At 44.8% G+C, this 71,425-nt stretch overlaps 4 protein-coding genes across 4 annotated transcripts; 3 read left to right on the top strand and 1 right to left on the bottom strand.

The window, feature by feature from the left end:
• The first annotated feature begins 4,598 nt into the window (after positions 1-4,598).
• Positions 4,599-8,339, top strand: LOC308126002 (thrombomodulin-like). Its single transcript, XM_080490072.1, has one exon. The coding sequence runs from the start codon at positions 4,731-4,733 to the stop codon at positions 6,294-6,296; it is 1,566 nt and encodes a 521-aa protein (XP_080346198.1). The 5' UTR covers positions 4,599-4,730; the 3' UTR covers positions 6,297-8,339.
• Positions 8,340-10,868: 2,529 nt separating this feature from the next.
• On the top strand, positions 10,869-13,118 carry thbd (thrombomodulin). The gene has a single exon (XM_080490247.1). The coding sequence runs from the start codon at positions 11,058-11,060 to the stop codon at positions 12,711-12,713; it is 1,656 nt and encodes a 551-aa protein (XP_080346373.1). The 5' UTR covers positions 10,869-11,057; the 3' UTR covers positions 12,714-13,118.
• A 3,384-nt stretch (positions 13,119-16,502) lies between these two features.
• Positions 16,503-24,316, top strand: LOC308126659 (toll-like receptor 5). Its single transcript, XM_080491200.1, has 5 exons — positions 16,503-16,646; positions 18,589-18,660; positions 19,654-21,931; positions 22,255-22,343; positions 23,167-24,316. The coding sequence occupies exons 2-5, from the start codon at positions 18,613-18,615 to the stop codon at positions 23,383-23,385; spliced, it is 2,634 nt and encodes an 877-aa protein (XP_080347326.1). The 5' UTR covers positions 16,503-16,646; positions 18,589-18,612; the 3' UTR covers positions 23,386-24,316.
• Positions 24,317-36,789: 12,473 nt separating this feature from the next.
• On the bottom strand, positions 36,790-66,834 carry disp1 (dispatched homolog 1). The gene is made up of 10 exons (XM_080491005.1): positions 66,660-66,834; positions 60,586-61,251; positions 46,120-46,149; positions 45,427-45,550; positions 45,213-45,340; positions 43,190-43,284; positions 42,277-42,374; positions 40,602-42,191; positions 40,255-40,518; positions 36,790-39,998 (listed from the first exon to the last, which is right to left on the bottom strand). Exons 2-10 carry the CDS (start codon positions 61,221-61,223, stop codon positions 38,313-38,315), a joined length of 4,653 nt encoding a protein of 1,550 aa, XP_080347131.1. The 5' UTR covers positions 61,224-61,251; positions 66,660-66,834; the 3' UTR covers positions 36,790-38,312.
• Positions 66,835-71,425: the final 4,591 nt, after the last annotated feature.

The following is a 71,425-nucleotide window of genomic DNA, read 5'->3' as shown; positions in this document are numbered from 1 at the left end:
AAAACATGACATGTCTATGACGTCAGCCGTGCTGTAGTTCCACGCCGCTCCCTACGATTAGTGTCAGTGACAAAAGCCAGAGAACGTCATGCAGCCTGGACAGCGGCGTTGACTCAGTGCAGCAGTAAGCCGTGTCCTACTCTCTTAAGCCTGTTGAGTTTACCATCACTCCAAGTTACAATTCAAATTTTCCACATTGTCTTACGGTAAATTCTCTTGGTCCGTGAGTCAGTTAAACCAATGCAAGCCATCCAGGTTTTGTACACAAAATAATTAAAGTGTTATTGCGTGTTTTACTATGCTGTCATTTTAAGTTAAAACTGAAATATAAATCGCAGCATCATGCCTTCTCTCCTCCGCTTGTTTCGATATAAATGAACTTTTAGGGTGTAGCTGGATGTGCATGAAGCAGGAAATTAGCCAGGTTCAGTTCAGGTCACACACCGCTGGAACAGAAGTAAAGTAGCGTGACGGAAGAAATACTTTGGACGTAGAACACATCAGGGTGGGAACAGCAATCAGGCGTGAGGAGAGGAAGTCAAGAGAATCGAAGAAACAAAGCATGACAGTGATAAAGCCAAAAATGTAAAAAAGAAAGTCACAACTATAAAAGGGCCGCATAGTTTGTTTCATCAATCAGTAAGTGTGATGACTTTACGAACAACTAGACCTACTTTCGATAAATAAACTTATATCTCTAAATAATTGTTCACATTTCATATCATTACATTATTGGCTTCAATCAATACATTTTCAATAACCAGACAATATTGTATTAAATTATTGGTAAATGATTGTACTGGCGGTGGTACTTGGGCACTGGCGCTGGTACTCGGGGCCCGGTGAGGTTGCCTGGTTTCTGGGGTTGCTGGTTCTGTCCGGCTCCATGGTCGGGGGACATCGATGGTGGGGTGGGTTGGTTTGAGCGCCCCCTAGGCCGTCTTGAAATACAAATACAAATACAAATACAAATACAAATACAAATACAAATACAAATACAAATACAAATACGTTACCTTCTTGTTGGCTAGTTTTGGCTCATGGGCCGTACGTTAGACACCCTTGTGTTAAACACAATTCAAGCTCTTTTCTTGATATTCTCATTCCTCGTATTACCTCTACCTTAACTTATTTAACGCTGGTTCAGTTGAATAGCACGGTGAAATGTATAATCAAAGCAAGACAAAGATGGCACACTTAAAAGTCTCATAGGGCAACAAACTAAAATCAAACGAAGTATAATCGGCGGACAGATTTCCTAAAAGTTGCTCGTTCAATGTTATTTTCCAGCCTAAGCGAGGCTGTTGACACCAAACTTTCTCTAAGTGATTGCATCCAATAGTCTGACTGTGAAAACACCATAAAGGTCAACTCTGAAAAGAACAGGCTTTGATTCAGGGGGAAACAAAACGGGTTTGGAGCATTTCTTGAACATGGTCCCGGGTAAACTTGGCCTGGGCTTTACAGATATCTGTCAAAGGAAACATTTATGGAGACTAACTTCCCTGGGTTTTTTTTGTCAGCAGGCTGACTTGTTAAGATTAGACAGAATTACAGTGTCACTCTTTGCCACTGCGTCTCCCGCTGCTCAACCTCCTAAAATCAGTCACGTCTCACATAAATAAACATTTGACTAATTATTTTGTTCCTACGGGGTTGTCACATCCCCTCCACCCCGTTTTATCCCACCACACCTCTACAGAGAGGGAAATAATGAGGCATTGAAGTAGAGTCGGACGCCTGCGACTTCCCACTGGAGCTTCAACTTTCTAGCTGCGATTGCTGTCATGACCACTTCCACGTTGCATCAAGCATTTCTAATCCCACATCTTATCGACTTGACTCACTTCCAGGGAGGAATCAATCAGATGTGATCACATTCCGACCCAGACTCCACCTGGAAACCCGGCAGCTCGTGCAATGAGAGCGTCCACTACGTGTTTATGTAACGCTGTCACGTTTTGTTTCTGCATCCTGTGGGTAGGAAGTCCGTCCGGCCCTCTTGTTCCCAACTTCCCTTCGAAGGACCAGAACCCACCCTCCAATGTAAGAGATCATGGTGACTGCTTTAACACCAAAGACTAAATTAGACCCCCTGTATATCAGACGATTGTTGCTGCCGCTGCCGCTGCTTGGTGCACCCCGGGGAGGTTCATTCACCTTCGCAATTCATGAGTCAGAGTCTCTCCTGGAAATGCTTCTTTTCTTAGAGCGGCTCACGCTGTGGCTATTAAAGTCCACCGGAAGATGCTTTTGTCAGAGGTCAGACGTGAACAATCAAACCTTAACAAATCCAATAAGTGAGGTTGATTATTGCGATGAATCATGTGAATGATGCTCATGTCTTTTGTGCTTTGAGGTTTCTCTGCATTCTCCCCCTTCTTTGTCATCATTCATTGATTTAAAGTTTTTAGAGAACGTTTTAATGTTAGCCACTTTAATATTGTCACAGGAAATATAAATATATGCTAAAAAATAAGATTTCTGATGTTTAAGGTGCATTTCTGACCTGCCGCGGAGAATCTACCGGAGTGTGTTTATTGTCACGTTGACAGTGAAATGATACTTCCCGCTTTGAATATCAGATTCCGTCGTAGGGAAACAACCTCAGCCAACAATACGAGCTCATTGGAGCCATGAGACTGAGTCAAAACAGAATAAAATGTCGGGTTGTAAAATCTAAACAATGAACCAGAATACAGCAGAGTGCCAGAGTTTGGTAGTAAATCTGAGTTTGTCTTTCTAAACGACTGTTTCATATGAAAACTTTGATCTGGCTGTTTGTTTACTGAAGATCAGAATGCACAAAGGCTGCTGACCCTCTTATGTTGCTCATAATGGATTATGAATAATCTGTGTTTGACAAGTGAATCGAAACTGTTTTGGTTTTTTTTCCCTTCTTTTTACAAATTTCCCCAGAAAAATAAAGCTGCTCTCAACAAATGGTTTGGAGATAAAAAATCCTGTTTTGTAACTTTGAAAGCCAAATATCATCCCTCACATTCTGCCCCCGTGCATAGAGAGGACGTTTACTTCTGACTGACATTATTTAACCACGTCTCAGACAGTCCCACTGCCAGATTATCTGAACGTTTTGACTGGATTCTGTTAGTTTATTTTCTTCTTCTCCTCAAATTGCTTCCAAAAAACCACAAAAAAAACAACCTGTGTGTAATTAAAAATCAAGTTCAGGTGTGTACACATAAAAGATATTGAGAAGTGCTGGAATCCTAAGAAATAATAACTTTTAAGTTTCTTGTAAAATATGCAAACTAAACAAGATTCTAAGAAAATATGCAAATTCTATGAAAATACACAACTTTCATAGAAAGTGAACAGACTTGAAAGGAAAATTTTAAAAATTTTAGCCAAATTCAAAAGAAATATCAATATTAATTTATTCAAATCAACAAAAATAAATAAATTCAATTCTAACCTAAGAAAATGGTCGTTTGAAAATATTCTATGGAAGTCTCCAAATTCAAAGGATTCTTTGAAAATCAAAAGTAATAAAGAAAAGGAAAATCCGTTGTAAGAGTTCATTCTTAGCACATATGCATCTACAAAGTGAACCCAATCAAATGTAAGAAAATATTAATTCAAAAGCTTCTTAAAGAATGTGTTAAGCTCATATACAAAAGAAGCTTTTTGATTTAAAAAAATAAAAAATATATATCTGTGGATTCAACATATTTATCAACAGGTTCTCAGACTCCTGCTTAACTTTTCTTCTAATAAGTTTGAAACAGCTTGAAATTTCTTGTCTGCATCTTGAATTCAGTAACTTTCCTCTAAGTATTTTGTGTGGCTGCACTTTATTATCTAGCTTCATCCATCCTGTTATGGGTGGCAGCATGTTGGATCTCATCCCAGCTCACTGTGGGTGAGGGCCGTTCCACCCTGCAGGTCACTGCTCCATCAGAGACAAATTACCAGACACACACACACTCAGGGGAAATTTAGGGTCATCGATTTACCTCACATATAGGTCTTGTAATAAAAAACAAATCACGTTTTCGCTTCCTCGGTTGATTGTTCCCGAACAGGATCAAGCATCAACCTTCTCCAAAATCGTCAGTTCAGCTTAACTTTCCTGAGCTAAACTTCCAAGTTCATATAGCGGAAGTTTATCCTGGCCTCCTCAAAGAAAAAGTGAAAAGTTAGTTTGAGGAACTTTCAATTTGTTCAACTAATGATCAGATTGATTAAAAGTTTGTATTTTTAACAGCTTTGTTCATTATTCCGAGTTTGTATAAACACTTGACTACACATTTCATAACTTCTCTTATAAGTGTGTCATTTTAAATGCTTTTAAATTAAATCGGGGTTTGATTTATTTGATTTTATTTTTTGGCACAGTTCTCTTCCCATGAGACGGCACGTTGAGAAGAGGCGCTCGGAGGGGGAAAGATTGTGGGATTGTGTTGATCCTCTTCTTAATCCTGCGTGCGCGCGTGCGCGCATGTTTGATGGAGCAGTTAGTTTGAGATAAGGCGCCTGTTGGACAGTGTTAGGGGTTGAGCAATCAGACCGGGGCTTCAAACTACTGGCTAGGACGGGACTTCCTTCCTCTACTGGTCCTGGAGGAGGAAAAAAAACACACACACAGTTTTCGGCTTTTATAAATAATCGGAGAATATGCCACGAGTTCACTCGCGGTATTTGATTGAGGTTGTCGAACAAAGACTTGTACACAACCGAAGATCAGAAGCCTTTGGAGCAGAGACAGTATGACGGAGTATGTCGGCTGCGCGCTCCTGCTCCTGTACGGACTCGGACTCGGGGTCGCACTCCCCGCTCAGCTCGGGCGCTGCGCCAGAGATCTATGTTTATTCCAAGACACTCTGGACTTTGACGGAGCGCAGAAAGCCTGCGCCACCATTGCCGGGGAACTTTGCACGTTGCACTTCGGTGAAAAACAAAAGAACTTTCTGAGTGTGGTGGACAACTTCAAGGGTGGAGTCTGGCTCCGAAGCAGCGACAAACCCGGAGAGGACGGAGTGCGGCTCTGCCAAGCGGCGTCCCTGAGGGCGGACGGGGACGTAGAGATGTACAAGGAGCCGTGCGACAACAAACTCAGCGGGTTTGTGTGCGAGTACGGAGCCGATGACATGTGCGATGACTTGGAACCGACCGGAGGCGCTCTGTTGAGGTACGCCACCACCACAGGCTTCATCCTGGACGGCTCGCACACGTTTCCTCCGGGAACCATCGCCTTGTCGCAGCGGACTGACCGTGAGTACGCGGACTCCAAGCGCTTGTGTTTCTCCAAGAACTGGTTACAAGCTCCCTGGAACTGCGAGGTGCTGCAAGGCGGCTGCGAACACATTTGCGAGATGCACTCGAAGGCCTGCGCGTGCCCGGAGGGACACTCCGTCCACTCGAACGGCTTCTCCTGCGTCCCGAACCCACGCGCCAAACCACAGTGCCCGCCGGGGGGCTGCCAGTGCGCCCCAGGCTTCACACAGGGTCCAGGTGGGAGGGGCTGCGTGGACGTGGACGAGTGCGAGGATGCGAACTCGTGCACGGGGTTGGTCAACGATTGCTTGAACACCCCGGGAAGCTACGTGTGCGTGTGCTCGGATGGTTTCGAATGGGAGGACGGAGCGTGCGTAAACGTCACCATCTGCAGTCTGTGCGAGCACATGGACTGTAGAAAGTATGACGGCGTTTACCGGTGCGCGTGTCGGGAAGGCTTCATGGTGTCCCCCGGAGACCCCACCAAGTGCGTGGGGAACTGCACGGGAAGGGACTGCCCGGCCACATGCGACTCGAACCACGGGTCACAGTGCTCCTGTCAAGACGGTTACGTGATTGACGTCGCCAACGACACTAATTATTTTTGCACGGACATTAACGAGTGCGAGGGTCAGATTCTGTGCGACCACCAGTGCGAGAACCTGTTCGGGAGCTACAGGTGCCTGTGTGACGAGGGCTTCGAGCTGTGGGACGAGTCCGAGTGCGTGAAACGCCAGGAGGGGGTGGAGGTAGAGGAGGAGGCGTCCGGGTCCGAGGTCCCCACGCAGAGCTCGGTGACGGCGGCCGGGCTGCAGCCGGCCTCGCTGCCCCAATACATCAAGACCGGCAGCATCCTGGGCATCACCGTGTTCATGCTGCTGTTCGTCGTGCTGCTGGCGCTGCTCACGCGCAACGCCATCAAACGATGCGGGAAATTCGAGCTTTCCACCTTCAAACACCCAGATCTGGATATTTACTACCTGCAGCAGGTGAGCACGGAGACCTACAAGAGGCTGTCCCTGGACAGGCAGCAGAAAAACGACTCTCAGAGACTGTGATGCCTTCACACACTCCCAATGTCTAATACACTGTTTCCCCTCATGACGCGCAATGTTCAGCAGGGACTATTTAAAGCTGCACCACATCACACACTGTAAGTCGGACCACATAAAAGTGTTGATATAATACTTTGAATGGGGACAGTTGTGGAAATACTAACCTGGATGCTGAAGAAATTCAAAGGAAATTGTCTAAAAACAATGGTACTATAATGCTGGTTTAGTTGTTATTTTCCATTTACTCTACACAATATTACATTTTTGTAAGTGTTGGATCATTTTTGAAAAGTGAATAACCTTCACTGGTGATAAACACTGGCATTTGTGTCCAATTATAGTCACTCTGTACACTGAATTACTAGAGCTTTTAAACTGTACCTGATGCTTTCTCCTGGGTTTTGGATTCATGACATGAAGTAAGACTACATGGTGGCTCAGTGGTTTGTACTTCCACTTCACAGTGAAATTATTGGTCTAACAGTTTGGAAACTGTCTGTTTATGTGTATGAATATCTTATATGTCCAAGATTTGGACCATTTATTTTTTTGCAAAAAATATTTTTATCATGAAATCAACGTGTACGTTATGCTTGTCACAAAAAATGGTCTGAACTTCGAATAGTTTCCCAGGCACTAATTCTCTGATATTTCAACATGACAGATTTTTAAATATGAAAAAAAAACATGTAATTACTTCATAAAAACTGTGTGAAAATCACGTCCAAGGGGAAGAATTTACTATCTCACTTTAGCCTCCTCCAGCATTAAAAAAACAAGTAATGTTAAACTTTCCGACTGAACATAATAATAATCCATCCCATTGTAACTACAGACAGCTTTAGTCACCAGTAAAATTCAACACATGGAGAAAAGCCACTCATGCACAGGTAGAACGTGCAGACTTCACACAGAGAAGCCCTGAGACCCGAACTGGTTATTGTTGGTGTGAGCGGAGAGCGCTAAAGGCGACACCATTGTGCGTCCACTTCCTCTCAATATGTTGCAACTCATAGATTTAATTGTAAATGCGCAAATATTTCCAACTTAAAATAGACATCAAGAGTTTGATTCTCTCTCTTAAATGCTTTGTTAGGCTTTGAATTGTTATTACGCAGTGAATAAACACTGATTTCACTTCAGAAAGTGAACATGCTTGTGTAAAAAGCTGAAAGTAGATCAAGTGATTATTTTTTATTTGATCCATCCAAGGACCTTTTCTTTAAAAAAAAATAAATAAAAAATTCCAACTGGTGAAGCCTCCTCCTGTTTCCATCAACATCAACATGGGGTGGGTTTTATTTGTGTTTCTTCCTAATGTGAGAGAACGATGCTTAATTCCATAACTTAAAAGTTGAGACGGAAGAATCTATCATTAATTTATGGAATAACTTCAGTTATTTGACAAAAAGTTGTATTGACAAATTCAAACTTTCGCGTACGCTTGAATGAAAAATAGAAACTGTGTGTGTTTTCACTCGTCTATAAACCCATACAGTTATAAAACAATAGAACTAGACCCCAGCATTAAACCAAAGGTATTTCATTGTCAATTCATTGCACCCCACACTTTAACTTTCGAGGGTAAAAAGTCCCAGAACTCTCGATGATTTGGTACACGAGGACGGTCACACAAGTCTCTAGGGTGAAGTCAGTCTTTACTTTGATAAGGGTAGTAATAGTAGTAAAGTCAAACTTTAAAAAACAAAAGTCAATACTGATGCCTGAAAACTGTTTCAATCCGCCAGAAAGTGTCTGATGTTTGTTGTTTTCCCTCATCTGTAAAATATTTTGAGTTCCACTGTAGTTCATCCTTGTAGGTGATGATAGTAGAAATGTTCACACATCATGCTGGCTGCACTCTACGATCGCCACAGCAGCTTATTAACTTACTGTACAACACACCGGTCATGACAGGTCGCACAAACATGAATGTAATAGCTCGGAACGCGCTGCTAAAAGTGCTTCACGGATCTGCACCCGTTGTTCCACCTCTTCTGATTGTTACTGTATTTTTTTTAAATTTTGTTGAATAAATAATGTTCGACATGCTTTGCTTTGTGTTTTTGTGTTCAATCAAAGATCCTGTTTGATTTTGAACTGTGATTACAGGAACTGTTTAAAATACAGTCCCAGTTTAGATTGGCTCCTTTTTTTTTTTTTTCAGCTCGTAGCTTGTGGAACTCACACTGGAGAGTTGAGGTGGTTCCCACAAAGGCCCATTTAACATTGCATTTGCATTTCTATACAAAGTTTTACTGAGGCGTCTGGCTCTGCGCCGAGCAGTAGAGACTCGGGAGATTAGTCAGCAGTGAGGGAAAAGTTCACTCCTTTCTTTACGTTAACTCCTTCCCTCCTTTTTCATATATCAGAGGCTGCACAGCAGGAATGTAAAGGCCACTACTCATTAAGGTAGGTCTGAAACACAACTCTGGGTCTTTAAGCATTTAAACAAATTATACTTTTTTTTCTTCTAAAATGATCAGACGTGCATATTTACTCAACCAACTTGAAATAACCCAATATCGCACAGAAATCCAGTATAATTAATAACAAGCAAACGTGTTCATCATCAGACTTGTAATACCACATTACACCACATGATGGTGGCGTGAGTCACTTCAAATGTTTTCTTAAGTTAAAAAAAAAAAGACAAAGCAGCAGCAGAGTCAGGACATATGAAGAAATATGACATTTTTCAACATTTGAAAGGAGTCAGATCTTGAGTATCACTTCCTCCAAAGACCGGCTCATTATTAGATTTTAACGTTTAACGTTAGGTACGTCACATATATTATAATAATTTAAGAAGCACTAGGAACAATGCTAAGGTAAAGATTGGCCCATAATCATGATAAATATTCCAAATAGACACAAACACACATACATATATTGGGGAATTGGGGCCGCAGAATATCTAGATACATTCCCGCCCAAGCTGCTTCGACAAAAACAGCTCAGCTCTTTGACTTTGAGCCACATCAGATAAAACAAGGCTTCATCTCTGCAATACACAACATTACAATAACAAATTAAAGTGTAAATCATTTCAAGATAATAAATAAGCAGCATGTGTCCTCTGTTATGATCCCTCTTATTGTGAGTGCATCACGTCTCAGTTGTTGAAATAGAGCCAAAAAAAAGAAGAAAAAACAGCTCGTAACCGCAACTTGGTTCCAATCGCTTCTCTTAAAGAACCGTTCAATAGATTGAAATCGGCTCGACGGTTATGAGAAGTTTCAGGGTAAGGCTCAGGCTAAAACTCTGAGGAAAAGTGACTCACTGCTGACACCTTGAGGACCAGAGTGACATTACTGAAATATTACGCACTGTAAGTGAAGCTCAGTGAACCTCTAACAAATTGAATGTGAAAATACGACCGATTTGACCTGGTTTCTGGCTTCTATAGCTGATCAGTAACAGCTAATTGAATTTAGCTTAACCATTTATCAGCATTTGCAGAGAAGACGGCTAAATCAATGTTGTTGTTGTCAATATTGCAGGTTAGTACTTATGTAATTACTCTGTAGTAGGTAGAGACGAACAATACAGAAATATATATGTAAAACCTGTGACAAACAGAAATCCATCCATCCATCATACCTCTTACAGTATATCCTGTTCAGGGTCATGAGTTGCTGGAGTCAATCCCAGCTATGAGCAAGGGCAGGATTTACCCTGGACAGGTGGCCAGGCCATCACAGGTCAACTACACACTCACATTCACACCTAGGGGCAATTTAGGGTCACCAATTAACCTCACATGCATGTTTTTGACTGTGGGAGGAAACCCAAGCACACACTGGGAGAACATGCAAACTCCAAACAGAAAGGACTGGCTGGTATTTCAACCCTTGACCTCCTCCCTGCGAGGTGAGAGCACTGAGCATAATGTGGTGTTACTGTAAATCTAACTGAACCAGGCATGATTGTTCAGGTGCACAGACGGGTAGAAAATAAACTCACGGCCAAAACCGATACTTTTGTGTTATTCTGACAAGCTTAAAGTGGTGTGCATTTTCATGAAATTCAAGAAATCCTATAAACGCAGCCACTATCTCAAACAAATCCACTGAAAGTTATTCTAATTTACTGGTTTTAGGGAGGCTGTTTACTGAATGGGTCATTAATGCAACAATGATTGTTCTGAAAAGTATTTGGTACTGACAAGCAGGTTCAGGACAATATATTCTATATACAGTATATATTATATTATTATATATATATATTATTATATTTTTCTTTACACGTGACCATTCAATAACAAAAAAGTAATGCTTTCACGGTGTTAATTTCTCCTACGGTGGGATATTAATACATTTTGTTCCCCAAAATGTTTAAAACTTTTTAAATTGTTCATATTTTGGCATCACTTCAACAGAAACGTGGCGCCAACTCTGGTCCGACTTGGTCGAACTGAGTTGAAACAGGACTTGGGAGGGGCCACTGTTTAAAAAGAAAAGGGAAAAAAAGTGGGCATTTGGGTGAAAAAGCCCCCCTTGCGTGCGCGCAACACTCGCTGCGTCAGCGCGTAAAGTTCGTGCGTCGAGTGGGGATGTGGTCCTCCGCTCTGAGGAGTGTGGAGGGACCGCGAGAAGAAGCAGCAGCAGCAACAGGCAGTAGAAGAGCGACTTCCTTCCTCCGCCGGGGCACTAATATGGAGTTGGGGGGTTATAAATACGACCAAAACAAGTTCTCAAACAGACAAGGCCACGCGGTGCAGGGGCGCGCAAGACCCTAGACGGACACTGCAGAGGCTCCAACATGAAGGATGTTTCAGGTCCGTTTGTGTTTATCTTGGTTTTCCTGGTGGGCAGAGCCTGCGGGATAGCGCCGAGTAGCGGATACTGCATCGAGAACCAATGCTTCACGGTGTTCCGCCAGACGAGCACCTTCAGAGCGGCGCAGGATGAATGCAGCGAGCAGGGGGGGCACTTGATGACGGTGCGCTCCTCCGTGTCGCACGACATTCTCTTTATTCTGCTGGGAAACTTCACGGAGAACTTTTGGATCGGTCTGCATCTCCTCACCGGCTGCCCCGACTCCCCCGACGTGCTGCGGGGCTTCCAGTGGATCACCAAGGACACCGAGAGCGACTTCTCCAACTGGCTGCCGGGTTTTGACAGCAGCTGCTCGGCGCCGCGCTGCGTCTCTGTTTCCCAGCTGAGCGACTTTAAGTGGACGCAGGAGCCGTGCGCGGAGCACGCGGCCGGCTTTCTGTGCGAGCACACCTTCCGCGACCAGTGCGCGAGTCTGTCTTTTTTACCGGAGGAGTCTGTCACCTACACGACTCCGCTGGGGTTTGGGGGAGAGGGCCTGCTGTCCCTGCCGCCCGGCAGCACCGCCACACGGATGCCATCGGAGACCGAGTACGTGTGTTTCTCGGGGCAGTGGCTGCAGGCGCCCTGGAGCTGCGAGTTCGACGAGGGCGGCTGCGAGTACAAGTGCGCAGTGGACCCCAATAACCTGCCCTCCTGTTACTGCCCGCCGGGGCAAACCGTCAACCCGAAGAACAAGGTCACCTGCGAGGTGCAGGTGACCGACGACCCGTGCCTGCCGCTGCGCTGCGCACACGTCTGCTACGAGGAGGGGGGAAAGTACGCGTGCACGTGCGACCACGGCTTCCAGTTGGCGGAGGATGGCAGGTCGTGTCGGGACTTCAACGACTGCAGGGACGAGCGACAGTGTCCTGGGGAGAACTTCGTGTGCATCAACACGGTGGGCGGCTTCCAGTGCGTGTGCCAGGTGGGATACCAGCAGAGCGGGGAGCTGTGCGTGGACAAGGACGAGTGCGCGCACGCCCCGTGCGAGCACGACTGCATCAACTCGCCTGGGAGCTACAAGTGCGAGTGTTTCGCTGGGTACCGGGTGAACCCCGAGTCCCCCGACAAGTGCGAGCTGCACTGCGGGAAGGAGGAATGCCCCGCGGAGTGCGACCCCAACGACAGGTTCCAGTGTTACTGCCCCGGCGGGTACATCGCCGAGGAGCGGGGCAACGACGTGTTCTGCATCGACATAGACGAGTGCGCCAACTCCTACTGCGAGCAGCACTGCGTCAACACGTACGGGGGCTATGTGTGCGGGTGCTCAGCGGGGTACACGCTGGTTGACGGGTACAAGTGCGCGCGGAGCGACGACGAGGACACGGACGGGGGGCAGGAGGGGTCCGGCATGACCACGGATCCAAACGTGCCCACGACCCGGTTTGTCGCCCCGCACCCGGGCCCGACCAAGAGGCCGTCCGGGGTGAGCTCGGGGGGGCTGGTGGGCATCATAGTGTGCACTGTTTTGTTCGTGGTGCTGGTGGTGTTTGTGGTTTATCACCTGTTGAACCGCAGAGGGAAGGCCGGGGGCGCGGGGGCGCTGAAAGCCGCAGAGGGAGAGGCGCACGGCTTACAGCCAGTGGTCAGTCACAGTTGAACAGAAAGAAAGAAAGAAAGCAGACATGTGAATGTATAGAGGCACTGTGACTGGTGTGAGTCCTTTGGGAGAACGCAGAATTCAAAAACAAACCAAAACAAGCTGAAGGAGCCACAAATGTCCAAACAAATATGACTTTTTAAAAATGATTTCCAGAGGGTAAAAGCTGCTCACACACCACAGCAGCCCTGCAAAGAGACTGGCAGAGGACTCCTACTTTTTATTTTGTAGAAAGATTTAAACTTGGATGCTTAATAAATTATGTTTTCACAAATCCATCTTGCTGTTTTTTCCTCCAAAGCTTCCCTCTCTATACTCGAGCTGACTGCGCCACCGTCTGGAGAAAAGTGTGTTGTACATGCTCCAAAACAGGCTCCAGGAAACTAGATGTCACAAAGTCATAGTCAAAGCCATCCTACTTTACTTAACCACTATACCACCAGAGGTTTTATAGTTTTATAAATTGTCAACTTCTTCCTTGTTCATGTATTGTCTTCTGCTGTGTGACCAGAGCCCCTAAAGCTCAGGACAGCATATAAAACAGTTTTTCTTTTTTGTGATTCTCATGTCAGACTCAACTCATACGGCTGTGGAAACTCTGACAATTCTTAAATTGTGGTGGAAAAAAACCATGTGAATTTATAGACAACATAATATTTGTTTTGCTCAAAATTTGCAAATTAAAACAATGTTTTGTTTTGACTTATAATCAGTAAAATATTGAGGTTTGTTAAAATCAGGAGAATATTCAGTCAGTGCCATCATACATTTCTTTACCCTTACAACTGTTTTGGTCAGAATTGACTCACTGACAGCAGCAAAAAGGCCTTAAATAGAATCATTTTACCTTGAAATTCACAAAATTTCCTAAAAGAAACAACAACTATTGTAATGCGAGTGTAGATGTTTGTACAGAAAGGCTCTTCTGGGTCCGTTATTATACATTTTAAATTCACCAGTGTTTAACAAATTAGGGAAATATTGATTCAGCTGTGACAATCAGCTGTTATGTTTTCATCCCTTATGTAAAAAAACAAACAACAAAGTGTTATTGTGTGAGTAAAGATGTTTTTTTTCAGAATCAAATGCTACAAATCTACAAAAACACAATTTCACCACTCTCGAGAAGTTTTACTCAGGATTAACCATTATTATTATTGTCAGAATGATCGTTTTAACTGATCCGTTACCACTTAGAGAATATTGTTCAGTCAAAAAGTGCTTGAAATGTACTGTGGAGGCCTTAAATATGTACTGGATGTGAGGGCCAAGTGCCAAAACTACTCTAAAAAGACAAACTGAAGCTGAAAACATCCGACACCTCCGATATTTTGAATACGTTTTGTGACTTAATTTCATACTGCGACTTCACTGACAGTCACGTTAACTCTTTCACACCAACGTTAACAACTGCCACATGTAGAGCTTAACCTCCATTGGGAACAAACACTTGGACACATGCAAGTCGAGATCAGGGATCAAACCATCGATGCTGTGACTGGGGGACAACTCGCCCTGCCCACTGAGCCACAGCCATCTTCTTACTCTATTAGCAAGCTATGACCTTATTGAGTTATGACATTTAAAATGGTCAAAACAACTACGTTATTGGCAGATATATATCACCAAGGTTAAATCACTACTTATACTTTTTAAGGTTTTCAGAGTATCTGTACTTCTAAGTAAACCGCTGCTCTTCAGCCAATATTCACGGGCTTCCTGAAAGCTTCACAAAATTATATATATAAAAAAGGTTTAATGTTGCTCTCATTTCTTATCTTGCACTTTGAGATGACAGATGTGACTCTTAGATAAAGGAATGGTTCAATATCTAAAATATGAATCACTTACTTTATTAGAGGCACTGGGGAAACGGGAGTTGGAGCATGCCGACAGCAAAGCCGTCAAGACAAAAATCCAAAATCCAAATACACAGAAAGGCCTGGAGCCCAAGGAACGCAGAAATCACATGAACACAACCAACACTGACACAAAGACGAACCAGCAAAGAAGACACAAAAGAAAAGCTTAAAGTTATTGTTATTCCTCCAGCAGCTGACTGACTCTATACACCTCCTTGTGGGCCAAACTGGTATTGCAAGAAAAAAGACTAAACTGAATGGTAAGTATAACAACAGCTGAGCTGACATAGTGAGTTTCTGTTTTTTTTATTTTTTTATTTCACTTCAGTATATGAGTTCAGGATACTTTGATTTCCAACTAATATTGCTTTGATTTGTATATTAAAAGGTGTACAATTTAGCTAACAACACTTATGTGTATTAGGTGACAGTAGTGAATCAGTCAAGATTGCTGATTTGTCAGTTTGTAGGGTAATTAGTAATCTCCGAGAAGTGTTTGATTCCAATCGGCCATTTAAACTATTGAACTGATGATGTTGGATTGACAAGACAGGACAGGAGGGGCATGTGAACACCAATCCAGTGGAACTAAGAGTGACGGTTTCCTTTATTAGCTCCTCTCCTTCTGTCTTAAATTTAAAAAAAATTTTTTTTTTAATTGTGCAGGATGTGATGACTTACTGTGGCGACATCTAAACAGACACTTCTTCTCACATCAATGACACTCCACGAGTCAAACCCGCTGGCAGAACACCCAGTAAAGCTGATGGCTCAGGATAAGACTCGGTGTCCCTTCAAGCTCCGGTCCTGCTCGTCCCTCTGGTGGGTGCGTGGGAGGAGAACTCACAGAGAACCGCTGGGAGGAAGTGGAGATTCACAGGGTGTCATTTAGGAATGAAGCAGCTCACTTATTTGAAATGATTTGAGTTTGTGTTGGTCATCAGGATTTGTCAACTGCATGACATGCTGCGGTTGTGTGTTTGCACCGAAAGAAGCACGCCAGAGGGTCTGAATCATAAAATGTCATCAAACTGTATAACAGTTAAATCCAGTGTGAATACTGTAAACGTGTACATTTTTTAGTTTTTTTATTGTAATTCTTCCAATTGTCTACGTCTTTCTAAATATTCATAACATTCCATTTGTTATTATTCTGTAAAATTCTTATTCCCATATCTTGTGTGACGCTGCTGTGATGACTGAATGTCATGAATAAAATCTTACATCCTGATTGAATTTGGCCTACGGCTGCATGATACAGTTTGTGCAAAATTCAAGAAAAGCATGCATCTGAATGTTAATCTATTTCAGTGGTTCAAGTCCAAAAGGGGAAATATTACATTTCATACAGATTCATTCCACACAGAGTGACGTAGTTCATGTATCTTTGATTCTGGTATACAACTAATGAAAACCCAAACGAATGCATACAATATTTCACTTTTTGAATTGAATCACTGAAATTAATCAACTTTTCAATCATTCATTGAGCTTTACCTGTACAATATTTAGATCGCTCTCTTTCTGTTGATATGACACTTTTGTTGTGTCCGCGTTTCTCAGTGATTTTTACTTTATAAACACTAAATATGTTTGTAAGTATTTATTTGAGAACTTTAAAAGTTATTCTTTGTGCCACCCTGTCCCATGTTGAGATCATTTAAATCATAGAACAAATACACTTTCTATATAATTCATAATTGTACAAATAATGTCACATTATATTTGATGATGACTTAATTTGAACAACACGACAATCTGAGAGACCGCCTGGGACCAGAAAGACTCGGATTTTTTTTTTTTTTTAGTGATTCGAGCTCTGGACTTCCATCTGCAGGGTAGAAAGTTCACAACAACTGAAAGCGGAAGAAAAAATTGAGTCATCTGGGAAATTGCGACATCCTGTGTTCTGTCTGAAAATAAACACCAGTGTTCAGTAGAATCCCCGGACCACACGTTTATTTTGTGGGACAGAGAAAAGACCGAGGAGAAAAGACCGAATCACCAACCGAGCCGAGACCGAACCACCGACCCCCCCGGACTCCGCCTTTCTATCGTTTGGACCGAGCAGGTTAGAGTTTCCCCTCCTTTTTTAAACCTTATTTCTCACAGAAAACATGCAACTGCAGAGATTCCTGATGCTTCCTAGTTTTGAACAACCGTCTTTGACCTTCTTCTCATCGACTGTAATTTCCCGTGAAAGTTATAAACCGCACGTGAGAAGCTGAAAAATCAGGGGACCTGCGTCGACTGTTAAATAGTTCTTCTTTCCTCACACTGCGCTGACACGCGCCTCCAACGATGTCTTACAAGTAAATACATGTTTTAACCTCTAAACTCACAAAAGTTCACATTCATTCAAAACAAACATCGATGTGTGGATTGATACCAAAACATTCATATTTCTGACACCTTGTAAGTCTATTTTTGGATCAATACTCGATAATTAAATTGTGGTAGGGTATATCTCTTTATTTCACATTTTTTTCTTTTTTGGGGGACGAGAAATAGTAGTAGTAATAATAATAATAATAATAATAATAATAATAATAATAAATCATCAATAATAATATTTATATTTGCTGCCTTAAAAATAGTAGGGAGAAGCAACGTGCTTATCCAGCACCACTCCTATTCTATCCTAATTATCTATCTTGATTAATAAAACGTTTCATCCCTAAAACCAACCCCTACATTAGTGTCCTCAATATCATCCTCACTGTGCTTTACACTCATCTTTTTTAAAACCTGTGATAATTCCATCTTTTTATGACCTTTTACATTGCTTGATATTTTACATAATAATAATAATAATAATAAGTATTCTTATTCTTATTGTTATTCTTATTCTGTAATATCAGAGGCTACATTAAGAAATACTTTTAACCCCTTTATCCTACAACATATTTTAAGGTTTTTGTACAACGTTTTTGTGTAAAGTACACTGTTGGAATGAAAGACTTAAAGATGCGATCAGTGTCATCACATCACTTCTACCTAATTCAATTCTATTTTATTTCTATAGCGCCTAATACAACACAGTCATTTCCAGGCACTTTTCCAGAGAAAATCCACATGAACAAGAATAAGTGACGGTTGGGAAGAAAAAAAACTTCCTTTTAATTGAAATAAACATGCAGAACACAAAATACCAAACCAAAATAACAGAAGATACTACAATGTACTAATCAATTGATTCCAAAATGTTGAATCTTCCAATACCATGAATACTTACTTTTGAATCGATTCTTACATTGTTACCATTTTTCAATAAGATCATGTTCTTTTACTTTAAAGTTAAACATTGTTGTGTTATTTAGGTCTCTTACAACGGCATTTCTGGGTTACGTCATCACTGTTTTCAAAAATATTTCAATCCCTAAGCAGTATGAAAGAAGTAAAAAGCTTTATGCTCTCAAGTATGTTTATCATCCCAAAGTTATTTGAGTTGCATTTATTTAGATTTATTTAATTATTCAATTAAAACCAAACTGAGAAAAAAGCTGCGTAAACCAATAAACCTCAGTTCTTATATATTTTCCATCCAGTATCCAAAAAGATTTGAGGATTAGATACAAAACTTTTCAAAAGGTTTATAAGTATTTAGAATTTTATGCAGAAAACGTACATTACACATGTTACATCTTCATGCATATGTCATAGATTTGACCTTTTACCATTTGTTATAAAACCCAATACACATCATTCCACTTTTATATTATTTATGACAGTATACAAAAAGTATTCAAAACCTTTTACTTTGACTTTATTTAAGAGTGACGCCTGTCTAACTGCGATTCTTATCAACATTATTACTCACACTCCAGGATTTAGCTCAAGGAAAACACGTCTGTTATTGAGATGCGGCGTTATCATGAAAGCTTGACTGATTGTTGAGCACAGTGGAGCTCCAGTGCACCATGAACCTGCCAGAACAAACACTGACCGTTTCCTTCCTTATTAAAGGCCCCCTCGCACACGAGCCGCTCATTTTACTGAAACGTTCTCTTCAGGTGTGTCGTCGCGGCGAGTGCAGCATGTGGACGCTGTTCCTCCAGCTGGCTGGAGTCATTTTATACTTACAGGTATGTGTTGTATCTTAACTTTACTTATTTTATTTTGAAAATTAAACATTTGGACTGCCGGTGTGTCATGCAGAGGTCTGGAGATGTTATGATCAGAAGAGCCGTTTGTGCAACTTTGTCCAGAGCATTTTAAACTTTTGATATTTAAAAACTCATCTTACAAAACTGTAGATGGTTAGATGTTTATTTAGTTTTTTTTAACTATGTCGATTTCTTTTCTCTCTCGCTGTTTCTAGGTAGTTGTTGTTTTTTTTTGAAGTTTCAACATAACTTTTTAGCTTCTCCACACAACAAACATCCAGGTAAACCAGCATCGTCGCTGGTGAAAGTAATCGAGTGTGTCCACGTCGCATGAAACTGCCTATTTTCTTTCTGAGAAGTTTCTATATTTAGTTTTAGACAGTGGTAAACTCACCAAGAGGGAACTTTGGACGCTGAACATTTATCAGCTGAAGTGAAAAGCAGCGTGCAGGTTACAGACCCTTGTATTTGGGTGCTTGAAAACTCCCTTGTTCTAATGCTACTTGTGACTTTCTGAAGTCAAAACATCCATGACAGGATTTTACAAACGTTACTCTTCCGAGTTTTTCAGAATGTCTTTCTTTTTTTTTTTTTACTAGGAAACATCAGGTTCTTCTTAAAGGTTTAGTAGAAAACAGCCCATCGCATCCAAAAATGTCTTGTTCCTACACTTTGCGGGGTCGTCCTGCACGTCGCATTAGACCCTCTTGTGGACTGGTTTTGGCCTGAAAGCCATATTTTTGATGACGAGTCGTCAGATGGTCAAAGTTTGATTTGATTCTTATCACTTTTTTCTTGGTAGCAAAGATGCATCAGAAGCAGGGACTCAAATAATAGTTTTAATACCTTCAGTTTTGTGAACAATGTTGAATATAATAAACCTGGAAAAAAAAAAGTGTGTCCAACAGTCCGCTTGGCATTGTGTTTCTCAACAAAGAAGTCAATTTCACTGAAATGATTGATCATTTCCAGGTACCCACATGCTTCCCATCATGCATTGTGCAAGGACTCACGGCGTCATGCAGTGGACAGCAGCTGCACTGGGTGCCCGCTTTGCCTGCCAACATCACCCATCTCCTCCTGGATATGAACCACATCGGTGAGATCAACGGCAGCTCGCTCAGAGACTTCAGAGAGCTGGAGGAGTTAAGCCTCGAACAGCAGAACGTGAAGCTCACCATAAAGAACAACGCTTTCCTCCGACAGAGGAAGCTGACTCGGCTATTTCTGGGCTCGAACACTGGCCTTCATCTGGAGCCGAGGGCGTTTTCTGGACTCTACAATCTGAAACACTTGTATTTGCATCACTGCAGCTTGAATGATTCCATTTTGTCTGGAAGGTACCTGGAGCCACTGTTGTCCTTGGAGACGCTCGACCTCTTCGCCAACGGAGTCGTCAGACTCAAGCCGGGCCTGTTCTTTTCAAGGCTCACAAAGTTCACGCAGCTGAATCTCAAACTGAATCAAGTCCAAACATTGTGTGAAGAGGACCTCGTCGGCTTCAGAGGGAAATATTTCACACATCTAAACCTGCAGTCCAACAAACTCTTCACAGCCACGGACCTGGGAAGTTGTGGGAACCCGTTCAAGGGACTCGCTTTTGATACTCTGGATTTATCAAACAACGGGTTGAATGAAAGGAAAACAAGACTCCTTTTCAAAGCAATCGAGGGAACGCCAATATCTCGGCTGATTATTTGCGGACTGTCTGGCAAAGGGTTTTCGCACGACAACTTCATCGACCCTAATGAAAGCACATTCGAAGGCCTCCGGAGCAGCGCGCTGAGCGTTTTGGTTCTGTCCAATAGCCGGATATCCGCTTTGCAGAAAGCCGTCTTCGGTCATCTGAAAGATGCAGTTATTATTGACATTTCCCAAAACCACATAAACCAAATTAACAAGAATGCTTTCGATGGTCTTCAGGGCCATTTACGAATGCTCAACCTCTCCTTCAACATTCTGGGAGAAATCTATTCTCACACTTTCACCAACCTAACAGAGCTGAGGGTTTTAGACTTGTCTTACAATCACATTGGTGTTCTGGGACACTCCTCATTCAGTGGTCTGATCAAACTACGTGCTTTATACATGACGGGAAACTCCCTGAAAGTCCTCGGCTTTCCAGACTCTTTACTAAACTTAGAGTTTCTCCTCTTGGGAAGCAATCATTTGGAGTCACACTACTACATCGCTCATTTGGGCCCAAACAGCACCCATGTAGACGTTTCAAATAACAAATTAACAAACTTGGAGGATGTTTATGTCATCGTAGCTCAATTCAAGCATCTCAAGAAATTCTTCTTCGGAGGCAACGACATCAAGTGGTGCACACTGAATAAGGGCGCCACGATCCCTGGGAATAACAGTGTGCTGGTGCTGGATCTCCACGACAGCTCCCTGCAGGTCGTTTGGGAGCGAGGGACCTGCCTCGACTTGTTTGACAATTTCCACAACCTGCTCGGTCTCAACGTTAGCTTCAATTCTCTCTCGGCTCTCCCGCGGGGGATTTTCCGAGGCCTCGGCTCGATCCTCGAGATCGACCTTTCGTCCAATGCCCTGACCTACCTGGAGACCGACGTCTTTCCGCTCAGCCTGCAAATACTCGACCTCTCAAACAACTTCCTGGCCTCTCCCGATCCGGAGACTTTTCGGTCCCTGACTTTAGTCGACCTATCTGCGAACCGGTTCCACTGCGACTGCAAGCTGGAGGGCTTCCTCAAGTGGATGAACGCGACAAACGTGACCTTCCTCAGCCCGCTTGCAGAGCACAGGTGTGAGTTTCCTGACGGAGTACGTGACCTTCCTCTGCTCAGTTACTCCGCCAGCGTTGAGCCCTGCGACGACGACAACGAGCCGTTCGTCCAGGATTTAAAGTTCGCTCTCTTCATCTTCTCCGCCCTCGTCAACATGGGCGCAGTCCTCGCTGGTGTCCTTTACACTCGCCTCCGCGGCGACATATTCATCATCTACAAAACGATAGTCAACAGGGTGCTCGAGGGCCCGAAATCGCCGGCGCCCGCCTGTGAGACACAGTACGACGCCTTCCTCTGCTTCAGCAACAACGACTACAAGTGGGTGGAGGCCGCCCTGTTGAAGAGACTGGACAAGCAGTTTGCCGAGGAGAACATCTTCCGCTGTTGTTTCGAGGCCAGGGACTTCCTGCCAGGTGAGGATCACCTCTCAAACATCAGAGACGCCATCTGGAGCAGCAGGAAGACTCTGTGCGTCGTCTCAACGCAGTTCCTCAAAGGTACGGCTGAGTGTTTAAATGAGAAGATGAAACGGGGAGAAAATGAAAACGCTCACCCAAAATCTTGAATTAGTGAAAGCAATTTACGTTGTCGTAACAAAAGTCCCTTCATCTCGCAAACATCTGACTTGTGGGACAAGATATTTATCAAATACTTTACTCAGTTTATCTTAAAGTCGCTTAACAGCAGCTAAACATCCACCATGTGCAGATGCATTAAAGAGTGGCTTGACTCACAGTGACGGTTGTTCCCCCCCCCCCGACTTCCTGTTTAGTTGCTAAACTACAACAGTAAAACTGAAAAGGTCTGTATCTCCTGGTAGACGGCTGGTGCCTGGAAGGATTCACTTTAGCGCAGGGCCGGATGCTGGAGGAGCTCACCAACGTCCTGGTTATGCTGGTGGTGGGAAAGGTTGGTATTAAGCCACTGATTCACTTTTCTCATTACTTTTTTTGTACAGATAGTTTGTTTATTTGCAGCCTTAATGACCTAAAGATCTTTTTATTGTGACTTTCTCCCAAATAAAATGTATTTGATGCTGCAAAATATGTTTCACCTTCAAAAACAATGATAATCTGGCTGATAAGACTGTAAAGTTTTGCCATATCTGGAAAAATGATGTCTTATGTTGCATTGAAGTTTGATTAGTACAATACAGAACATTTTAATTTTAACTTATTTAAAAAAAATGTTTTTTAACTAATCTGCACATTTGTCTATTAATTTTTTTGTGGTTTAAGCTGTTTTAGAAATTTAAAACTGTTTTACAAGTAGTTTTTTTTTGTAATTTTACTTTTATTTTTTTCTGTAAGCTGTTTAATCTCCATTTCAGTTATTTCTAGTCATTTGAGCCATTTGAAATGATTCATTTACACATTGTGTTGGGGGTATTTGCCATTTTTGCCATTTTCACCCATTTTATCATTATGACTATTTCCTCACCAGGAATGTTTTTTCCTTATTAACTAGAATTTTTCAATCATGATGCTGTTAAATACACGTATGCATGTTTGTGAATGATGTGTCAGTAGCTGTTTACTTACTAAGGTATTTTAAATTAAAATAATCAGCTGTTAACTGGATTCTTATAACAATAAAAGCGTCATCAGAAGTTTTTGAACTAGATATTATCGGATGTTTTACCCTTATAGACAAAGTCATGTTGGGATATCCTTACATACTATTAGGTATAAAGCTGATCTCCTCACTACTGACCTCCCATGATGCTTTTCAGGTGGCTCACTACCAGCTGATGAAGTGCAACACCATCAGGGCTTTTGTCCAACGGAGGGAGTACCTGACCTTTACTGAGGACCCGCAGGACCTGGACTGGTTTTACGAGCGTCTCGTCTCGCAGATGCTCAAAGACACCAAGGTGAAAAGGTTTGCGGAGAACCGGCCCAAACCCGCAGAGCCCAGTGCCGAGGACGGGCTCCAGCTGCAGAACATGTGAAATCTGCCACAGTCACATGGGGAAAATAATAAGGGACGTTGTTGATGCAGGTGAAGGTGATGTTGATAATTCTCTTGTAATGTTCATCACAAATCAGACCCCATCCACACGGAGACAACGTTTCAGTTTTCTGTCCAAACACTGTAGTATTTATACCTGTAACGCTGCCACAGAAATACTCCAAAAAACAGAAAATAAGATGAAGTCAAAACACACACAATGGCAAGTATGGACACTCAAGCCAGAGACGTTTCTGTGGATCAATGATGAACTAGAACTTCTGCTTTGTGTCACAGTCGATAAAAACCAACAAATTACTAAAAAAATTTTTTACGTTTCTTGTGATTTGATGTGACAAAGAGGACTGGATTTCGAAAAGAGCAGAACACATCTGCCCTCAGACAAAGACTGAGTTTGATTACATGTGTGGAGCTTCAGCTGTGGTGAATTGAAAAGACGTCTTTATTTGAATTCAGTTGAAAGAGCTTCACCAGGTTTGGACTGAGATGAGAGTGGACACACAGACAGATCCAGGAAATGGACCCCCCCCCCTGTCTACCGTCAGGCTGCATGGAGATGTTGGTTTGATCTTTTTCAAAGCGGCTTCTGGAGAGCATCGATTCCAAGATGCACAAATTTCTACTTGAGAAGACAAAACAGAACTTGTCTGAAGCAAGGGCCATGTGCAGTACAGGCACAGTTTTTCCACTATTTGGACTCAATTCCTTGTTTTCTGCAGGATTTTTGACGTGCTCCACCTAATACGACACAGGGAATTTGAATATTTCAGTCCATACATGTGGGCGTTTGTGGCTCGGATGGTAGTGTGAGCCTGAAGTTACTGATTATACAAAGAAAATGCAATCAATGTATTGAGCACACATATTCAACAAGAAGACATGGATGTGAATTAAACTGGAGTTCCTGTGTGTAAACATCCTAATCTTATGACAGATAAAAACCTTGGTGACTCATCCCAACATAAACACAGTCAATATCTACAGAGTCCACAAATCAATTTAAATAACTGCTCCAGCATATAGGAAATTACACATGGGGAACCTGAAGGCCCACGTTGGTGGGGTATTGCTGCTGATCACCTAATCAAAACTTAACCCAAACCTTTATAGTACTGTGAAAAAATGAATTAATTATTGAAAATGTATCTTTAAGAAAAAATCTACTTGATATCAGTCCTCATCTGTTCTCCTTTCTGGGTCTATTATAATTAATAATATGATTTTTAAACTTTACCTGAAACTCAACCTCCTCTCCTGTCTCTTCCCTGGATGGATTACAGTTCATCTCATCATAAAATAGTTATTGTTTCAAAAGTATTAGGAGGTAATCCACATTTCACTCATCAAGTTAAGACCTAAACTGAGTTTCCTCAGTCTCTCCACCTTCCATTGCTTCACTACTATAAGTTCTATTATTGTCCTGATGAAACATTTTACATATAATATCTAATATAAAGTCATAAATGTTGGAATGATTAGGCTGTTCTCCTTGTGTATTATAGCATTACTCACACTGACATTACTCTTAAAAAAAAAAAAAACTCTTGCTGCAATTTCAGCCTTTTCTTCTGTGGCGCTGTACTGAAATAAGATGACAAACTATTTAGTCCAGTGTTGCTGATACTCAGGAACACTGACAAAGTTAGCTGTTAAATAAAGGGCAAATGACCGTCCCAGAATTAAGACGACTTCATTCAACAGATTTTGTTCCTAAATATGAATGTAAACGAAGAACTTGACATTATAAATGAGCCATATTCTTTTACCCCTTTCGCAGCCCTCCAATATGTAAAACTTAAAGTGCTTTATTGACCTTATTCCGCTCCGCCCACTTTCAATTCTTCGCTCTTTCGCATTTTGTTTTAAGCATTTCCAGTTACTGAAAATTACATTGTGGTGGACGGCAACAAAGTGTTTTTATCTCGTCTGTAAAACAATCATTAAAACATAGCAAACAATGCTGCGACCAGGATATATATATACATCATATCGCATCCTCTTCCAAACTGGCACGTAGAATCATTTTCAAAGTGAGAATATCTCTGGTTCAATTCTGGGCCTCATATTTGAGATTGGTAGGGATATGAATCACATCAGGACACACAAAAGTGTATGAGAATACCAGAAGATTTAATCTGGACAATAATGAACCTTCCCAGGTAGAGGTAATTCAGTCAGCTGACACATTACAAAGAATCCAGCAGGTAACATCCATGTTTGACTTCATGTAAAACCTTACTGACCAGCAGGTTTTTAAACATTTCTGTCGAACTTTAACAATACAGCAAATTTAATAATGTTATTTTCATAGCTTAAAATAATGCAAAGATTACCGCTGTTGCACATTGTGATATTAGAATGATTAAAATGTAATTAAAACTGTAGGAGAAGTGAGCCAAAAGCACTCACAGAAGACTGGAAAGTAATTGTGCAATTACGTCCAGTATTCACACAATTCGGTGTAAATGTGTGTAAATAGCCTGAAAAGAAGGTGACGAATTTTATTGTGGCTGGGGGCATGGCCTGATTAGCATATGATGATAAATGTGACACCTACTTTGCATATAGGAGGACATAAAGGAGGCTAAGATCCCAAGATAAAAGGTTGATGACGTCACAACTGTCCTGAATTTGTCTTTGATTGTGTCTTTGATGGTGTCTTTGTCTTTGATGGTAAAATATAAAGGCATTGGAAACTTTTCACTTCAACTCACAACAGTGCAGACAATCAATCAACCATTTCAATGATAGAAAACATGACTTTCTATTACTCACAACCTGCTCAGCAATGGGTCAAAAAGTCCGCGGAGTACAGGGTCCCACAGGCACCACAGTTTCATTTTTCACAGGTAAGTGCTGTTTAGAATTTGAATAATTACCTGGGGGCTATAACGTAGCCACCTGTTGTTAGCTTAGTCAGTTTCTTTTCTACTCAAAGTGCTTAAAAAGACAAATAATCAAGCAACCAACAATGGATATGAGTTGCAGTAATGTTTATTGAACGAGCCAGTGTGAACATGAATAGTGTCGCCGTGCCAGGCCAATAATAATTAGATGTGACCGTGTGTTTACACAAACACTCCACGTTAAGATGTGACCCACGTTATAGCCCCGCCCCCTTCATGACATCTCAAGACCCCGATGTTGGTCTCAGTATTATCAGTAACTCTGAAATGAGCGGGTGCTGCAGCAGCTGAATGACACACAAGGTCTCGTGTGTTCATCAAACAAGGATATACACTCACAGAAGGTAATATACTTTGAAACTTTATAGTGAATGCGCTTAACAGGTGTTCGCCAGGACAGCTATGAACCTCTGTCGGGTTTCCAACATCTGCTGTTGCTAGCAGTAACAACTGACGCTAAAGGAGCTCGGGCACCAGCTAAAATGGTCACCTGTTAATATTGAACACCGGCTCCCAAGGTGGAAAGATTCTTTCACGATGGAAGCCGCTATTCCCTCCAGCGGAGACTGCCGGAGGCTACAGAGCCTGTTACTGCGCATGCCCATCTCTCCAAATCCCTCCTGCTCACCCAGTTAAAAACAAACATGGTGGCCCCGTAGTGGTATGACTCTTCTAGTTTCATCGTCCATATCAGTACTTTTATAGTTGAGACTCACCCCTGATAGCATTCGATGCGTCATCAGTCCATACGGGTGTTGGTTGCTCTCCATTTCCTTCACGTATGTGTTGTTCTCTGCATACACATCTGTGGAGTGTCATTACAAAATCAGGCAACCACGCCCATCTGTGGCCCGACATACTAACTACATTGTGGTCTCCCCATGTCCGCTGCTGCAGTGACACGCTCCTTTTCTTTTTTTTTTTTTAACAGATTAGGTGTTGTCATGTTAAACATTGTCATGTAAACGGTCCGAGACGGAGTAGAGAGAAGATTGAGGGGAGAGAGTTTGGGGTGGGGCGGGGGGGGGGCAACATACAATACCCTACATTTACAGTTATCACACTGATCCAAATACTTTCCAACTGTTGTTAGATTAAAGGAGCCTGAACAGTTCTATCTAGACAGTAACATTATTCTCAAGCGGGATCATAAATTAACAAAGAAGCAACAACAAAAGAAGAACATGATTTTGATAGTTGAATGAATGATGGCAGAAAGCAAGAAATATCAGCAGCACATCACATTGATGAAGTGGGAACGTGTGTGTGTGTGTGTGTGTGTGACCATAGAACGGGTCTGATTTTGAGGAGCTGTCTGCTGATTGGTCAGTGATTTACTACACGCCCCCAATTTTTTTAATACGTCGGCTGTGTGAATCCTCTGTTGTTAACATATTCAGCATTGCACTGGTTGCGGGTTTTTTTTTTTCTTTGCTGCGCAACTTTCATGTTGGACCAAGACTCGGTTATGACTCGGTTATGGCCATATAGTATGGCCATAACCGATGCTCTACCGAGTTTGCTCGTGATGTCACGTCGCGTCGCGTTGCATCACATAGCACCGGTGCACCATTGCGCAGTGGCAACATGGAAGTTGCGGCACGGCACCAGAGCCGACCGGCTTTGTGCTGCCGGAGCGCAACGTCACCCGCGGCCAGTTGGCGTTTGCTCTCTCGGAAGCAACACGGAAGTTGCAGCTGCAGCTCTGTGGCTGCAAAAAAACAAAAAAACTTAACAAAACAACTAGTGCAAAGCGGAGTATGTAAACATATATGATATATTTACCCTCCTTTTCTCTGCATTGTCCTGAGCCTTTCCATTCCTTCTCTTTCATTTTATTTCACATTGATCCTCCATCCTCTACCTGTCTCCTCCTGTCTTCTATTCTCCTCCATTGCTGTTCTCTCAATCTGACCACACCTCGTTGGGCTCCTTGTTTCTGCTTAACCCTGCATCTTGGGTTTGTATATTTGTTGGTGTGAGTGTTTGCTTACATCTCTGTGCCTCGCTTTCTGGTTGTCTATGTTGCAAATTTTATGGCTGCATCCTCATTATCCTCTCATTTTCTACCTCACATGGAATCGTCATCAGGCCGATCAACTTCGTCAGGCCAATCAACGTCTTGTATCTGAGCTGGCCGATTTTACCGATCAGGCCGAATGGTGTCATCAGGCTGAGGAGCATCCTCAGGCCAAGCAGCAACGGGTTGCCGATCTGTGTCATCAGGCCGAGCAGCCTCAGCTGGTGTATCGGCGTCTTCAGGCCGAACGGCGTCATCAGGCCGAGCAGCGTCGAAAGGCCAAACAGCGTCATCAGGTCGAGCGACGTCCTCAGGTCGAGCAGCGTCCTCAGGTAGAGCAGCGTCCTCAGGTAGAGCAGCATCCTCAGGTAGAGCAGCCTCCTCAGGCCAAGCAGCATCGTCAGGCCGATCAGAGTCAACTGGCCGATCAGGCTGAGAAGCGATGGAAGGTCGAACAGCGTCGGAAGGCCGAGCAGCTTCTTCCTTCCGAACAGCATCCTCAGGCCGAGCAGTGTCCTCAGGTCGACCAGCATCCTCAGGTCGAGCAGCGTCCTCAGGCCGAGCGACGTCCTCAGGTCGAGCAGCGTCCTCAGGTCGAGCAGCGTCGGAAGGCCGAGCAGCGTCGGAAGGCCGAGCAGCGACTTCACTCCGAACAGGATCCTCAGGTCGAGCAGCGTCCTCAGGTCGAGCAGCGTCCTCAGGCCGAGCAGCGTTGTCAGGCCAATCAGCGTCGACTGGCCGATCACACTGAGAAGCGATGGAAGGCCGAGAAGCGTCGGGAGGCCGAACAGCGTCATCAGGCCGAGCAGCGGCGGAGGGCCGAAAGGCATCATCAGGTCGAGCAGCGTCGGAAGGCCGAGCAGCGACTTCACTCCGAACAGGATCCTCAGGTCGAGCAGCGTCCTCAGTTCGAGCAGCGTCCTCAGGCCAAGCAGCGACGGGTTGCCGATCAGTGTCATCAGGCCGATCAGTGTCTTGTAGCTGAGCTGGCCGATCTTGCCGATAAGGCCGAATGGCGTCATCAGGCTGAACAGCATCCTCAGGCCAAGCAGCGTCCTCAGGTCGAGCAGCGTCCTCAGGCCAATCAGCGTCGGCTGGCCGATCAGGCCGAGAAGCAATGGAAGGCCGAGCAGTGTCGGCTGGCCGAACGGCGTCATCAGGCCGAGCAGCGTCGGGAAGCCGCACGGTGTCATCAGGTCGAGCAGCGTCGGCAGGCCAAGGGGCACCCTCAGGCAGAGCAGCATCTGCCGGCCGAGCAGCGTCCTCAGGCCGAACGGCGTCCACAGGCCGAGCAGCATCCTCAGGCCCAGCAGCGTCCTCAGGTCGAGCAACATCTTCAGGCCGAGCAGCGACGTCATCAGGCCGAGCGATGTCCTCAGGTCGAGCAGCATCCTCAGGTCGAGCAGCGTCATCAGGCCGAGCAGCGTTGTCAGGCCAATCAGCGTCGACTGGCCGATCAGGCTGAGAAGCGATGGAAGGCCGAGCAGTGTCGGGAGGCCAAACAGCGTCATCAGGCCGAGCAGCGGCGGAAGGCCGAAAGGCATCATCGGGTTGAGCAGCGTCGGAAGGCCGAGCAGCAACTTCACTCCGAACAGGACCTTCAGGCTGAGCAGCGTCCTCAGTTCGAGCAGCGTCCTCAGGCCAAGCAGCGACGGGTTGCCGATCAGTGTCATCAGGCCGATCAGTGTCATGTAGCTGAGCTGGCCAATCTTGCCGATCAGGCCGAATGGCGTCATCAGGCTGAACAGCGTCCCCAGGCCGAGCAGTGTCCTCAGGTCGAGCAGCGTCCTCAGGCCAATCAGTGTCAGCTGGCCGATCAGGCCGAGAAGCGATGGAAGGTCGAGCGGTGTCGGCTGGCCGAACGGCGTCATCAGGCCGAGCGGCGTCGGGAGGCCGCACGGTGTCATCAGCTCGAGCAGCGTCGGCAGGCCAAGGGGCATCCTCAGGCAGAGCAGCATCTGCCGGCCGAGCAGCGTCCTCAGTCCGAGCAGTGTCCACAGGCCGAGCAGCGTTTTCAGGCCCAGCAGCGTCCTCAGGTCGAGCAACATCTTCAGGCCGAGCAACATCTTCAGGTTGAGCAGTGTCTTCAGGCTGAGCAGCGGCGTCCTCAGGCCAAGTGGTGTCCTCAGGCCGAGCGGTGTCCTCAGTTCAAGCAACGTTCTCAGACCGAGCAGCATTCTGAGGCCCAGCAGCGTTCTCAGTTCCAGCAGCATCCTCAGGTCGAGCAACATCTGCCGGCCGAGCAGCGGCCTCAGGCCCAGCAGCGTCCTCAGGTTGAGCAACATCTTCAGGCCGAGCGGCATTCTCAGGCCCAGCAGTGTTCTCAGGTCCAGCAGCGTCCTCAAGTCGAGCAACATCTTCAGGCCGAGCAGCATTCTCAGGCCCAGCAGTGTTCTCAGGTCCAGCAGCGTCCTCAGGTCGAGCAACATCTGCCGGCCGAGCAGCGTCCTCAGGCCGAGCAATGTCCTCAGGCCGAGCAGCGTCCTCAGGCCCAGCAGCATCCTCAGGTCGAGCAACATCTTCAGGCCGAGCAACATCTTCAAGAGGATCAGTGTCTTCAGGCTGAGCTGCGGCATCCTCAGGTTGAACAATGTTCTCAGGCCGAGCAGCGTTCTCAGGCCGAGCAACGTTCTCAGGCCGAGGAGAGTCGGGAGGCCGAACGGCGTCATCAGGCTGAGCAACATCTTCAGGCCGAGCAGCGTCCTCAGGCCGAGCAGCGTCCTCAGGTTGAGCAACATCTTCAGGCCGAGCAGCATTCTCAGGCGAAGCAGTGTTCTCAGGTCCAGCAGCGTCCTGAGGTCGAGCAGCGTCCTCAGGTCGAGCAACATCTGCCGGCCGAGCAGCGTCCTCAGGCCGAGCAATGTCCTCAGGCCGAGCAGCGTCCTCAGGCCCAGCAGCATCCTCAGGTCGAGCAACATCTTCAGGCCGAGCAACATCTTCAAGAGGATCAGTGTCTTCAGGCTGAGCTGCGGCATCCTCAGGTTGAACAACGTTCTCAGGCCGAGCAGCGTTCTCAGGCCGAGCAACGTTTTCAGGCCGAGGAGCGTCGGGAGGCCGAACGGCGTCATCAGGCTGAGAAATGTCCTCAGGCCGAGCATTGTCCTCAGGCAGAGCAGCATCTGCCAGCCGAGCAGCGTCCTCAGTCCGAGCAGTGTCCTCAGGCCGAGCAATGTCCTCAGGCAGAGCAGCATCTGCCAGCCGAGCAGCGTCCTCAGTCCGAGCAGTGTCCACAGGCCGAGCAATGTCCTCAGGCCGAGCGGCATCCTCAGGTTGAGCAACGTTCTCAGGCCGAGCAACGTTCTCAGGCCGAGGAGCGTCGGGTGGCCGAACGGCGTCATCTGGCTGAGCAACGTCCTCAGGCCGAGCAGCGTCCTCAGGCCGAGCAGTGTCTTCAGGCTGATCGGCTTTGGCTGGCCGATCAGGCCGAGAGGCGACGGAAGGCCGAACAGCATCATCAGGCTGAGCAGCGTCGGCTGGCTGAACGCCGTCATCAAGCCAAGCAGCGTCGGAGGACAGAACGGCGTCATCAGGCTGAGCAACATCCTCTCAGGCCGAGCAGCATCCAGGACCAGGGTTGGACACCCATGCTGTAGACGCATCTCAAAATGAAGAGGTAAGTATCTGTTGCCATGTCAAGTAGAAATATTACAAGAATAGACACCCCTGAGGGTGGTTTCTAAATGAATTCAGACGCACTCATTAAAAAAAGCTGGTGTTCAGGTCAGCCAGTTGATCATCTCTCACTTTTTGTTCCCCTGCAGGAAACCACCCGGGACCACGTGGACCAGCTCCACTGGTGGCTGGCCCATAGAGGGCTATAGAGCCCTCCATTACCTCCACCCCCACCCCCTTCATCCCCTAGCCCCAACCTCAAGGTTTTTTCAAAAATAAAAAAACCAACAAAAAAAACCCCACTTATTTAAAGTCATTTGTGTCTAAATTTGCAACATTGTGTGTGTGTGTGTGTGTGTTGGGGATGGGGATGGGGATGGGGAGGTAATTCCGCCCCAGTCAGTCCAGCAGCCGGCCAATCACTGACAGTTTTACGTGTGGCAACAGGAATATATCCAATCAGCAATGTGGATTTTGATGCCTTAAAGGTGATTTAAAAATTCCCCCCACTACAAGGCTTTCCAGAGGAACATCACATTGCATAAATGCCTGAATGCTCTCTCACACTCACACTCACACAACTGCATATACAGAGTAGTATAGAAAATACAAAGAGGGGGTGTGGTTAAACTTGGGCTACACTGTATTGATGCATTAGTTTCTTCTGGGTCCTGCAACTTCCTTCCAAAGTCCTAAAGCATGTGTTTGATGGTAACTGGTGAATACATAATGCTCAAGGTGGCAGTGTGTCATGAAGTTTCTCAATTAAACTTCTCAGCTGTCACAAATGGGGCAGGGGGGTGGATCATGGGAAATTAATTTTTCCAACAGAACACTAAACAAAACAGAGGATAGAAAACTTTTAACAGGTGATATTTGCCCTGTTTTATGAAATAATTTGGGACCGATGACCGTCCCAGGATTAAGGCGACTTCATTCAACAGATTTTGTTCCTAAATATGAACGTAAACGAACAACGTGACGTAATAAATGAGCCATATTCGTGGCAGCGTTCCCTGCAGACCGTTTTACCTCATTCAAAAGAAGTCCTGTAATTAAAAACCCCGCTGTCCACTGCTGCTGTCTCCCCTGAAAGTCGCTGTGCTGGACCGTCAAAATAAAAGCCAGTTAAAATTTTCAACATCAAATATTTTTCTCCTCCGCTGTTGTATGATTGTTGGCCCCACCCTCGTCTCCCCTGGTTCCTATGCCGATGTGAATAACATTTCATGCCGGTAAGTTCTAACCTTGTTCCAACAGGATGATTGGTGCTTGACATTTATAGTTAACATTAATTTGAGGTCTTTGGGAAGTATTTGCTTAAGACACTTAGAATTTTCCTCATTTATTTAGTTGTATTGAAGTTTGAAACAGCAATTTATATTCCAGGAATACAAACCATCTGAATTTCAATGTTAATTTTGAAAACTCTTACTCATGTCAGAGCAATTTGGCTGGCAGGATTATGAAGTTCATTTAGAATTCACAGCTGTTTTTTTGGTTGAATGATTAATTAAAAGTTGTGGAGCTCGATGAGCTTATAATGTGTTTGATGTCACACATGTGATCATTGAAATAGATTCATAGAGATATTGTAATTTAGGGTTTTTATTGAGTTATTTAGGTTTTACCTTGAGCTTGGGCTGGATAATGTCAGATCTGGCAACCCTGCTCACTCAAACAGGTAAAAAGTACACATTTATGAGTTACATTCTGTTCAAATAGGTGCAATGATATTAATTAATCGTTCAAAACAATTTTGACAAACTTAAAAGCAGTTTATAGAAAAGTCTGAACAAAGTTTGACAGGTTTAAAAAGAATTTATGGTGCAGTTAGGATGAAAATTGAATGCATGCATTTTGATTCAATAAGATTAATTTGCAGTCATTAAGTTAAAACCTTATGTTAAATTAGTGGCTCATGTCGTTAGCTCACTGGTTAAAATGTGTCTCTGGTAGAAAGCATTAACTTTTGGCCTCCACCATGATCTAAGTTACCCCTCCTTGTATGGGACCACTAGGTGGCGCATGTTCACCGTGTCTTTCCTGTTGAAGCTCGCAGCATCAAGCAGTGAGGGTTCCAGTCATCAGAGCAGCTTGATTGTTGGAGATGTATTGGGTGATGAGACTGGGGGTGGGGGTGTAGGGTGGAACCTGAAGGGGTCAGTCGGTTTCCTCTGGTCTGAAAACAGGAAGCCACCGGGCAGCGGAGAGCTTCCGTCCCGTTGGCCTCCGGCCGCCTGCGTCCTCCGGCCGCCTGCGTCCTCCCGGCCTTTTACGAGCCAGCTGCTGGGAGCATTAGGGTCCGTCTGCAGGCTCCTGCTGCTTATACACTCTGGACAGTCCATTAATCTGAGCCCGGCACAACTCTGACATCTGTCCGCTTCAGGCTGCTTTTATCACGTCGTCGTTTCGATTTCCTGGGAGGTTTTTCCCCAAACCGGTGTTCTTCGTGCTCTCCACGGTACAGGAGAGTTCATCCAAAGTCCCCAAAGAGTCAAACTACATTCAAGTAAATGAAGAAACGTTGTGACCTTCACCTCCTGGTAGCAGCATTCAAACACAATGAATCATGTTGCTTTCATGATGAGGATGGGATTTCAAGTTAATTTCCTCTTGAAGAAAAGAAACAGTCGAACACCAGAGCTGAACCCTCGAACTAACCTGGAGTCTAAATTAGACAGAACTCCTAAAACGGGTTCTTGAAAAGTACACTGGATTCATCAACTCCTTTCTGAGACCTTTGATTTTGAATTCACACACACTTTCTAAACCGATTCCTGACCCTTCAAACGAATGAAGTTCTCAAATATTTGGGTTAAAAGAGTTCAAATGAAACCCCATCTGGAAGGACCTGGAGATACCCATGAATGGATCAATAGTGAGGAAGACAAGAAGGGAAAAGAAAAAAAAAAGTTCCACTTCCATAAATCTGGAGCAGCACAGCAGTTCCACCAAAATCTAATTTGAAAAGTGGAAGCAAACGTTTACCTTGTAAACAAGCTCTCCAGCTCTGCGGCTTCTTCCCAGTTATTCCAGGCTTGCGGATTATATTTAGAACAGAAACGCACGCTGCAGAGATTCTCCCTGACGGGGAAATGCAATAAACTGGGCCCCGTGGCCATAGCTAATATTTGACCTCTGTTTGAGCAAATATAATTACAGAGACGCACGCGCCGGCTGAAGAGGGAGGCGGACTCATCCTCGAGTGCATGAGGGGAACACAAGCCGAGCTGTGGGAACCAAAATAAGTTGGCTCCTTCATCGTGGGAGCGTCAGACGAGCCCAGAGAGGCACTTTGATTTGCGGGATGTGTTTTATAGGGGTTGGTTGTACGTGCGAGGGTGTTTTGGGGTTAAGGGGCGTGAGCACAAAGAAGCAGCCAGAGTGTGGAGGTACTTTTCCTTCTGTGACACATGAAGGGAAACTGGCGGTGCGGATTACTCACCAGGAGAGGCGGCTCTGGTTGTTTTTCTCTTCCAAACATCTACAGACGTCCCCGTTTTGTAGTTAGTAAACAAATAGAGGTCGTCCATCTCAGAATAGAATTTACTTTATTAAGCGCAGAGGGAAATGCCTTTAAGCGTTGCTGCACAGAATAAATAGAAAAGAATGTTGAATATAATAAGACAAGATAAAAATTAAATAAGTAATTTTAGATAACATGTACAAGGCTTAACGGCATTGAAAAAGTGAAAATAAGCAAAACACAGAAAACCCTTTTCACAGGGAGGAGTTAGAGTCTTATTGCCACAAGAATGAAGGATCTCCTGTGACTTTGTAGCATTTTGGAGGGATGAGTCTGTTACTGAAGGTGCTCCTGTTGACCAACACATCATGGAGCAGGTGAGACTCATCCGGCAGGTGGTCAATATAACTGTAATAAGGTTGGGTCACTACAGCGTGCATGATTGAGAAACACCTTCTCTCATGCAGATACACGGATGTCATGAAGTTCCGAATGACATCCGTGTATCTGCAGGATGAAACCAGGTTTCATTCTGGTTTCCAGTGAATGTTTGAACCAAATGGTTTGTGGACTGAGGTCTGGATTCCAAGTAGCTCACAACCAGTTTTTTGACTTTTCTTGTGGCATTCTACGTCACAGCCAAAACTCCATTAGAAACCCAGGCTGAAAAAGAAAACGTCTTGTTTGGCGTCAACTGCTTTGTTGCCAGTTTTGCACCTTTCAGCCTGGACTGTTTTTTTTTTTTAATTTTAATTTAATTAGTTTTAGATGAAATTTCCAGCATGTTTGGATTTCAACTACTTTCTTAGTCATTTTAAAACTTGAGTTTTGGCTGCTTTCAGCCTTCAGACACAATAGAAAAATGTCACACTTTCTTGCAAGAACACCAGAAGTTTCTGTCTTACAGGGTGAAAAACCCAGTGATAAAACACGTTTGAGATTAAAGTTTTAAAAGATAGAAAGGTGTCAAATTCCACACTTTTGAGAAGTTTTCTTATGAAAGCATTACAATTTACTCGTTCAGAGTTCCTTTGAACCCTTTTTCGCATTACCGTATGTCCCAGCTTTAATTGCAGTTGTCGGTGGCCGAGATCGGCTTTGGGTCCTGCGTAAAGCAAATCCTGATCCCGACAATCACACCAGCCTCCACATTCCCTGCTGGAGGACAAACGGGAAACAGAAAGATGATCGGAGGGGACGACCGCTTCTTTTTTCTCCAAACACAGGGACAAAATGCAATCTCCACACGAGCTCGAACCGGTGAAATTCTCACAGTGCATATTACCCAGTACTACTGAAACAACTTGAATGCAGCGGCTGCATAAAGGGCAGCGACTTATGAAGCATTACTTCGGAGGATGAAAATAAAGAAAAAAAGAAGATAATAGAAAGCTTTAATGTGCACACAATAGTTTGGAGGAAGCCAATTCACAAACCACAGCCTTACAAAGGAAACACTGTGTGAACAGTCAGCGGATTCGGTTCCAGCGTCGCTCTGGACACGTTACAAAAAGACTCACTCATGTCAAACATATATTTGTTTGACGGGTGGAAACCGCGACTGATGCCGTGGGCTCCGAGCCAGAGTGAAGTCTCCTTGTAATTACAGCCGTCTGCCTCAGCAGGCCTGGGAGTGCGGAGCTTCTGCTTCAGCTGATGCGACGCCATCAAACCGAATGACTTTTCATCCACTGACCCCGACTGATCCCAGAGCAGAAACGCACAGAATTCATCACACAGGCAGTCGAAACAACCCGACCTTTGAATCTCCTGGACCCGAGGACCAAACGTTTACACATATCTGATGGTTGTGTTACAGTTTCACCTCTTTGAACCGAGCCGGCTGTCAAACAGCAGCAGGAAAACAGTAATTAAAAGATGCTTAATCATACAGTACAGTTTTTATTTAGTGTGGCGACTTGAGCGAACGAAGAATCCAGCACAAGCGACCTCGCATACAGAAAGCGCCTATCGAGTTTGTAAAATGTGGCAGGTGTTGTTGTCCAGGTCGATGTGAGGAGAAATTACACACAGTGACTGATGGATATTGATCACTTTTGCTCGCAAACTTTAGGAGGAGGACTGTGAGTAGAAATCGAACACACAATCTGGCGAGTCCAAAACCAAAACTGTAAACAGGAAATATTCAGAGGGTCCAGGACGGTTGTGTTGTATGAATCACACTGAGGCACTTGGTCAACAAACGTGACACAATTTGTACGATTGCACAGAAAAAAGAAGCATGTTTCCCGAAAAAAGTGAAGCCAAAATATCTTCAGTACAATTTGATAACAAATGTTTGTTCTTTTTTCTTAAATATGGGTTAAAAAAACTTGATCGTCGTCTTCGCTCCTGATGACCGGTCGTTTAAACTCGCTCCTTTCAAATGGGGAATTTCTTTCACCGCTGTTTTACAGCAAAAACAAAATGATGACGTTGCTCCCGAAATTATTATTTTAGGTGTTTAAAAAAGGAAAGCCAAATCATTTATGAAAAACAAAATATCCTCATGTATAATTGTTTGTCACAATACCAACAATTTAAATAAATGTTCATCATTAATGAGAAACTTCTATATTCTGGCTTCACTTGTGGAACAAAGGAGTAACACCTCACTCACTCATTCATCCCGTTAATTTATTAAAATATCAGTTTGTCGTCTCTGGATCGGAATGTCGCAGGTTCGATTCCCCATCTGTCTACATGTCGAAGTGTCCTTGAGCAAGACAATGAACCTCAGATTGCTCCCAATGGAGGGACTTGAGCCTGGCATAGCAGCCGCCTCCATTGGTGTGTGAACGTGTGTGTGAATGGGCGAATGTGATCAATGGTGTAAAGCGCTGTGCGGCTGCTCAAGCGGTGGAGAAGCGCGATAAAAGTGAAACCCATCGACCGTGTCGTCAGCATAAGCTCTCAGAGGAGGGGTTCGTCTTTATTGCTACTGGAGGCACGCTGGCTTCGCATTTCGCCTCGGTAAACTCCGAAGCTGAATTGCACTTCACTTTCAACGTCCTGCTAAAACAGTTGAGTCTCTTTGGCGAGGCGGGGGACGCCCGCTCTCTTTTCGAGTTCCGCTTGCACTTTTTGGCGCTCTCCTCCCGTGTGACGGGAATACTGTCGAGCTTCTCCTGGCTGTCAGGGACTTTACAACAAGCCTCCGTGGACGCGTGATTCTCGCCAACACAGGGTGTGTGTGAGGGGCAAAGCGGCGGGCTGTGAGGGCGTGACGGGGATGTGGCGCCTCCGGATTGACGCACGTCTGGACTGGAGGGACTTGCTGGGCGTCTGTGAGGTTTGTCTTCCCGCTCGGGGCCTGTGTCGGAGGGTGGAGCTGGGGTGGTGGGTCTCGTTTCCCTGTCCAAGCTGTTCTGTGTGTTTGTGGCGTGGATGCAGTACTTCCTGAGGTGGCACGTGTGGGCAGGTCCTTGCCTGGGGGGCACGACTCTTCCCTGGGAGCAGTGATGGAAGTGGGTGAGGGGGCAGTGAACGTAATGCATCCGGCACTCCATGTGAGTGTAGACTGGGTCTAGGTTCGGGGTGTTTCCTGAGACGGGGTAGATCTGCACGGCGGGGGGGCATGGGTAACAGTCCTGGGGGGTCCACTGCTGCAGCAGCGGGGGAGGAGGAGCATCCCCACATGTACAGTTAGTGTTCTGGGAGTACTGACATCTGGTTGCTGTGTTCAGGGTGGCTACAATCCCATTTTCTGGGCAACCTTTGCCAGTTTCTGCCCCCTTATAGTGAATCTGTGAGAAATGTGAGTTGTGGTGATGAGGAGGGATTCCATTATAAAGCCGAGTACATAACGGATCCTCTTCTTGTGGTTTATCTTCTGCTGTCTGAGTGGAGGCCAGCGGCTCCAGCTCGTAATGCTCCACCTCCCCGCCCGTGCTGTCCAGTTGGTACTTTCCCAAGCCTGAGCTCTTCCCTTCAGGTGGCGGGCTCGTGGACGTGACTTCGTTAAAGGCCTGACACCGCAGCTTTTTGGGCAGGGGGATCTGGCCACAGGTGCCCTGAGGCCCGAGGCAGCGGCACATGCACTGAAAGAAGAAGGTGGCAAAGGCCCAGCTGATGCACATGATGAGCATCATGAACGTGCCCAGCTGTGTGTACGCCAACACGGTTGAGGGCATCATCATTGCGCCTGCCACAAAGGTGGTGAGCGCCGCCATGGCGATAGCGGAGCCCATCCGACTGAGGGAAAAGATCACCTTCCCCTCGCGGTCGGGCTCTGGGGCGAGTCGGTACGCCACGCCGTAATGGACGGCGAAGTCTACCGACAGCCCCACGGCGACAGAGATGGTGACAGATTCCAAGACGTTCAGCTCCCAACCCAGAAGCACCAGAGACCCCACCGTGACAAATATGGTCCCTGCAATGGACAGGATGGCGTACAGGCTGATGATGATGTTCCAGGTGGTCAGGAGCATGACGCTGAACGCCACAGCCACCGATAGAGCCATGGCGACCAGGGTGCCACCCGACAAACTGTCCTGGAGGTCGTAGAACTCCAGGTTGCTGATGAACCAGCCATGGTTGAGGCCTGCGGGAGCCAAGCGCAGCTCCTCTGTAATCCAGGCGTCCACCTGAAACAGAAGAACGTTGTCAACATGAAAGAATAGAAGAAAGTACGTTATAATGGGTTCAGATGTACAAGAAGAGTACTTTTCTGTGTTGCTCCAGACAGAATATTACACTTCAAACAAACCACACAACAGGAAGGAATTTATTTTCTACAGCTTTGATCCTGGACAGGATAGACTCCTTCCTTGCCCAACAACAGTTGACACTGTGCATTTTCTGTCATTTCATACTGATGAGGTCACTAATGAAAATACGTACCTCACGGTAGAACTGGTACATCTTTTCGTAAGCCAGTGTGAACAGGTAGGTGCTGTGAAACTCTAAAACAATGGCTCTGATAGTGTCGTTGATGTCAAATCGAGGGCCGGGGGTCTTGCTGTCCAGATGGTAGTTGGTGCTTCGGTCCAACTCCATGATGGCTCTCTTAATGCACAACTCAAAGACATCCTGCTTGTATGGGAAGGTTGACTGGCTGCAGCAGGGGTAGATGGAGGCCTCTTCACAGTCCTGGTTCTCCATCCACTGTTGAAATCAAGGTATGCCTGTATCGGTCAAGTGTTCAGCTGAAAATTTGCTGTATACATAAGCACACATGCAGTACTGACCTGTTTGAAGGTCTCGATGAAGCAGCTGGTGAAGTCCTGCTCCTCAGACTGAAAGACAAAACTCTGGTTTCTCAGTTTCTGGCAGAAATTGAGGATCCACAGCTGAGCAGCTGGACTGGCGATGTTGAAAGTGTTGTCGAGCATCAGTTTCCCCTTGTTTTTGGGGTTGAGGGGGTCGCCGTTATCCAAAGGCGTCACCCCCCAGATGATGGTGATAGGCATGTGGAGGTCCTCACTGTGGTGGACCCTCTCGAACATGAAAAGCCTCTTGTACTCGGCGTCGTAGCGCTCGAAGGGGTGGGACGAGCGGAACACCTGGAACTCTGCCAGCTCCAAGGACGGAAGCTTCATCTTTGGGTTCACGCAAACCACGTAGGCGCCGCCAACTGTGATGGCGAAGAACCAGAACAGCCACAGGTAGCGCAGCTTGATGACGATGCAGGGCAGCACCTTCTCAAAGAAGATTCTGGATGCCTCGGAGACTGTGAACAGACATTTGCTGGCCTTGTGGCAAAGACCTGCCCAGAACATCCGGGTGCAGCAGCCCCCCTGCTGCTGCGGCAGCTTGGAACAGGGGAGCATGTTTGGCAGGTAGCGTTCATGTAGCACCACCACAGCTGGCAGCCACGTCACCATGAGGATGTAGTTCACCAGAATGGCAGTGCCGGCGTAAACCCCGAAGCAGCGTATGGCGGTGATGTTGCTGACGTAGTTGGCATAGAACGCCGCGGCGGTGGTGAAGCTGGTGACAAACATGGAGAGTGCAGCGTGTTGCAGCGTCACGCCCACCGTCTCCGACAGTTCGGCCTGGGGCTTGTCGAACTTTGTGTAGTTCCACACATCACAGAGTACGAAGGCGTCGTCCGCACCGATGCCCACTAGAATGATGAGCACCGTGAGGTTCATGAAGGGGAAGAACTCGAAGTTGAACACCGTCCGGTAAAGGAAGTAGGACACAATCAGAGAGCTGATGATGGCTATTATTGTCATTAGTGTGATGAAGACTGAGCGTGTGTAGACGCACATCACCAGCAGGACAATGATGATGGCGATGGCGGGGTACACGGTGTCTGTGAGGAGGTAGTCCTGGAAGAGGTCGTGCTTGATGCCGAACTCGATCCCAGTGACCGTGGTGATGCCGTCTGAGGCATTCCAGTTCTCAAAGTTGTCCAAGTAGATGTTCATCATGGACTTTCCTTTCTCGGTGGGGGAGAAGAGCATGCTGTACTTGAGCACAGGTGGCGGATACTCCAGGCTCTTGGGGCTGAGGAAGTCTTTATCCACCAGGAAGTGAAGGATCTGGTAGACGGCGTTGTGCTTGGTGCACTTGCGAGGAACACTGGCACACTTCAGCTGGTCTTTCCGTCTCAGGGTCATGTCCCAGCAGTCGGGTCCCAGAGTGCCATTGTGGTAGTACTTGGCACATGAGCGCAGGATTTTGAGCGTGTGCGAGACGTCGCGTTCCGTGATCTTCTGGCAGGACGACCGGTTGGTGAGGATGGCGATGTAGTTACCGAGGGTCCAGCTGGGGCAGCAGGAGGCGTTGTTGGTGCGCTGGCAGATACTCCAGTAGTCACGATGGGAACGGACCTGAGCGCAAATAGAAGACATTATTGTAACATCTCCATTAACGGCAGTTCTTTCACCACGAGGGAGATCTTTGCTGTGGCCTTACCCTTGTGTTGTCCAGGTTGCACATGGATTTTATGGCCTGAATGCTCCACAGGTTCTTCCCTTCAGCTGATGCAAACACCAGGCGAGGGTAACTGCCACCTGCACGGATAGAAAGCTTATTATTAATTAACACCAGAGAAAAGAGCAAGACACAAGATACATTTTTAAACCGTCCATTTAAAAAAACTTTTCTTCAGAACTGCTCAATTAAACCTGAAAACTTAGAGATGAAACATAATTTTTATAGTAGAACATAAATTTAATGAATGTTTAAGCTGCAGGATTAACTTGAATGAACGTTTTATCACCGCCGGGTCGGAGTACCCGGCGTATCCAGTACTGTACACACCTTTTACCATAAATACTGAAATCGTATCGATAATTGAAACAACCATAACGTTACTGCTTCATCCACTTTACGTCTCACTAGTTTTGGATCAGATTAAGTTTGGATCTCGACAGTGAAGGACTCCAGGTTTGATTCCCTGTTGTGGCAAAAAGTGGATCTGGTGTAAAAAAAAAGTCAAGATGTGTAGACTTTGTTGTTTGGGAGCAGCCAAACAGATACAACACATTGATGCAGATCACAACATTGTCCAAACTGTTTCCAGATGTATCCATCTCTACGCCACTATTTTTGTCGTTCTTCATCAGCACTAAAAAAAATGGTATTTAGAGAGGGATGATTAAAATCTGGCTGCACTTTAACAAAAAAATTTAAAAATAAAGACTTCCTAGTTTCACAATAGATCAAAATTTTCAGTGTTCTTCTAATCAATGTATAACATTCATTATTATGGTTTTGTAACTGGAGATTATCTCTCACACTACACTAAGGTTATTGCCTTAGTCTGTCGCCTCAACTGAACAAATGTGATTTCAGAGTTTTGTCTATTGTACACTGTAAGTTTTACCTGGTACATCACAGAAGAAGTCTTTACTGAAGTCCCACTCAGCTTGTCGCTTGTCTCTTTCGAAGTGGTCTTTAGGCCATCTGGGTTCTTGGTGGCTAGAAAAACAAATCCCCGTTGAGTTTGCGGAAAGAACTAAACATGTTTACAAAAGCAATAAAGTCAGAAACGTCAGTGGGATCATAACATGTCAGACAAACGGACCGACTCCCAGTAATAATATATTTTAGTTTGGTTTTCCACTTTTGAGGAAGCCTGTCGACACACAGCACCGAGTGCTGGTAACTTGACACCTGCCTCCTTTTCCTGCTGGGTCCCGCGAAGTCTGTACGCACGAGTCATGAAATTTCTCTTGCAGTTGTTGCTTCTTAAAGTTTTGGTGATTTGGTGGATCAGTGAACAGACACTCAATCGATTTTCACGTTGGGCTTAGTTTAGTTTTTAATGCTCTCTTTTACCATACGTGGGTTTTATCACTCATGTTTTAATACCATCTTCTAAATGATTAAGTTTAGCATTAAAATGTTCTGCAATATACTGTTAGAGGAAGCCAATAATTCTTACACTTCACATGGGAAGTATCACATTGCTAAGTTTGCGCCGATATGTCTGGGGTTCGGATCAGTCTAATGTTGTCAGTTTTCTTAAGGCCACAGCATTTTGACTTCCATAGACATAGACTGTGTTCATGAATATTATCTTGTTTTAATCTTGCTGTACAAGAACCAACAACAGAAAAAGTCCAAATCGATTGTTACCAAGAAAACCATCTCTTTCAGATTTATAACAGTTTGTAAGAACTGTGAAAGTAATGTCAGAAAATCTATAGTAAAAAGATCCTAAAGTCATTGAATCCAGTCAACTGGACTTGGTTCTGCATCGTAGAAGTTGTTTCTTATCCAAGTGGTTCCATTTGTTTGTGACAAGGCTGACTAGTCTAACTAATGTCTTCCAAGACACGAGACCAGGTCCAGTTGCTTTGAGACGCTTCCTACATGTTGGTAAAGGACATCAATAGGAGCCCTGCTGGTTTCATCTACCAGAACCCACAAACGACCACGGCACACAGTCTGATGTACGATTTCATAAGTCATCGTGTAATCAAGCGGAGAGCAGAGATGCTGCTAAGTCAGCGTGACGCACAGTGAAGGAAGCCGGGTAATGAAATAAGCCGCAGTAATTTGCTGTTGCTCTGAAGTTAGACGGACAAACCGCTGCAGTACGAGGAGGCCGCCGTTATTATTATAATAATCATAATAGTAGCTCTGATTGAGCAGGGGCCCGACGGACTGCGGTTAACACGATTCTTTGGATGTGTGCGTTTTCTACATGTCCTTTAGGGTAATGATGGAGCTGAAAAGCAAAGATTAAGGTAGTACAACCCCCCTGTGAAGACGGTGGAGTAATCAGGTGGCTGTCAGAGAGAGCGAGAGAGGGAGAGGCCGAGGGGACGCTGCTGACAGAGAACCTCGCAATTACAGCCGAGGACAGACGCTCGGAACGAGACGCAGAGGAAGACAAAGGCAGCCACAGAGGAAGAGAAGATCCGAGCCATTATCTAATCAGCACAGAGGAGCTGCAGTTTTTAGACCTTCTAATCTTAACCCTACGAAGACGGCAGGCTTTCCTGTCCCCGCCTCAGACGGCCGATAGACTCTTTCACAAGTGAAGAGACGGTGCAGAAAATAAATGCCAAACAGAACAAACTGCTGCTGAAGCTTCTGGCATCAAAAAGCTTAATATGTCACGACAAAGGCTTCTATGTCCGACGGAACTTTATTTTGTGGCGACTTCCCATAATATGTGGGAACAAATGACACAAACTACAAATTGTAAAATTAAACGCTGGATATCCTGTATTTTCAAAATCACATATGATATGTGACGCTTGACATTTGTCGATGGAGTTGATCTGAAACTTAGAATAGATTAGAAATACTATTTAATCCCGGCAGAAGCGAAGTGATTTGACTTGAATCGTCGTGTAAGCGGAGCTCAAAAGAGTGCCAGACGGGTGTGAGCTCACTTCTTGGCCTGCTCGTCAGCGTATTTGAAGGGGTAGTTAGCCAGCGTCGCTTTGTAGCCCGTGTTCTTCACCATATTGTTCCATGTGACCAGACGCTGGCCGATGGCCGTTCCCCGCGGCTCGAAGCCCTTTTTTGTGGGGAAAAAAAATAAACAGTCAGCTGAAGTAAACAACTTTATAAAGTAACATCTACATGCTCACTTCCTGAACTCACCAGCACCGGGTCAGAGAAATCGGGCAGGTCCGGCACCAGGATGCCCACCAGAGCGCAGACCACGATGAGCACTGTGCAGACGCCCAGCACCACCACCGGCCAATCAGCTATCAGCTCTGCGTAGCTGCAGGGAAAAAGAAAAGAGTAGAGTGAAATCCAGTGACACAAATGATGGGTGGAGAAAAAGAAGAGCTGAGAGACGCGCATAGAAACACAAAATCGTTTGATTTCCTTCGTCAGTTCATGTTTAAGATTTGGTTTTGTTTTTTTACTTTTTGAATTTTTATACTGAACTATTTTTGTTTTATTTTGAAATGTTAAACGTTGATGTTTTTTGATCGGATTTTTTCAGCATCAATGTTTATTCATGAAATTAACTACTCTACATCTACATCCTGCATCATTTTACAGGAAAGCCAGTAAAAACCAGGAGGTTTTTCTGAAGGTTTTCATGTTTAGGAAAAGTTTCAGGAGCTTTCTGGAGTTTTGTTCCATTAGTGAGGGTCTTCCTTTGTAAACACAGTGAAAACGTATTCCTCCTTCTTTGAACAGCCTCCTGGATTCGATAACGCTCATGACTCACGGCTCAGGAATGATGGCGCGCCAGAGAAGATGGATGGATGACTGACAGGAATAGAAGGAGGAGGAAGGCAGAGCATGAACAGAGAGAAAAGGTTTTCTGGCAGATTTTACCTTTTGGGGAATCGGAACGGCCTCACAGGGCTGCAAAACAAAAGGGAAAGGAGATAAATCAGGTGCACATTTCACAGTCAAAGCAGCTTTCCTTTAAGACCTGTCGTCTTTCCTCTTGCGTTCCTTGACAGACCTTTGGTACTGCTACACTGACAGCATTAAACCTGACACGGCTGTCGAAACCACTTTGCAGTGAACTTATCATCCTGGACGGACCGAGTTTCTAACACTCTGGGCTTGAACCTCATGTGGACACGTTTTCACTGCAGAAACCTGGAAACTGCTGCCTGGCTTAAAGTGATCCTGAAGGATTTCAGTCAGAACCCAAAACAAATGTGAAAAGGATGTGAGGCTAAAGTGGAATAAAGACCCGAATGCTCCCAATAAGTACCAACAACATTTCTCAATCTGATCTCCACCAGGAGGAGGAGAAACCTGTCTGGTCCGATAACAACAATATTTAATGAGCATGTCTCTCAGATAAGTCAGCTAAAGATGACGCGTCGTATCGCTCTGATACGGCGACTCAAACACAGAGACGAAGGCACAGGAGGCCTTCAGCTGCTCGGGATCCGTCTGGATTTCTCGTCAGCTCCTCCTGGGAACAGTGGGGGGGGCGTCCGGTATGCCGGGAGAAGCAGCAGAAAGTGCATTGGCTCCAGGAGGAGGGAGGGAGGAAGTGGGGAAATCAGATATGGGTACCTGATCACAGAGAGGCCAGATGAGAGATGACCCAAGGCGAAAGGTTTGGAGACGTGTCCACGGGGTGGGAATCCTCTGTGGGGGAAACGTTCAGATTCAAATCTGTCTCGATTCCCAGACCAAGAAAGTCTGAGACAAGAGGTTCATGGGAGTACAGGAGCCTCTTCAGCCCAAACTTGCGGCATGATATTTGGTTCATTGTCTACAGCAATTGTGTTTTTCGAAACCCAGCATGTGTGTTTTTACTTGATATTCAGTTGCGCAGAGTCCTTAAAAACTGAAGTGTCTCAGATTCACTGCCCTTCTTCATCCAGACAGACTCCCTGAGAGTCCAGAGGGACGAATTAGGCATTTTTACACAAACCTCTGCCAGCAAAGACATTAGTAAAGATAAATGCTTTGCATTAATGGCCTTAACTGAAGGCTAAAAGGACTTGCAAATACATTCCTTATCCCATCACAGATTATATTCACATCTTCACTGTAAGGGAAATGGCCATAATTTCCTCTAATGGCGAAAGGGCAGGATGTGAGCTCGGGGGCCATCTTCTTCTGAGGTCGATCGGGTCAACAACACCACGGACAGAAGTCCAGTGATTCACGAAAGACAGTCAGAGGAAGCCAGAGGTTTTCTTTTTTTCCTTGCCTATTTTGCTGAGAAGTGAAATCTGGGGAATGTTGTAATTAGTGGTAAAGGGAAGCACCAACGACTATTGGCAGGGAGCTTCACTCGGTGGGGGAGGGGGGGTGGAGGGGTGAGAAGGCTGTAAATCCCTTTTAAAGTTTCTCCGGGCACATTATTATGACAGCAAGACCGTCAAGCAGCGCAGGTTTAAAATACAGGCTGCCAGCAGAGGAGAGCTCGGAGACAAACAGAACATCGTTTCAGATGTACAGAAAGACAAACGAGCCACCGAGTGTCCAACTACTCATTCTGTATTGTGTGTTCAGTCAGCTGCAAGATATACAGCAAGAAAACTCAAACACAAGCTTTTTGGATCGTATGACTCAAAAATAGTTGATTATAAAACAAAGGAATGTATGCAAAAATACACATTTTTTAAGATTTCATCTATTTAGCACATTTTCCCCTTATTTTGCTCTTCAAGTCTGTCTGATGCATGTTTAAACCTCATGAATTGATTTTTTTTTTCTCCCTCACTTAAGCCGTGAGAGTCCTGTCCCTATGCCTTTCATATATTCTTCAGAAAAGCACATCATCGGTGAGGTAAATGTTCATCCAAACCCAGCTCATGTTTCCTATCATCCACAGACTGACCTTTAACCTGACTGGGACTGACACCGGCGAATGAACACCACATTTCTCCGTTTCTCTTTGAACTAGTAGCCAGGGGAAAATCCTGCATCGCTAATGTGATTCTTTTTTACTGCGCAGCGTCTTTTCCATGTATGGCCCTGTACTGCAGGCTCTCTGGATGGAGATATGGCCCAAAAATGGAGGAGGTGAGTTATTGGAAATACTTGGAACAAACTCATAAAAAGCGCTGTCAGGCATATCTATTTGTCTGCTCGTGGTCTGTTTTGAATTTCGGTCCGCAGAGCTGCAATCTGAATTCACTTCAGCCGCTTGGAAAGATGCGCAGCCGGACCAAGAATCCGTCAGGTCGATGGCAGTAATTCACCCCGTTTCTCGTAAAACTCAAGCAGAGCTGGCAGGCTGGGATCGATCTGCGTTCCCAGGGAATTTCTACGTCTGGACTCAACCTGTCGACGTTAACCCCGGTGACCATTACACCTTGTGCACAAGAAAATCCATGAAGGAGGGGGTTGGAGGGAGACTGTGGGGGAGGACGGTGGGGAGGTTTGCTACAGAGAGCAAAGTGTTGACTGATGATCACAGAGGCATTAAATTGTGCAGGATGACAGGCCACAGTGTCGAGTTTCCTCCTCCAGCTTCTGATGACTTCAGCCCAGGATTCCTCTAAAGCAAGAGTTCAGCCCCAGACCCTCTTCCTTTCCCCCGGCTCCTGGACCACCTCTTATTTTCCTTCGGTCTCCTCCGGCCCTGACTAACCTTTCACTGTTATTCTATTTACCGAAGGGAGAGTGTTTCTGGATCACTGGGCTAATTAATAAGGTAAACACAGGCCGCCGGCCGCTCACTCAGCACCGCGTTGACAGAGGAGAGCTGCACAGAAGCAGCCGGGGGCTCGGTATGCATGTCGAGGGGCTTCTGTTTTATGGATCAACCCTCAGAAATCTCCACCTATGCCAAACAAAAGTGGTCGGCCGTGAGAAATCTTTGGGCACTAATCCAAAACCTACAGTCCGACAGATCAAGAAACTTTTGGTGATTGAATTTAAGTGTTTCAAGAGGTGGAGTGGGAGTTTAGAGTGTCTTAAGGTGTTCTGCATGGTGACACTTGAAGATGGCTTCAGAAAAGTTGACATTATCGGCAACATGGCAATATAAATATATATATTTAGGAGCATGAGAAAGAGCCTCTTTAATAAGTTTGCTGTCTGATAACACTGTAAAAGGGTTTATATCCACTTCAGATCTACATTTAAAGTAAATGGCCGGGTCCATGTGGAATAATAACTAAAAGTCAAATAATCTTTTTAAAATATGTTGCTAAACTATTGTACTAATCTAATATTCTTTTTAGGAAGCAAAGGTTTAAATGACAAACCTCTTATGCAGGATAAAGCTGTGTAATCCTCTGAATAAATTGAGTTAGTAACGATATCTTTTCATATTCATATCGTGTTAACGCTCCAAGAAAATGTGATATTTTCACTGTAGTTTTCATGGATGGTAAAAGTATTTTTCTTGGCGCCTTCCGTGCAGGTGAACTATGAGAAATCTTCTGATTCTTGCCGGGATTGCAGAACCTAAATCTGTCATGTCGGAGCTTTCCATGAGACAGCCTCCACCTATCACAAATAATCCATCCACCTTCTAAACCACATCATCCGTCTCAGGGTTGAGGAGGTGCTGGAGATGTTCCCAGGAACTTTACACCCTGGACAGATTAACACGGAGAGACAGACATGAACACAATTGCAAACTCCACAAATCTGCTCTCGAAATGTTAGTATCCATAAACTGCTGCACCTCGAAAACTGAATCAGTCTGTAACTATAAACTCTAGAAAATATCTAAATTTAAACTGGCACAAAAAAACCAAACAACAATAAGTTCTGAAATAAAGGGTACTTTCAATGATTTTTTTTTTTGTTATGATAATGAACAGTCCAAGCTCCCAAAAGATGGATTCAACATAAAAAAAAAGAAAAAAAAAGAAAAAAAAAGAGACTTTTTAAAAAAAGATTTTAAGGAACTAAACAGAAGCAGATTGAAATGAAGTCCATCCACAAGCGTCTCAGAGAATTTGGTGTGGAAACAGCGGTGACCGTGACTAAACATGCCCATGAATGCCTGCATGTGTTGTTGTACAGGAGTGTGTGCATGCACGTGTGTGTGTGTGTGTGTGTGTGTGTGTGTGTGTGTGTGTGTGTGTGTGTGTGTGTGTGTGTGTGTGTGTGTGTGTGTGTGTGTGTGTGTGTGTGTGTGTGTGTGTGTGTGTGTGTGTGTGTGTGTGTGTGTGTGTGTGTGTGTGTGTGCGCGTGTGAGGATTCAGGGGGTGAACCGTCGACAGACGGGCGGCTAAATATTTCATACGAGTCAGAGCCGGAGCAATTAGTGTCAGCCGTGAGGCCGGTGGGCCGCCTCGCCCGGATTAGAGCCTCACAGGAACGCCGCGCGCAATTACAGGCTCGACCTGCCCGTGAAATAGGGTCCCGTCTACCGTGTGCTCCCGTTCCAGTGACATCACGAGAACATGACGGCGGGAAAAAAAAAAAAAAAAACTCTTTGGCTTCGCTTGACAAGTCGGCCCGTGTGTGTGTGTGCGTGTGTGTGTGTGTAGTTGAACAAAAGCTCTGGTGGCTGAAGCAGAGAGCGGTCAACAATCCCCACAGTAAGCTGCTGTGTAAAGCTGGACGACGTTCATGTAAGTGAAAATGTTTGTAAAAATTGCCTAATGGGGAGTACATCAGTGCTGTGTTCAAAAGAAGTGCTAAATAACTACATTGCTCTTTCGCTTCACTAATATTTCTATGCAGGCTAAGACAATGAAGGGCCTATAAAGCATATGTTGTATCAAAAATGAAAAGAAGGCTGAATCGTAATACCAGTTATTGTCATCGCAACATCAATACACTATATCATAGCCAGAAACTGACTGAACTGCAATACAATTAGACATTTCCATGCACCGTGCGGTCGTACCCAGCATGTATCTGACTGATCGCATTTTTACTTCATTATTTGAACATTCCATCAGAGCTGGAGGGACCAGGCCAAAAGTCAAAAAAAGTCTGAAACAGAACATAAAGAAACAAATTTGGTCCAAAAATAAAACGAGCACTGCTATTTGGAAGTACAAACCCCAACTCAATTTTTTAGTAAAGACAAGTCACATCACAATACTACTACAGTACAGGCCCATAAAGATAAAATCTGTAGAAACCGCAGTTAAACACACAGTACAATGTTTGAGAAGGTGGATGATCCTTTCAGTTTTACCTGTTAAAGGCCTAAACGTATGCATAAAGGAAGCACATCAACACCCTTCTAATCGCAACGAGTCTAACATGAACTGACTGTGAAAAAACCTAAAGGTTGGATCTCCCAGCAGGATCCGAGTCGAAGGTGAGGTGGAGGAAACCTTGGTCGCTTAGCTTCAGCGGTAACACACTGTGATTCATAGGGCATCATGTTTCTAACAGGCCTCCAATAAACAGTGGAACAGGCTCGAGCTCTTTAAACACAAAGGTTTAAACGGAGGTCAGTCGGGGACACTCGCCTCTCATTATCACATTTGAGGGGGGGGGGGGGGGGGGGGGTGTTGTACAAGCAGAGGCTCTGGAAATAAAAACCGCGGAAAGTGTTAGAAAGTGACTGCTCTGCATTTGATTTCATGCACTGATTCACAGCATTAATGGAAAGATGAAAGAAAAGCTCAAGTGGAATTTAACCAGTGGCTTTTTCTGACAAGCTTTTGATGACTTTCACACATTACGAGGTGACTAATGCCTTTACAGGCCGACATTAACGGTGTGCCGTTTTCCGGAATCGTACAGAAATGTTGGTTTTGTTCAGTCTCATGAAAAACTTAGCTTCTCACTTTGAGCACAATCCATATGCAGCGCCAAATGAGAACGAAGGAAGCGATTTATTTCTGATTCCTGTCTCCAGCGTTGAGGAGCAGCAGCAGATGTCCCGTGTGTGCTATCTGGAATGAGCGCATCCGTTGGTGAGCATGGCCTTTTCTGGCTGCACCTGCCATTCCCTCCAATTCTCGGCGGTGAAATACGGGCGCGGGTGAATTCCAGCCGTGCAGGCGGGATCTGAGGACTGTAGCCAATAGTTGCAAGCTGTCAGTCAGCGTGACGTCTTTATTGGGGCTGTTTCCCCAAGTCGCTTCCCAAGCTCACGGACGCCAGAGCTGAACGTTTTCTGCTCGAGTGGGGGCGACTTCTCAGTATTTGCAGGCGCTGCGTAGAAGCAGGAGTCTTTGTTCCCGATGAATTAATGGGAAAAATCGGAATCCCGAAGTCCGTCTTGACCTGCCAGCCTCGAGGTGCACGGTGGAGCGGAGCAGAAAGAAAGCCAAGCGCGAGTCGACCCGTGTGGCAGGTGAGAAACTGAACCGACGGATTCAACCTGCTCCGGCATCTCTTCGCTTGAGGTCCTGAAATGACCGTGGATCGGAAGATCAAACATGGACGCCGGGCGAGAAGCCAAAGAAGCACATAAACCACAAGAGACCAAATTTCAACATGATTTCTGCTTCTTCCGAGGGCTGAGCTTGTTTATTCAACACCACTGGGAGAAAAATCTCTTGCACACATGATTCCCCTTCAAAAGGACACGAGAGGAGTTAGACTGCAACTGTCTAGCAGAGTAGACATTTAAACTGACGTCCAGGCAGGAGGAAACATTTCGAAGAACTTCATGCTGCTGTTGGGCTGATTCGCAAATAACAAATCCTCCATGGTGCAGAGCAGTGCTGTGACATCGGTGGAATAACCTGAGATGTCACAGCACTGCTCCTCCATGGTGCAGAGCAGTGCTGTGACATCTCAGGTTATTCCACCGATTCCACGCGTCTCACAGCTTCATTTATAAGATTGAATTTACCCAGAACGTGGATGACCCCCGAGTCCTAAAGGCCACTGCTTTGGAATCAGAAGCTCTTTAGACGTTACACGCCGCGTTTGTGAGAGTTGAGGAGGCGTTTGAAGAAGATGAATAGAGGGAGTATTCTGGAAAATTCCTCCTCACAGTTCACAAAGTGCAGGAGAGGAAATAGAAGCAAAACAAAAAAGTGATTCGTAGGAATTTACAAAGAAGAGTTGGCCAACTCCGGATAGTTCAATATGAACGAGATAGTGGAGAAAGTAACATTCAAACAAGTTGAAGTACAAGTGTTACTGCTCAAAGGTCTGACGGGCCAAACTTTTTAAAAATAAAGTGGTTCATTTCGTGTTGGGCAAAAGGGAATTTAAATCTGTTGGAGGTGTAATGTAGATGAATTAAATTAATAAAAGACTCTCCAAAATCAATTAGTGCAACATCAGTAGCAGACGATATGTCACTGCCAGCTCATTTCAAGGTAGTTCTTTGCAGAGGTGTTGAAAAGTCTTCAGTCTTTCAATGAACAAAGCTCCCAGGTAATCTTTTGTGGCCATACGGCACAAAATATAAATCATTTTTGGTGTTTTGGGTTCTTTTTCTCCTCCACTCACGAGCACAATTCAAAGGATTCATACCATTTGCATCCTGCAGCGTCCAGCCTCGCATTCACACCGCAAATTAACAGGTTTTTTTTTTTTTTTTTTATGTCTTGTGAGGAACTACCAAGTAAATAAACTTTTACAACCTGAGGAAGAAACATCTGGAGGCTTTAAGCCGACGATTGGGGAAGCAGCAGCAGCAGCAGCAGCGCGCCAGCTGGACTCGGCTGTGGCACTCACTCCTTCATTCAGACCGGGGACAGACAGTCTGAGGATGAGGTGGACCAGGACTGCGGGCTGGATATTTTTTCCATCAAATAAATGTTATATCTTCATTTTTAGGAATCAAGAAACAAAAATAAACACTCATGCTAACGTCCGTCAAGTCAAAAAAGTACAACCCCTGAAAAGCCGAATACATTCTTGCTGCAGTCTGGACACATGTAATAGCTTATCCCCTTCAAAGTGGCGCGATAATCTCGAGCAGCCATATTTATCCAGCTGAGGCCCGGCGAGCTGCTTCTGGAGCTCATGAGGAGTTATGACAATGTCGCTCGTCCGTCAGGCTTTGATCCGGCTTTATGGGACTGAGGTCCCTTTAATCTGAGAGCGACATCTCTACAAGGCTCGTACTCAGGAATGACAACGCAAGACCAAAGGGAGGCGAGAAGAGGAGGGAGTGAGATGAGAGGAAACCTAAATGTTAATGTAAAAAAGTAACAAAGGTTAAAAAAGGCACAGAAAGGGTGGATGCTTAGGATGAGGCTTTGGTTTATGACACAGTGGTACAGGCCACAATACATGACTTAAAGACATTTTGAACCCCTGCAGCTAAACTCCCAACCAAAAACAGCCAACAGCGATCCAAGGACAGACTGCGGCAAACGACTCAATGCTGCCACCTCATGTGCAATAGAGGTATGACTCAAAGCTGATATAATGCTTTTTAAAATCATATCAAATAAAACTATTAAAAGATAGTTGCGTTTTGAGCATCCGTTTACACGTGTGTGTGTGTGTGTGTGTGTGTGTGTGTGTGTGTGTGGATCACAAAAACAACCAACAGTGCCAACTTGTGGCCTGACATGCTGACTACATCGTTTTCAGCCTTTCTACCATTTCCGTGGAAATAGACATCGTTTTCAAACTGTTGCCGTGTAAACGGGGCCTCAGCACAGTGTTTTCTTCACATGTTGCTTAAGCTGGTGTGAAGAAACTTACTGATTTCATCTGCAATCTGCTAATGTTAATGAGTGACAACCAATTCCATTTGTTTAATAAAGTCATGTTAGGTCTTATGGACACGTGAGTAAATGAGCGATCAGGACAAAGAAAAATCAACAATTCATATAAGGACAATCCTAAATATTTAACCAGATATGAATTATGTACGGTATGTAAATGAGATAAATAAATATTAGATTGTCCATTTATTTATTTACAAAAGTCTTGTTTGTGCTGAGTAAACTATACTTTTGTTTGGGTTAATTTAGGTTAAGTGCTTCAGACATGTTCAAAAATGGTATAAAAAAAACTTGAGTCCAGTTTTAATATGAAATTATATAATTCTATGTGCATGGTGTATGAACAGAGCTTTATGTTGGTACACTTAAACAGTAGGACATCTGTATTAATGAGCTGTTTATATACATAAGCTAACATCACTATCTTACACTTTCTCACAGTGTCCAAACAGAGATGATCTAAAGCACAGGCCTCCGGGCATAAAAACTCAGAAATGGACCATAAACTGCAGAGTGTATCTCCAGATGAAACTTAAATTATGGCGTCAGAGGCAGAGACCTGACACACACACACACACACACACACACGCACACGCGCACGCGCACACACGCACACGCACACGCACACGCACACACGTGTTGGTCAGCCTTACAGTGAAAAACCAACCACAACAGGATTTCTGATCTTCTTCAGAAATCCTCAACATAAATGATTATGTAAAACTGCATCCTTGCAGTCACGCTCTAACAGCTACCATCTCCGCTATGCAACAGGCGTAACAGTACGTTCCCATGAAATACTCGTCTTCCTACACTTATTGACGTACTCCCATCTGGCAGCAATAAGATCCAGAGCGAGTTGGGCAATATAGAAAAACGGGGGGGGGGGGGGGGGGGGGGGTTATGAGGAGTATTCAGGATTAACATCAAAAGATAAAATAATTAGGGACATAAAATATAAAACATAGAACTGGAAAAACATCTCAAGGGGTTAATCCTTTAAAAAAAAGTTGTGAAAACCTTAGCATGTATCTGGGCTCACCTTGTAGCTATGAGCGTTCCTACATCCAGTAGAGAAAGGATGAGACATGCAGGATGTCAATAAATCTGCCCCATCCATCACACAGCTTTCATAGATGCCCCCGGAGCCACAAAATACAAACTGACATACAACCTTCTCATTACCGAATCTTTACATGGTGTAACCTGGGATTCAGTCGGAAACGATGGAAACGTTAAAGACTTAAATGCTTGAAAAAAGACTCATGGCTGCATTTTTTTTCGTGGTAAATCTGTACAGATGGCAAAGCTACCCCAACTCATTCGCACACATTTTTGCGTATCGAGTATTGAAATGAAGACGAGTTAATTGACGGAGAAGCCCCGCAATGTAAACGGTTGTCCCTCCTCGATAATGTGCAAAGCCTGTGTCAAGCTGACACCCCGAAGCAGAGAGCAACGCCACGCCTGAGCCGGCAGCTGTCCGACAGGCAGCAATAGACCCAGGGAGCCCACAGAAAGGAAAACCAACCGATACCCTCAAGTGATACAAAGCTGCGTGTGATGAAGTGATCCGCGGAGCCGTCATGTTTTCAGGGTTTACGTGTCGTAGCAACCAAACCACCTGCCTGTACACTCGTACTTCAAAATTCTAGACCCACTCTGGCTGACCTTTCTTCTCCCAGTCGGAGGGAGTAAGGCAGGAATTTCTCTTATCTGACAAGGCATGAATCTCCAACAAACTTGCGGTTGCCATAAACAACGGGAGCGGCGGGGGCAAAAACGTTCACCTCAAGGAGAGCGGTGCTCGGGGGAGGGGGGTTGGGGGGGGTTAAATACCCGCCGTGACCCTGGATGCCTGAGTGTCGGTGAGCTGTTTGTTAGCTGTCACAAGGTCATCGCTGCAGGTAGGAGCAGGTTAGCTGAACCTCAGGAGCCCTGAAGCCATGCATAATGAGCTTTTCCAATGTTTTCCATTAATTAGGAGACTGTGATGGGCCACCACGGTTTAAATGGTCCCACTAAAGAACTGAAGTAACATTTACACATTCTGGTTTGCCAGTTGGAGGCATTTAATTGTGAAACATGTGCATTTTTAAGAAGGCCATAAACCCGGAACATGTATAGAAGCCAAGCAAAGTCCACTCTCACCCAGGACACCATCACAGATGTCCTCAGGGATCAAGGAATCGTCCATTACAGACTGACGGATGGATGGATGGAACGATAAGATCAATTTGTCAGCAGCTGTCAACAGTCAATGTGTCAAATTATGAGCGAGCGCCTCTAAAACAAGGACTTATGGGCGATAAAGCAGCTCATATAATGAAAAGGACCGACTACACGCCTCTAGTTTTAATCAACCTTGAAACAAACCCAATAATAGAGAGATTTCAAGTCATATGAATTGACAGCTGGTGGAAATGTTCATTTTAAGTATTATTGCCTGTGAAACCGGTAATTTATTTATGGGATGGCAGGCTGCAAGTTGTCTGCTGCAGACAATAAGTACAAAGTGTAAGACTTTAATTCAAGAAGGCAGTGTTGCTTGGTGAAAATGAAACCCAATACAATGTTTTCATGGCGTATGATTGCCATCTCTTAATGGCTACTGCCTCTATCGAACGCAAAACTCAGGATTTGATCTTGAGCCATGGTGATAATATGAGGTCTGGGCAGACACAATAGAGGCCATTTTGCAGTTTATCGGGGCAGGTGAGCGCTCACACAGAAACAGTTTATTTGCCACAGAGCAGCCGTCTTCAGTCCGGACAATATGTATTTCCTCTCAGGAAGTCTGTCCGCTGAGCTCTTAATGGCAAAGCAAGATGGCGCTCGGCTTTATTCAACACATCGGTAACTCATAAACATGGTGCTTTGCAAACAGATTCCACAAGGCTGAATGCACTTTTACATTGGCTTTAGCCTACACTTTTAAACATACGGCGAAGAGTTTACAAGGAAATGAAGTAGAAGTAATGGGTGGGGGACTGGCCTTCAACCGCTGCTGAGTTTTTACCTGAAGCCTTTTAACCTGCTGACACATGCTGAGCTGGCTGGAGCCGAACAGCGCCTGACATCCGAAGGACACTCCGCTTCCAGACGACTTTAAATAATACACAGGGAGCGGCTGTGATAGAGAATCTTCCACAGACATTCTTTTGCAAATGTTTTTAACAGACCCAGTTAAAAAAACAAAAAGAAAAAAAAAAGAATTACTGGGCTGAGCTTTTTTTTTTTGTCATTTTACAAAAACTGCTGAGTTGTGCTTCAATATTTTTTTCTTTCTTTTTTTAGGAGGATTTGGGGGATTTCATACGAGGATAAACACCCAGAGGCTTTCGATGGATCTCAAAATAGAAACATTAGGAAACAAAGCGTGGGCTAATCTTGCTAAATGGATTAAAGCCTTGTGAAGCCGACAAACAGGAGCATAAAAATCTCCTGTTGTGAAACGCACATAAAAAGGTCTCCCTGAAGAGCTAATGTAACAACTACGAGTCAAGCGTGTGTGCGAGTGAGACTTTTGAGTGTGCCGCCATCATAAGTGTAATCCCTCGGCTAATCTGGCAGATCGCAGCCCCCGGGGTAGATCAAACCGATATCCGACACCATGGTGTCTTGACTCCATCTCCTCAAATTGGGGAGGGTATTAGGAATAAGTTGCGTGTTGCCGTTGGCTTAGGCACGCAGGCGTCGTGTTTAACAACCTCGAAACGCTAGTAACATGTGGCCGAAGGGTCAGAAGGGCCGGAGTCAGCAGGAGAGCAAGTCTGAGGGGTTCCAGTTAGAAACCTGCACGACTGATACAGGTATACAGTTTCCAACGTTTGTATCTCGACAATCTAACGCGTATTCACTAAACAGCAGCGACGGGGAAACTGTAGATGGGCGAAGTGAGCCGGAACAAACCGGGGCGCTGTAACTCAAACCCGTCGTCACCGAACAAGAGCGACTTGTTTGGTAAATAGGCGAGCGGTCCGACACGAGAGGCGTCCCCGCCACATCTGCTCCTCATTCCGATGTGGGAGGAGGGACGGAGGAGGGAGGGGAGGTAATGAGGACAGAATGAAGAGTGTTGATGGGGTGGGCGTGAAGGAAAAACTGACGAAGGATCACCGCGTGGAGGGGAAAAGTACGCCGATGGATGCATCTAAATATCCGCAAACACAATGCGAGCATGCTTCCCTCTGCCCAGTCGAGGTCTGCAAGTGTGTGCGGAGCGACCGCAGCCACACACAAACCTCGCCGTTCACCACCGCTTCTGATGACCTTATGACGGAGGGTGGGAAGGGTACGACTTTTCTCGGCGGAGGGAAAATTCCATGTCGAAGGAATAGAAGTCTCCTGCAGATCGAATTGCAAGGTCGTTAAAAAAACAAAAAAATGGGAAAGGAGCCAACATGAGTAAATAATTACTCTTGTGGAAGAAAAAAAAAAATCTTCACCCTTCTCAGTGGAGACGGTAAATATAGGATTATGTAAATGATTGTGTGAAGCGTTAAAACGGTTCCAGTTCGGCATGCGGTGGGAAAGCCTTGTGGTTTGGAAGAGAAAGGGAAAAGAAACGACTCACTAAATATGGATCAGTCGAGGAAAATGCCACAGTGCTAAGCTATGGCCAGGCCTCCGTGTGTGTGTGTGTGTGTGTGTGTGTTTGGTAGCAAGTAGGAAGCATGTAAAGGAAAACTTGGTGTATCCTTGCTTTTGCCATCAGTGTATAAGGAAACAGTTATGGGTGTGGGGCCTTGTCAAAGGAAACATTTCTGTCACTGCTTGGGGCAGACAACAAAGTTTATCTTATAAAAAGAGAGAGAGAGAGAGAGAGAGAGAGAGAGAGAGAGAGAGAGAGAGAGAGAGAGAGAGAGAGAGAGAGAGAGAGAGAGAGAGAGAGAGAGAGAGAGAGAGAGAGAGAGAGAGAGAGAGAGAGAGAGAGAGAGAGAGAGAGAGAGAGAGGATGAGAGAGAGAGGAGAGAGAGAGAGAGAGAGAGAGAGAGAGAGAGAGAGAGAGGAGAGAGAGAGAGAGAGAAAAGAGTAATACATCAAAAAAATGGATCATCTTTGTAGTCCATCTTCAATCCCACCCAAAGCCACAAAATTCTATTATTCATTCTATGGAAGACAATCATTTTAAAAAGTGCATCACCATCATTGTTTGTCTGAAAAGAAAGTAATCAAGTCGACCAAGTTCCTACTTTTCATCCAACATGTGCTCGGATCAAGCAGCTGAATCATTGTTCCTGACGCAGCGTGGATCACAACAGAGGGGTGTCTTATTGTCTGCCACTGTTGCTCTTTAAATATTAATGCAGGATTTCAGTGGAAAGATACAAATGCTGTGAAGTCCTGTGAGGGGACCAGCGAATGTGCAGAGCCACTGGAGGAGCACAAGTAAACAAATCAGAGCGGTCAAGTCTCAAACTATCAATTAATGCCGCCAGGTTCAACAATTTGATTTCAGAAATAAGAGAAATGCAATAATGTCTGGTTTACTCCTTTTGGCCTGATCTAAAGAAAATATCAGATCTATCATTGGAAAGAAACAACATGTGATCTCTGCACCGCCACCAGCAATTAATATCTACACAACCAACGACTCAATCAATGTAATAGATGGACAAAACTATATAAAGCCCAAGTTCTTTATGATCTAACCTCCTAAGAGAACAACAGATTAATGCATTTAACTTAGAATCCAATGGATCATGTTGTATCTTCTACATCATTTTAGACCCGTAGAGACGTAGAGACGTACCTGATCTTGGGTGTGTGCATCTGGCTCTGCAGGTGCTCCTGCCAGTGGGGGTGATGGTGGTGATGGAGCGGGGAGGAAGGGTGAGGGGGGTGGGGGTGAGAGTACGGGCAAGTGGAGAGGCAGCAGGCGCAGGGCGAGCCGGTGATGGTGGTGGTGGTGGCGGCGGTGCCCGCGCCCGAGCCAGGACTCTGGAAGAGGGGGCAGTCCTGCTGCCCGCAGGGGCAGCACAGGGTGGAGTGGAAGTGGCAGTGCTGGCAGCAGAGCGGCAGGGGGTGCAGCGGCGGAGGTGAGGCGGGAGAGGGGAGGGGGCCTCTCGCCAGTCTCTGAGGGTCTGCGGCGGGGAGGCTCCTCAAGGAGCCGTTCTGCCTGACCACCCCGCCGTTTTGGCTCGGCCTGCTCGCTGCTCTCTGCGAGACCTTTGACCTCTGCGGCGGCTTGGAGTCCGCGGCTGTAGCGTCCTCGTCGCCGTCCGACGTGTGGCAGTCACCCCGAGAGGCGGCTGAGAGAGGGTCCGGGACATCGCTGGTGTGTGAAAGAGTAGTTCCGCTGGCACTGAGAGGAGGATGATGATGATGATGATGATGATGCCCTCCGTTGCTGAAAGGCAGAGGGTCTCGGCTGGTGTCGCTCAGGGCCATGGTGCTCTCCCAGTCGGCCGTCACTCCTCTGAGGAAGAACAACAACAAAACATCTTTGTTTTTGCTTCAGTCTTTAGAAGATGAGCAACTGTTCAAAATCAGTTTTTTCCCCATTTAAATAGAATAATCAGGAGGGGATGGGAAAACAAGAAAAACATTGTTGCATCATAATTCTAGATCGTTGAAGAGTTACCAGGAAAAAACTTTTAATCTTTTTAAACCGAACTTTTAAAAATGTTTTTACAAACACACAAATATAAAGGTCCTCTTAACACTCAATGAACTTACATTTAATAAAATGTTTAATAGTAAAAAATGTGAACATTTCCTGCAACGCTCAGCAAGAGAAGATCATTTTATGTTAGATTGAGACTGCAAATATGGATGACTCAATGATTAAAAAACACTGGCGCTGCCATCGATTGAGGTTTTTTGGATGCTGCGCTAATTTCTTCTCATCGGATCAATACGATATACACGCACAGGCACTGTTGGTATGGATGATATCTTTAATTAGGAGGCTGGAAAAAATAAAATAAAAATGGCTCCAACAGAAGAAGAGAAAATAGAAAAACAGAAGGTTCAAGTTATACTGTCCTTAAAGCTCAAGTTTCAACTGGAGGAGGCCTCCATGTGGAAATGTAGTGATTGGTTCTGTGGTGATTTTGCAACGCGGGGGGGGGGGGGGGGGACGGGGGACGGGACAGTGAGCAGTAAAGTGGCGGAGAAAGAAGGCGTGGGTGCTTTGTGCAGTGATATGCTTGAGATGCTTCAGAAGCTGTTTCACAGGTGATGGAAGGTCGAAGGTGAGAGAGCCCCCCCCCCCCCCCCCCCCTCAAAAAACAGATTAAACTTTAAGTATCGGTTCAGTCTCAATGTTTCATCTCAATTACAGCAACCGTGACTACCAGCCAGCTCCTAATGGACCAAAGGTACTGTCATCCTTCTCATAATGGCATAAAATAAAAGTTTTCACCTTGAACACTAACAGAATCAACTTTTAAGAGTCATTTTCATGAAGGTCCATTCACATTTTTAACCATTTTGTTTGTGTTTCAGCGAATTTGAAGATTGATGGACCAAAGTGCACGGTTTAAGTCGAATTAATCTCATATTTACATCACACAGAGCAGACAGCATCATAAAATACAATTCAACAGTAGCACGTTAACTCATCAGCTTCCCGGGTGCCAGTGCTGTAATCCGTCCTCAACTGTGTTTTCCAAACAAGTCAACAAGTCAGTAGGACAGGAAATCAAAATTAAGCCGTAGTCAAGATGAGCGTTCTCGGTAGGGCAGGACAATCCATCGCAAGATTGATCATTACCGTAATGACAATACATAAAATACATTTTGTGAAGTAATCAAAATAATTCAAGGTTTTCATTCCTGTCCAATAACAAAAACGTTGCGATACTGTGCAACTCGAGAAGCGACCATGATTCGAAAGCTGTCAAAGTAAAACGCACAAACAGGATTTCATTTCACTGTTAAAATATTCGGGGGCGGGGGGGGGGGGGGGGGGGGGGTAAGGGGGGCTAGCATTGGAGTGTGAGCCGATACATCACACCGATGGGCGAGACATGCAGCGATCAATGTGCTCTGTGACACGCCAACATGAGTGAGCGGGGAAACATCAGGATCGGTGGGGGTTAAAAAAAAAACTGGGGAGCTCAGAATAGCAGAGCGCTGAGGGAGACCCAGATGAAGTCATTAGTCTGGCTCCCACAGCTGTCAGAAAGCCTGTAATGAGTCAAAGACGCTGCGTGGAAGCGGGAGAATTTAACGGAGATTAGATCTGGAGGGGAGGGGGGGAAGAAAAAAAAAAAAAAAAAAGATTTTCACGAGCACCAGACAGCTCAGTGGTACGCCGTGCCGACGGTCAACATGCGACTGAGTGAAGTGCGCTGTCTGTCTGGAGGAATTCCGAGCGGCGTTGACAGACAGGTGAGACATCCAGGGCCCACCGAGCGGACACAAGCAGGGTCTTGTGTCTAATTCAGAATCAAAACTGACAGCTGGGTCCAGAGAACAACTGGAGACAAAGCTCCAAAAACTCCCACAGCCACTCAAAGTTGTTGTTTTTTTTCTATTCCCCCCCCCCCGCAACCAAAGCAACCGAAATAAAGCTTGTAAACATGGCCGCCTGGTTTTCATTAAGTTTAAAAGTAAACAAGCCAACAAAATCAGGATTAAGTACTGGAAGGAAGATTTTCTCAAACTGCTGTTTGTCTTAAACGCTTCAGTCGATGTGTGAGAGTAGTAAATGTCCCTTTGAAAGGCGGCCGAGATATTTCTCCTCCGTAACCGTGTTCTTGCTCTGACTCCCCCCTCGTCGGAGATCTCTGGTTCACTTTCAGCCACGTGGCCTCGGCGTCTCCACACACATCGCGTTCAATAAGTCTCTCCTCACCACTTCATATGTTTGTTCAGTCCTTCACCTCCTTCTCACCCTTTTGTTTATCGCCCATGAAATGTGTTCTATATGCAGAGGGATTATCTAGTATTTATGGTGGCGTAAGCAATCCACCTGAGGATGACCTGAGACTGCAAAACAGAAACGGAGACAGACGATGGAGAGACGGAAAGAGAGAGGGAAGAAAAAGGAAAAAAGGCAGCCAGCAAGTCACTTACATTTCGGGTGTTTTCAAAGGAACAAACATACATTTTTAAGTAGTGAATTACAAAATTTGGAGTGTACAATGTTAGTACCTGACAGTAATTGTATAAGTAGTTTGAACTGAATCAAGCATTTGCTGTCCATGACTCTCTGCTCAGGAACGGTACGGACGTATAAAAGCTGACTTTGAGAAGGCTGGAATCTCGCTGTATACCAACTCACTCACAGCCACAATGACTGACTTAAAAAAAAAAATTAAAAAAAGGGGGGGGGGGGGGGGTGTAAAATAACGTGACCTTTCACTCTCAACCATCATGTTCACCTCATCCGACACGTCAGACTGGATGAAGTGACAAGTTCCCAACTCACCTTGGCTAAAGAAAAGTGTAACTTCACAGGGAGATCTAGTGCGAGCAGGGGCAACGCCACGCTCAGTCACCCTCTCACTCAAAGCCCAGAGGTCCCCGGTCGGCAGAACCATTCGTCTCGCTTCGCCTTCAAGGGGAAGCCAAAGAAGAAGCCGAGCGAAAAGCAACACGTATAATGATTCCCGGTGCGAGCGGTTTGGAGTTAGCGCAGGTGATGACGAAGTGATTCTTCTGCCGTCTTTTCATGTGAAGTTGATGATTATGGGGTGTGAGAGAGACGCGGAGACCTTGGGCGACAGGCGGCTACACAGCACAAAGCAGAGGCATCCTGCATCCCTTTAATTAAAGCTAATAGGTGGCAATTACCAGGAATCAGTCAAGAGACGGTTAATAACAACACTGCTCCTAATAATAATACCGTCGGCAGCAGGCAGTCTGCCTCGCTCGGCGCTCGCCGGGCTCCACAGCATCATTTTGTTTGATGTGTTTCTGGCTATCCTGAGACATTCTGGACGTGCAACCCCCCCCCCCCCCCCCGAGGGTCTGGCTCACAGCTGGGCTGGTAAACTAACCAACGTCAGGTCAAACATTTGTTGTCGGAACGATGAACCAGTTCGCACAGAGGATATGAAAAATGGTTAATATATAATGAATATCAAATTTTTAAAAGGAAGACCCTAAAAGCAATATTATCATGACAGAAGAAACTGGATGAAAACAGTGAAATTGCTATTATTGGTGAATATGAATATATAAGTGAAGGAAGAGTATCAAAGTAACACTGACGTCTTTCCTGCTTGTTTTGATAACAGAACTCCCGTAATTTCAATATTGAGAATTCAGAAATAGTCCCTATGTCTCAATCAAGTTATGTTATTGTGTGACGACAAATTTTGAGAAGATTAAAAAAAAAAATTGTTTGATGTGAAATGTAATTTAAATATAGAATTACTGTACAAAAACTACTATAAAAGTACTATAAAAGTTTATTAATGTAGTAGTACTGACCTTGTGTATCCTTTAGGAGGTGTTCCTTGATTCACATATGATTTTGTATGAGCTTGTTCAGGATCAGTTCTATGAGGTTTCTTCTTGAGGTTAACTGTTAATGAAACTCGAATGATTTCAAGACGCAGTCTAAAAACAAAGTCCATAAGAAGAATCTCAATCAAATATGAAGCAATTCTGTTGGAACCGATTAAAATCGCCTTTAGATTTTGGAAGTCGGGTCTAAGAACAAGCCCCTCTTCTAGGCTGTTATCAGAACTTTTCATCAAAAAACAATGTTTTTCCTCGAGTGCAAGTCCCTACATCTCAAAAGTCTTAGTTGTTTAGCGATTGTGTTATCAGTTAAAAAAAAAAATTGTCTGAAACTTGACATTCATAAGATAAGTAGTTTTGCGAAGTTACAGTTTGGTTTCAATGATCCAATGTGAACAGTAGGAACTTTTTGGATTACTTGTGATGCCAGTCCATATTGAAGACACTAACAGTTGTCTGCCAACTGTAACACAGATCTTAATTCCTTGAATATTTTAGATGTTTACATTAAAAACAAGCACTCAAATACACTGAAATCATACCGGCCAGCTGATTGTGTCATAGGCTGACTGTGACCACAGATTTTGATTAGACTCTGCACAAACATACCTTGGATCTTTTACAATATATCAAACATATACATACATAATACTGCAACTGTAATAAACTTGTTAGAACCTCTTCTTGCACTGTAAGCACCACTTTCCTTCCGTTAGGTTTTTCTTGGGCGTACCATTAAAGGAAGAGCATCGGTTTCAGGATGTGGTCCGACACAAATCCCTTCATCTCAATTATCTAAGTCCCTTGAAGATTTGTAGGATCAGACGGAACGCAATCAGACTTCTTTTTTCTTTTTGTCTGAAACTTGTCATGTGCATTTGTGAGACAAAAGTTAAATTTCTAATCACCCTACGTAATGAATAGGAAACGTTTGGGATTTCCAGTGACTCCAGTCCACAGTCACAAACTGATGTTACGGTATTGAAGATGTTAACCCTAGATGTAGAAACAAGAAACTTTGTAGACATGTCTTCTTGTCCTGTCCTGTTTTTCATTAAAATCCTGACTTTCTTGTATTTATTGTTATTGAAACTGCCAAGATTTGAGGATGCAGTTTAAGAAAAAGTCCATCCATCTCACTGATCTAACTTGTTACAGGATTGTAGGGGTCAGATTGGCAGGAACAGTTCAGTTTCTATTAATCCTGCATGTAAACAAAAGCCTGACTCCAGTCCTCGGATGTTAGATGATTCCTCTCATCAGGTTTAAAGTCATCCGTCCAGGCAAACTGCACCCAACTCGGAATCCGGAGTTTCTCCCGACTCGGTCAACCCAAACTCTCCGGATACATAAAGGGAAACTGTGCAAACAAGCCGAGCGGCCGGGAGCCGTGCTCTCCCCTCCTACCGTGTTGTTGTGCGGCCCCGGTGGCGCTGCTTCCAGCCGGACGATCCGCAGCACGCCGCGGAGACACGAAGGAGCCCCGCGCGGAGGCGAAATATCCGACAACACGGGAGGGGAAAGACGGTAACGAGTCCCGAGGAGGAGCGGGCTGGAGCTCCTGGGAGTGTGTGCCGGCAGAATGACAAACAGCCGCACACACACACGCACACAAACACACACACGGACTGAAAGCCCCGGCTCCTCTCTGCCTCTCTCTCCCTCCCCGGAGGGAGGCGGTGGGCGGTGGGCGGTGGGCCGGGACTCCGCCGCGGAGCACTGATAGGACGGTCACGCTGTCTGCTTTAACCCGCTCACTGCCGCAGCCCGACCCGCAGCGCAGGTACCCGCTCCGGGCTTTATCTACCGCCTCCAGGAAGCCCCGCAAATGGTGAAAGAACTGTCTAAAGAGGGTTTCAGGTGGGACAATAAAAGGACATTAACCGAGCAGGGGCGGATCGACGGGATGTGTTGTATCGGGGCAGAGGGGGGGGGGGGACATGAAGAGGGCACCATAAAATGGTCAAAATAAAGGCTATATTCATGCCGTCACGACACAAACCCTCTGCATCTCTGCGAACTACCCCCGGAGAACCTCTACGACACACCGTCAAAAATAATTGAAAGACGATACACAAAGGCTATGCATTGACACAAACCACCTCCGCCACCATTTATCTACACGTTCTAAACGACACAGAACACAGAACGCAGAGACTGGTCCACTCTACGACGTCATGGGGCAAGTTAAATAACTCCACATGTGATCCAGACGATCGTGTAATAAATGTGCACGTCATTGAAAAAAAACACTGTTACATTCATAAGTGAACTGCACGCTCCGCCAAGGGGCAGGGTAAGAAATTGTGGTTTCATTGCCGTCCACAATTCTCTGCACACCTTCGATAATATGGACGACACCGTGCAGGAATCTAACTTGTAAATCACTGCCACAGTCTGCCGGCTTGGACCCGAAGCTAAAACTCGTAGTGTCACTGAGAATCTTTGTGACAAACTGCTCATTATGACCGCAAACGCACAAGCAGAAAATACGAACAACCAACAACTTTTATGCGGTTTCACAACCAATACTTCTCCAGCCCTATTGTTATGGCAGTGAACTACTTCACGGCACATAAACACTCTACGCAGAACTTCCTGGGGTGAAGAGACTGCGTTGATGCTACACACTGCCCCTATGCATACGGTAGATGTAGTAGTACACCAACGTCTTTAGTACCGACACCTCGAAAGGGCTCTGATTGGGTCGTCTACTGCAACATTTCCTGTACTCTGGGTTTGTGATTTGGTCCAGACAAGAAATAAAACTTGATTTGTTTGGAATCAGGTGGATGTTTGTTTATGAAAAAGAAAAAAATCCCATTTAAATCAAACCAAACGCTTCAGTCACTGTCCAAGTGTTCCGTGAAACACCATCTCGTACATGAAAGCAAACACTACCAGCGAGCTTCATAAAATCTCACTTTGAGTACTTTGCCACGCATACGACCTCGACACAGAACTTCAAAAGGTCCACGATGGATTCCAGGCAACGGATTGCGATTTGCATCGTATCAACAGAGCAGCATACATTAGGCTTCATGGCTGTCATTGGAAATAAAGGCTTTAATTTTTTCCGCTTTATTTCTTCGTCTTGCTACATAATGCTGTAATTATGCGTTCATGCTTAAGTTATTTTTTTATTGTAGTTTTAAATGTTTTGTAAGTTATGAAAAGTTCTATTTTACAATATTTTGTTATTGTATTTTCAGCCTCAAAAGCCCACGAATTTTAAAAGGATGAATGGAAATAAACAACTGAAATGAACAACTGTGAAGGCTGCCATTCACTGGAAAAGTTTTCTTCAAGAATACCTCTGCACATGTACACACAAGACGGAGGAATCGAACCAACAACCCCTGGCATTAGAGGAAAACCTTCTCTCCAAACGCTGCCACATCTTAAAAATCAAGTTACAGAATTCATTGTGAAAAAAACCCAAATATATATATATATATATATATATATATATATATATATATATATATATATATATATATATATATATTTCAATGAATCAAATGACCAAAGAAGGCTTTCATCAACATCTTACACAGACAGTTAAAACTCTTTAATTATCTGTAACTCGACCACGAATTCCTTTTCTTTTTTTTAAATAGCGTAATTCTTTAATAAGGCCGCACCCTCCTTCGATGCATCAGTCAATTTAAATTATAGAATACTGTTCAGATGTGTTGGCTGCTCTTCCAGGTTCACTGTAATAACTACTTTGAAATACTCTTATTTCCACACCCAAGGCTACGACAGCCCCGGGTAATTGCAGTTATATGAAGACGTCAAAGGAAGCTGAACTGTCCGTATCAGCACATCCTCAAACCCATTTTAAAGTAAAAGATTCAGGCTCATGCAGCGCCTGTCAAAATGAGATGTTTGATGGAGCAGTATGTCACCTTTTTCAGTTAAGCATTTCAGATATTCAACAAAATGTCAGTATTTATAGTGCATTTATTAAATACTCTCAGAATAAAAATTGTAACCCGCAGGCTTGATGAAAAAAATTATTTGTATAAAGGCTGTACGTTAATGATATTATATATTACTCATGTTAGTTAGTTATATTATAATTATACACCTGGTTGGCACAGCAAAGAAGTCAGAAACATTAAGAAAATTATGGAAAAATGACCAAAAAGAACAAAGTTGACCAAATGTGCCACTTCTGAATCACTGCTGGTGGAAACCACAACATGCTAAAAATAAACATTTCCATGTACCTCACAACTTCTAAATTGTGTACTGGTAATCGTTTAGTTTGGAAGAGAGTCCACATCTCACACAAAGTTTGCAGGGCCAGGAGACGGACTCGATGCACTGGTGCATTTTATCTAAACCCGTGTTTGCTGCACAATGCAGAAACGGAATCACCAGTCATCGAGCCGTGTCGTCTTAATCTTTTCGCTTAGAGAAATGCCTCGTCTGTAGCAAGTGGAGGAACTTTCCAGAAATAGCTTCTTATTTTTTTTGCTCACAAACAACGGATTCTTCTCAGCAGGGGAGGAGGGGGGGTTATCACAGGGAATGCTGGGAAGGCTGAGGGCCGTACCTGGCTTTAATTTCAGCTGTCTAGCAGGATTAGGACACAGTTCATATAGCAAGCTGTAATCATCTGCAGTAGTGAGCTGCTTGTTCACAGCTGGCCCCCAGGCCAGGCAGAGCCTGAACCAGTCACTGCTTTGTAGTTGTCTCTAATACTAATAACCTGGTACTAATGGGCTTAACAGAGTTCATTGTATTGCATTATGTTTTGATCCTAAAAAAAACATGTTTGTGTGTTACAATTTGGTCTCTGAACATACAAGGACATTTTCAGACTATGAATGACTGCTTCTCATGTATTGATGTCTTTGTTGCACGGTGGAGGACTGCTCAATGTGTCATGACGGATAGTTGGGTTTGTTGCTTTCTGCTAAACTCTGAAAGTGTCTTCCCCTAAGATGCTGGGAATTATTGTGACCTTGACATGGGGCAAAGTACACTAATGTTTGTACATACGTAGGTATATTTCATTTATCATTGGGGGGGGGGGGGGGGGGGGGGGGGGGCAGTTATAGCAACTGCTCCAAGGTTTCAAGGGTTATCTTGGTGTTTCATGAGGAAATGTTGTGTTTTGTAGTTTCTCCTGGGCATTTTCTGCAGCTTTTCCTCCCATCAAGCAGAGTAATGTGTGTGTTGTTTACACTTTAGGAGTATCTTTCAGAGAAACAGAGACGAGTGAAACAAACTCACCGCACAGTTCTGAGTTTATTTTGCACAGTGAGGACGTCTCAGAGGAACTGCTGCACCCGCGATTATTCAATAGCTGCTTGGAGGTTTCCTGTTAGTGCTGCACCACCTTTGATGACACACAGTGACTCACATTCCATAACAGCTAATGTAGATTATTTGGGATGATGTTAGACTTTTAAGTATGTCATGGAAAACTTGTGTTTGTGCCTTTCTGTTTGATTTTGACACTATGGTGTAGATGGCAGTTATATACCTTAATAATCTGAGAAATGCTAAGTTGCATGCAATGCTTTCATTTCCACTAATATTCTGAAGTTTCTTGCTTTTGATGAGTTCTATTAACAAGTACTAACATGGACATTAGACTGTACTATGGAGGTGTTTATCTTGATTTATACACAAATCTTTCATTGCATAGTTGGTGTTAGCTGAATGACTCCAACATTTTGTTCTTCTTATACAAGCAAACAGCCACTCTCGTCTTCAACTACTAAGAAATATCTCTGTCCGGTCGTGTCCACATCCAAAGCACACTACATCACTGCTGGGCCTCAGAACCGTATCCTTGTGGGTGCAGTGGTGAATGAGCTGTTTGTGAGCGACCGTGCCAGCCCACCGATGCCAGCAGGCTCAGGCGGTCAACTCAGGACAACGCCGCCTTGATTTAAAATAACACAAAGGTCTTTCAGCATCGACACCACTGTCCAGCCTCTCACCTCCACCAAGATCAACACGTTGCTGATATGCGGTCGTATAATGACTTCAGAGAAGCTATGCTTGGCCTCAGCCAGCAGGGGCCGAGTCCTGCCCGCATGGAGCTAAAGAAGGAAACTACATCAAAGACGGCACTGTACCAGGAAGGCCAGAGGCCTCCGGTGAAAGCATAACGGCCCCCGGGAAGATTGCACACAACTCATCAAAGTGAC

The sequence above is a fragment of the Lipophrys pholis genome (assembly GCF_963383615.2).
Source record: "Lipophrys pholis genome assembly, chromosome: 21".
Taxonomy (NCBI): domain Eukaryota; kingdom Metazoa; phylum Chordata; class Actinopteri; order Blenniiformes; family Blenniidae; genus Lipophrys; species Lipophrys pholis.
The sequence above is the reverse complement of the archived record's forward strand: the minus strand, read 5'-3'. Positions and strand labels throughout refer to the sequence as shown.

Excerpts from the sequence above, each read along its gene's own strand:
- thbd (XM_080490247.1), top strand. The coding sequence starts at position 11,058 with ATGAAGGATGTTTCAGGTCCGTTTGTGTTTATCTTGGTTTTCCTGGTG.
- LOC308126002 (XM_080490072.1), top strand. The coding sequence starts at position 4,731 with ATGACGGAGTATGTCGGCTGCGCGCTCCTGCTCCTGTACGGACTCGGA.
- LOC308126659 (XM_080491200.1), top strand. The coding sequence starts at position 18,613 with ATGTGGACGCTGTTCCTCCAGCTGGCTGGAGTCATTTTATACTTACAG. Across the intron at positions 18,661-19,653 it reads GAGTCATTTTATACTTACAG|GTACCCACATGCTTCCCATC; the intron begins GTATGTGTTGTA and ends GATCATTTCCAG. Across the intron at positions 21,932-22,254 it reads CTCAACGCAGTTCCTCAAAG|ACGGCTGGTGCCTGGAAGGA; the intron begins GTACGGCTGAGT and ends ATCTCCTGGTAG.
- disp1 (XM_080491005.1), bottom strand. The coding sequence starts at position 61,223 with ATGGCCCTGAGCGACACCAGCCGAGACCCTCTGCCTTTCAGCAACGGA. Across the intron at positions 46,150-60,585 it reads ATGCACACACCCAAGATCAG|CCCTGTGAGGCCGTTCCGAT; the intron begins GTACGTCTCTAC and ends TTTGTTTTGCAG. Across the intron at positions 43,285-45,212 it reads GCTGACGAGCAGGCCAAGAA|CCACCAAGAACCCAGATGGC; the intron begins GTGAGCTCACAC and ends TTGTTTTTCTAG.